General features: G+C 46.5%; 1 protein-coding gene across 1 annotated transcript; it reads left to right on the forward strand.

The window, feature by feature from the left end:
- Window positions 1-26,362: 26,362 nt before the first annotated feature.
- On the forward strand, window positions 26,363-60,746 carry TGFBI (transforming growth factor beta induced). Its single transcript, XM_005557841.5, has 17 exons — window positions 26,363-26,564; window positions 31,121-31,219; window positions 41,101-41,165; window positions 43,682-43,842; window positions 44,198-44,362; window positions 44,620-44,766; window positions 46,763-46,904; window positions 50,276-50,488; window positions 51,310-51,447; window positions 52,043-52,188; window positions 52,988-53,124; window positions 53,949-54,079; window positions 56,367-56,491; window positions 57,761-57,863; window positions 58,427-58,506; window positions 59,588-59,612; window positions 60,110-60,746. The coding sequence occupies exons 1-17, from the start codon at window positions 26,431-26,433 to the stop codon at window positions 60,148-60,150; spliced, it is 2,052 nt and encodes a 683-aa protein (XP_005557898.2). The 5' UTR covers window positions 26,363-26,430; the 3' UTR covers window positions 60,151-60,746.
- Window positions 60,747-71,544: the final 10,798 nt, after the last annotated feature.

Genomic DNA, 71,544 nt, shown 5'->3' on the forward strand with positions numbered 1-71,544 from the left:
TATCTATTGATTTGCCAGCAGTGGAATTTGAGCTAATAGACATGCATAATACTTTAAGAAGTTTTGAAAGATGAGGGAAATTGCCTTTAAGAAAAGTTGTACTCTTTGCAACACCAAGCATTATAATCTTTCATCTATGAAAATAGCAAAGATATTTTTAAATGCATCATTCCCTTTTTATACCTTTAATTCATTTTTTTAATGATCAAAATAGGGAATTTTTTCATTCATTGTCAATTTTAACTTATCCTCCTGTAAACTCAATGTTCATGCTCTTCACACAGTGTAATTTATTAGGTAACTTATTTTTACATTGATTTGCAAAAGCCTTTTACATTAAGGATGTTGATCCTTTGCCACCTGTGTTGCAAACATGTCTCTCAGTTTGTTATCTGCCTTTTTATCTTGCTTACAACGTTTTGTATTTTTGTGAAATTGAGGCTTAAAAATGTTATGCAGCTAATCAATCAATCTTTTTCTTAGTACTTTCTTCCTACAGTATTTTATTTTTTTAAGTTTTTTTCTGTCTTACCAAAAATATTGAGCAAACATGAGTACTAGATACAGATATTGTCCTATTGTTTAAAATTGAAGTTGCAGTTATTTTATTTTCTACCACAACAATTAGAGAAAGTACTTATATTCATTTTTGGTCATTTTTTGTTTATTAATTTTTAAACCACAAACTTCTGAATATATAGATCAAGAATAGCAGGTGAGAAATGAATGTACTGCTGTGTTCCCTTTTTCCCCAGGTTGACCCCTGCATTCTCTCCCATGGAGCTCAGAAGGGGCTCAGAATCTTGCTCAATACAATAATCCTCAGTGCCACAATCCTCAACACAGGTACTCTTACAAATTGAGACCCACAGGTCTCATCATCCTTTATGTTTAACAGTCATTAAGAAAGACCTACACTGTGTAATAGCTTTGGTGGCCATCAGTCATTGCAGATGATAGTTCCTAAATAAGGGGGCGAAAGATATGGAACGAGAAATTAATTTCTTGGTCTTGATAAGATTTCAGAAGCCAAAGACAGCTTAGAGAAATAGCAAAGGGCTAAGCATAAAATCTCAGAATTCTCTGATAACACAGTCCAACTGGACTTTTGAATTTGGGATCTATGCTCCATAAAAGAAGAGCTGCATATCCAGAATTCCCTATCTTTTTGTTGTTGTTGTTGTTTGTTTGTTTTTTGTTTTTGTTTTTGATTTTTCAGACAGAGTTTTGCTTTGTCACCCAGGCCATGAGCTCAGCTCGCTGCAAGCTCTGCCTCCCGGGTTCACTCCATTCTCCTGCCTCAGTGACCCAAGTAGCTGGGACTACAGGCATCCGCCACCACGCCCGGCTAACTTTTTTTTGTATTTTTAGTAGAGACGGGATTTCACCATGTTAACCAGGATGGTCTCGATCTCGTGACCTGGTGATCCGTCCGCCTCAGCCTCCCAAAGTGCTGGGATTACAGACATGAGCCACTGTGCCCGGCCTGTGTTCTTCAAGTTTATTACCTCAGTCACTAGTGTAAGTCTATTTCAAGTCCTTGAATGTCTAAGAATGTTGCCTTCATAAGGCTACAAAATTATTGGATCCCAACTTTCTTCCTTCAAAACTTTCTAAAGCCTGCTCTATATAGGATGGCAAAGGACAAGTCTGAAGCCAACCAAGTTTTGTAAACTTTGAAAGAGGTATTTTTTTCCCTCAATGCTTATGACATGAAAACAAGTTAGTCTTATAATTCAAATATGTTGCTAGAATGTGTTTTCGCCCCATGACACAGTGAGGCCTCTGTGTCAGGGATCCCCTAGGCCACAGGCCCATCACTGTTTGGAAATCCACTAAAATGACTCACAAAACTCAGCTTAAAGTCTACTCATGGCCAAGATTTATTACAGCAATGTTGTAAGGATATATGAGTGGCTCATGAAGGGAAAAGGCAAAGGCAGTCTGGAGGAATTCATGTGCAGGTTTCCTCATGCTGTCTGCCTCCCATTAGGAGTCACGTACAGCTCACTCTTCCCCAGTGACAAAAATGAAACAACATACACATAATGTATCTGCCTAGGGAAGCCCATCAGAGACTCATTACACAAATTTTTTTTTTTCTGGGGTCTGATCATGTAGGTGCTTCTGTCTAGCATGAACTAAAATTCCAAGAGAGTAGGTGCTTAGCATAAACCACATTGTTTGTAAAAACCGGTTTAGGTACAGTGAGCCAACCTTATTTAGGGAAAGTTTTATATCCATGCGGGGAACTGCTTAGCAGCTGAGTTCTCAGATGCCAGTAAGCAGGCCTTTCTAAGTATTGCAGTCTTCAGGCCTGCTTGAACTCTTTTCTAGACAGCCCCCTTTTAAATTTATTTTTCTTAGAATGCTATGGGCCACTTTGATTTGCATACTGAGAGCTGTTTTCTGTAATGATGTCTTTGATTATTGCTTTCGTCCCACTTGTTCAGAAGTTCTGTAATTCTTGGATACAGTAGGACAGAGAAGGAGGACCCAATCATCCTGTCATTCCTCATCACTTTCATCATTTTGCTCTTCTCCTTCGATCTCATTCTTGCCCTCCACGTTACTGATTCACTTTTCTATGGTGTCAGCTATGCTCCTTGTTGACTTAATGTTTTTTTTTTCAGATATTGCATTAAAAACATTTTTAATTGCAAACCTGAGTACTTTTTCAGAAGTTTCATGATTATCTCCTCCCAGTCCCCACCTCTCCACACATCCTCAAATAGTGAAAGGTCTATCTAGACCCACTGATTTATAGGAGAGGTTGTAGGGGTTTGTACTTGTCATTGCCCTTGACATCTTGGGTGTCTATCAAAAGCCTTGTTAAATAAACAGCTGAATAGCAGATTGTGGTGTGCAGCTTCTAGTGCTGCTCTTAGTGACCACACGTTTTCGTCTACTGAACGTCTGTTAAACTGAAATCCATCTTCTTCTACCCCACCATGTAACTCGCTGGCATGATACAGAAATGGAATGTGTAGAAAGGGCAGTGCCCTGGCATGCCTCCCTCCAACGTTGCCATCATGGGTTGTGACTATAGTGCCGTGCCCGTGGGACTCTCCTCCTGGCTACTGTGGAACCCATAGTTCCTCCCTGTGCATCTCCAAGGCCATGAGGAGGGGATCCCGTTGCAGCCAGGGCCCCACTGGGAAAGCATCCCAGAGTTTTGCATGGCATAGCCCTGTGTTCTTGGTTATAGGGGCAGGTTCTCTGGCACACAGTGTGGGTGGTCCTGAAATGAGATTTTCAATCCAGCTTCTTGCTTGGCCTTAGGTTGAATCTTGACCTTAATTCACAGAATAACATTTTTACTTTTTTCAACATCATCTTAGATATTTTTAGAAGTTTGGAGCAGCTTGGTAGGAGGTTATTAACCAAGAATCATTTTAAAACTGAAGTCTTGAGGAAAATTCTAACTAAGGGGACATGGGGGATCACAAAGAATAAAATGCTATAAGCAACCAAGGGAGTAGAGTCGCATTAGGGAGCTAAGACAGACAGACACGGAAAATAACTAACAATACCAGACGGTGTATCACGAGGGTGCCCTGGGAGCGTGGTGGGCCGGGAATCGGGAACTTTGGCTTCCTATTCCTGACTCCAGCATGGACTTGCTGTGTGACCTCAGATGAGGCAGAGCTCCCTTCTGGAACTCTCTTGCCTTGTTTACAAATGAGGGGATTGGTCTAGTTTCCAATGTGCCTCCAGCTCCAACATTCATCATCTTTCTCAGCTGCTGTGATTCAGTGGGAACACTGCAGAAAGGAGGGACCAGCTGACCTTGGGCTGACTGGTCAGCTCTAGGGGCCAAAGGAACAGCAGATACTTCCCAGTGTCCCATCTTTGTGCCAGGGAGAGTCTCGTGTCCCACCAGAGGGCTGCTGTCTCTTGTGCCCCATTCCAACTTCTCCAGCTTGTCTCTGTTCGATTTCCTTAGAGGAGCTGGCCATACATTGTGTAACTTTTCACTTTACAAACATTTGATCTACTCAAGTCATCTTGCCTCTGTGTATGTGTGCACCTAATGTAGCGAAAATGGATTTCAGGCTTCCTTTTAAAAGAAGTCAATTCTCCCTCTTATGACTGATTCATCATTTAGCCATAAGGAGCTGGACATTACTTCATTCTGACAATGAGCCATGATCCCTTTGTTAGGCCAAGTTTAGACAAGGAATCTCAGGCACAAGTGAGTAACTCCTGATGCATCAGGGTGTGCAGAGACTCCTTGAGTTCCAGAGAACTTGGGGCCTAGCCTGGAGCCTCCTGTGCTCTCCAAGAGGATTTTTTTTCTTCTGTTCAGAATTTTACATTCTCTACTGTCTGACAGGTAGAGGTGAGTCAGCCTCATGGTAAACAGCAGAGTGGCACCCTGCTGTTTGGCAGGGCTGGTCTTAGGTGTGAACCCCCTTGGGGCAATAAGAGGAAGACCTGGGACCTCAGGGACTCCTGTGCTCTGTCCCCCAACACATGGGCATGGCTGGCTGGCTGCCTGTCCTCCCGAGTTCTCTAAAGGCAGGAGGCCCCTGATACCCTCTACTCTGTCTCAAGACGTCTCCTTGCCCCAACCCAGGCTAGGAGGGGCAGTTAGCTAACTTAGCAGATTATAAAATAGCGCCAAAACCAGATATTCTACTTGATGCAAAATGCACTTGAGAGGAGCAAATAGTTTAATTGGCTGTTGTCACACAAACAGGATAATCACAAGTTCTCCCAAGTACTGGTTGTTCCAGCTCCCTCTCCTTTCAGGACAAATTGCTCACACTTATCCCACTCACATATACCAATACTTTAGGGAGACAGAAGGGCAGGGAGAACTGCTTTCGTCATTCCCACCTGTGAGGTGTTGCAAGTGGGGAACATGTACAGGTCCCAAAGGATCTTTCTCTGTGGCTTTCCTTTACTTCACTGCCTGAACTCTTGTACCCAACAGAAAGATCACACTCTTCTTTGTTTCCCCAGCACCGGTGCTAGTGCACAGCCTGACCATAGCATTTTCCACATTGTCTGGCATTTGCCTAGTGTCTGTCTTTCCCTGGGTCTGAACTTCCAAAGGTTAGGAACCAGGTCTCGTTATCATCTTGACCAAAACCTAAGCAGAGTGGATGCTCAGCAATGATTTGTTGAACCAAATAAATAAGTCAGCCAAGGCTTTGCTAAAGAGCTGAGAGGATGATATTCCTGAGAAGACAAGTTAACGAACACAGGGTATGTACATTCAGTTTACATAATTGATAAATATTTATTGAGCATCTACTGTGTCAGGCATTCGTCTAGATACTGGGGATATAGCAGTGAACAAGACCAATAAGATTCCTACTCACAAGGAGTTTAAATGTAGAGGGAGACAGATGATAAATACGCAACAAAACAAATCAAATACTAGCAGTCATGAAGAGAGTTAAGATAATAAAGAGTGATCGGGGTCAAAGAAGTCTTTTCTCTCTACTTTAAAGTGAGATCTGAATAATGAAAAGGGGAGAGAGTATTTCAGATGGAGGAGATAGCTAGTGCAAAGGCCCTGAGGTAGAACTAAACTTTCTTGTTAAAGAAACAGGAATCCAGAGTGGCTGAAGAGCACAGAGTGGGAGTGGGAGTAGGAGTAGGGACTGGGGAGTGGAGGGCTAAAGTGTAGGCTAGGGCCAGATCACACAGGTTACTCTGACTGCATCAGGGAGCTACTAAGGTACTTTGAGCTGGGCAGAGGAGGGTGGGACAAATCTGTTCATGGAGGCATTTTGAAAAGACCTTTTGGTAAAACCAGGGTCCCATCCTTCATGTACAGGGATGACCTTATACATCCACTCTTGTCGTTTTCCAGGAGGCAGAGGAACCTTGCCTGCTTCACCATCTGGTACAGGTTTGGACATACTGGGAGAGGAATGTCTTTGGCTGTGGGGCAAGGAGGAACAGAGTGGCTCCCATGAGGATAGAAGACAAAAATTTGGTCTTGAAAGCATTGAATGTTTCTTCATTGACCAGGGTTCTTTTAGTTGCAAGTGACAGAGGCATAATACAAACTAGTTAAAGTCAGAAAAAGAATTTGTTGGCTATCAAAACTGATCGTTCCCAGGGCACAGCTGGCATGGAGAGCTCAGTGTTTGCAGGACTCTCTGTCACTTGGTCTTTCCCACTCTGCTTCTCTGTTTCTGTAGATGTTACTCTCTCTTAGGAGGGCTTCCTCCCAAATGTCCTTAGACCCACGAAGTGGCATCTCTGTCCTGGGCTTCATGCCTCTGGGGACCCTGTGCTTTGGGGTAAATTCCTTGAATTTTTCTAAGCCCCTTGGATGCCTGGAACCCGCTGGAGCCATAATTGACAGTCAGGCAGGGTGCCCCAAACCCAGACCAGGACTCATATGGGCCCTGGTCCTCATGTCTCCCCAGTGGGACATCTGACTCTCTTTCACCTATGCAGGGTCAACCAGATATTCTGAGGAATTTTAGGAATCACATCCATGGAATTATCCAGGGACCCTGGGGCCAGGCCCCAGTTCCAGAAAGATGGTTTGGTGAATAGATCACTCTCACGAGGCAGTGTATTTCTTTCAGAGGATCCCATGAGATTGGGCCTCAAGAATGGTGCTGACAAGCTGATTTGGAATCCTCTTACTTCCATCTGATCTGAGTTCAGAGCTCTAGGCTATACTAGCCCTTGGACTTCCACTGTGTGTGAAGGCCCAAGTGCCAGTTAATCCTGTTCATTCATGTTCTGATTATGGGGCACCAGAGGGTGGTGGAGGTGGTGGCCGGAGTCCTTTATCCTGTGTGCTTCCTGCTGCTGCAGCCAGGTAGCCGCCCACACTGCTCCACAGGTCAGGATCTGTACCATGGGCTGTGCCTGTCTCCTCCAAGAGTTTCCAGATCATTGTTTCAAAGCACCAATGGGTCCTTCAAATTGATGTCCTCTCTTGCATATGATTGATGTGCTGTCTTCTTGGGCTAGTTGTCATTCATGCCAAATCAAGGACAGAGGTTCCTTGTGTAGATCCAGATAATAATAGAGCTCAGGCCTCTGCCCACCAACTCCCACATGGGGAATGGCCCGCGACCATCAGCATCTTTCTACCTTACATTTTTATTTCCCTCTCCTTCACCCATGATTAGATATATAACCCTTATACAGCCAGCACCAAGTGGTCCAGTTTCAAGGAGGTGCTATTCAAAGAAACACAGTCCATCTACCCTAATTAATTTCAAAATAACTCAAGTATTTTGCTCCTTGAAAATTACATGGCTTGGTGTGGTGGCTCATGCCTATAATCCCAGCACTTTGGGAGGCTGAGGCAGGCGGATTACTTGAGGCGAGAAGTTTGAGACCAGCCCGGCCAACATGGCAAAACCCTGTCTCTATTAAAAATACAAAAATTAGCCTGGCATGGTGACACACACCTGTAGTCCCAGCTACTCGGGAGGCTGAGGCAGGAGAAACACTTGAACCCACAAGGTGGAGGTTGCAGTGAGCTGAGATCGTGCCACTGCACTTCAGCCTGGGAGACAGAGTGAGACTCCATCTCAAAAAAAAAAAAAAAAAAAAAAAAAATTAGCTGGGCACGTTGGCGCGTGCACTTGTAACCCCAGCTACTCAGAAGGCTGAGACACAAGAATTGCTTGAACCCAGGAGGTGGAGGTTGCAGTGAGCCAAGATAGCTCCATTGCACTCCAGACTGGGAGACAGAGCGAGACTCCGTCTCAAAAAAAAAAAGAAAAGAAAAGAAAAGAAAGTTATATAAGGGATCTAAGTACTTGCTCCACAGGAATCCCATACATTCACAAGACAGTCCACAGCTGCTCCAGCAGCTCTCTTCAAAGTTCTTACCCTTGCCAAAACTCTTCCTAAATCCACAGCTCTTAAGGCTTTCTTCTTTATTTCTATGCCTCCCTCCAAGGAATGAATTATCTACATTTGTGCTGTCTAATATGGTAGCCGCTAGCCATATGTAGCTATTAAGCACTTGAAATATGGCTAGTTTGGTTTGAGATGTGCTGTAAGTGTAAAATGCACACTGGAGTTTGAAGACTTGGGATGAGAAAAAAAGAAATATAGAATGTCTCACTAATATTTTTCATATTGATTACATGTTAAAATGATAATGTTTTAAATATATTGGCTTCTATAGAAATATTTTTAAGATTAATTTGTACCAGTTTCTTTTTACTTTTGTAATATGGCTACTTATACAATATGATTCTATATTTATAAAGTATAAAATTACGTATGTAGCTCAGGTTGTATTTCTACTGGGCAGCCGTGGATCAGATCAACTAAGACTACCTAGAAGTCTTCATTTTTTTCTCCTTGCTCTGTGGTTCTTTCTTCTTTGCCCCGATATCTTGATTTAAAAACACAAAAGCTCCTATTACTGATCTGGCAGAAATGAAACTCTTCTTAGACAGGACGCCAAGGAGCAAAGGCTCTAGAAACAAATGCATTCATCAGCTTTGTCCCATCACACAGATGTTAACTTGCATTTGGATTCAAACTGACATTTTAGGAAATAACTAAATTCACAGTCTGTGGAAATTGCCATCATAATACTTTACCACATAGAAACAACATCGAATGGAGGAAGAAGAGTAAATTTTTTTTTCTGAAACTCTAACAAATTTACATTTTAGTCTAGAGTTTAAATTATTTCATTCATGAGGGAGCTTCTCTCTAAATTCTGTTCTTCCCAGGCCCTGCCACAATCCCATACTACTTAGTTGACGCAACTCACGTAAGACAATTAGCTCCTTTGATTTAAAACTGGCAGGAAACATTTTCCTGTTTCGTTTTCTGCACTTGGATAAATGTCCAGTTCCCAATCTATCATCACCAACAACTTAAGACTCCACCATTTAGTCCCCGCTTCAAGGAGACTGTCCTGAACCATGGAAGCAAAGCTGCCCTGACTCACACTTCACATAAAACATGTCTGGATGTTTGGGAAAACAGCCAAAAGCACTTAATATAACCTTACGATAAGAGATATAAGGTAGTTGGGAAATACAACAGGAGGATTCGTTTTAAGCTTTGAAATACTTTTTATCTGATAATCTTTTAAGTCTTTTTTGGATTAAAAAGCAATGCACATTGACAGCTAACAGGAAAAGAATTTCAATATCTAAGTGTTCACATATGTGAAAAAAATTGAATGTGAACTGAAAGCATGCATTTGAAATAAATCTTGGCTAATGGGCAAAATTATTCTCCCTAGATTAATAAGGGAACAATTTAATCTGGGTGGTTGTAGTGAAAGATTTAAAAGCTAACTACTTATTGTTATCAGCCTGCGGTTTTGAAAATCAGAAATGAACTTGAAAAATGGTTTCCTAGAACCTCTAAGGAATAGGGGAGACGGGGAAGACTTTCTCAGGTACATATTTTCTTCCTATAATACCATATTTTTTTGCATATAAAGGACACACATATACAATTTTAGAATTTGTTAGTATTTTCTGTAGTTTTATATGTTTAATATTTCAGACAATTGCTTGTTCATGTTACTTGAGGAAGAGGAAGTAGAGTGTTGTGCAATTAAATGGAATCTCAAGAATTAACGCTGATATTTAGTAAGCCATTTCCTCTTACTGTAAGTGTCTAATTCATGCATTTCTCTATAAATGGCAAAGCTGCAGATCTCATCAAAAATTTCATACTCAAAATATGAATCTCTGAGTTCTCAGTTAACTTTAAGGTGTCATTTCTTAAACATTTTTTGAGACAAGAGGCAGATCAGAATTTAGATATTCCATAACTGTTTTATTTTATGAAGAGATACATGTACAGACATGAGCAAACAAAAGTTTCTTGGTGTTTGGCCTAGAAGATTCTATTTTTTTCTCCTCTGAGCTGAAGTTCGTGTGTGAGAGTGAGACCTCATAGTAGAGTGGAAGTTGGAAACATTTGTGGAGATACAGGCACTTAAGCAAAAATCAGAGATGAGCTGCAACTTCTCCTGGCTCTGGCCTGAGGCTGGCTGCACACATCACAAAACCCCAGGGTAATGTCCTCCAGCTCCAACCATGTTGTTGCAAAAGACAGGCTCTCATTCTTTTTATGGCTGAATAATATTCCTCTGCATATGTACCACATTTTCTTTATTCATTTACCCACTGAGGGACATTTGGGTTGATTCCATATCCTGGCTATTGTGAGTAGTGCTCCAATAAACATGAGATTGCAGATATCTCTTCAACATACTGATTTCCTTTCTTTTGGGATTATTTCCAGCAGTGGGATTGCTGGATTGAATAGTAGCTCTATTATTAGTTTTCTGAGGATTGTTCTCTATAGTGGTTGTACTCATTTACATTTCCACCAACAGCATATGAGGGTTCTCCTTTCTCCACATCCTGACCAGCATTTATTATTGCCTGTCTTTTGGATGAAAGCCATGTTAACTGGGGTGAGATGATATCTCATTGTAGTTTTGATTTGCATCTCTCTAATGATTAGTGAAGTTGAGCATTTTTTTCACAAACCTGTTGGCCATTCATATGTTTTCTTTGGAGAAATATCTATTCAGATCTTTTCCTCATGTTTTAATTGGATTATTTGATTTTTTCCTATTGAGTTGTTTGAGCTTCTTATATATTCCAGTTATTAATCCCTTGTCAGGTGGGTAGTTTGCAAATATTTTCTCCCATTCTGTGGGTTGTCCTTTCACTTGTTGATTGTTTCTTTTGCTCTGCAGAGGCTTTTTAGCTTGATGTGATCCCATTTGTCCATTTTTGATTAGGTTTCTTGTGCTTTTGAGGTCTTATTTAAGAAATCTTTGCCCATACCAATGTCCTGAAAAGTTTCCCCAATGTTTTCTTTTAGTAGTTTCATAGTTTCAGGTTTAGACTTAAGTCTTGAGATAAGGGTCTAGTTTTGTTAAGTGGAATAAACCAGGCACAGAAGGACACATTTTTCACATGTTCTCACTCATATGTAGAAACTAAAAATTTTAAAAAATTGATCTCGTGGAGATACAGATGATTACCAGAGGTAAGGAAGAGTAGCAGGAATGGGGGTGTAAAGTAGGAATGGTTATTGGGTACAAAAACGCAGTTAGATAGCATGAATAATATCTAGTGTTTAGTAGCATGATAGGGTGACTATAGTTAACAATGATTTATTGTGTATGTTTAAATAACTAAATGAGTGGAATTGAACTGTTCCTAACACAAAGAAATGATGAACACTTGAGGTAATGGATACCACAATTATCCTAATTTGATCATTACACATTGTACGCCCTGTATCCAAACATCAGATGTACCCCATAAATACATACAACTATTCTGTATCCATAACAAATAAAAATAAAACAAAAATGACCCCCAAAAACCCCAAGGTAGCAGTAGCCTTCAGAAATCTTTTTCCCCATCCTTCCTCTTTGCAGGGCTTGTCCTCAGACAAGTGCAATAGATGGCTGTATGTTCTTAAAGATCTCCTTGGGAAGCTGCCCAGCAGCCTCTGCAGCCTGTTCCAAGCCTAACACTCAAGAGGCCCTTTTAAATGTGTAATATAAATTTGCCCCACTCTAACCTGGGGCCCTGCGGGGTACTGGCCTTAACACCACATGCCTAGGTGAGACACAGGGAGAGAGGCTGACTCATTTCTGTCTCTGCTAAATATCCATTCTCTTATGTGTACTAGGGAAGCAACACTTTCTAACATTTCTCTTGAGACCTATGATTTGGGCCTAAGAAGATAATAATGAAAGAAATTATCTGGCTCTTTAATAAATCCTGCCATATGCCTGCAACCCCATCGGTACAAATTCTTATCTCAGAGAAGAAATGAGTCTTGAATGCAACCTACACTGATACTTATCAGAATCCTGTCTACAAAATGGGAAGGCCGATCCTTATTAGAAATAGGTGTCTGGCAAGGGCAAGAAATGAAAGTGAAGGTCACCAGCAACTAGAAAGAACAGCAGCTTGGGTTGTAGAACCCTGGAGAGGAAGGCATTTTGTCAGCCCTGCTAAGGCACATGAATGGAAATGATGGTGAGGTGATGTCTCCACCCTGTGTGCTGTCTGTAGACATTAAATATCTGGTTCTCTGCCTGATTTTTATGACAGCAAATTACTAAATGATTTCCATAGCATGAAGGGAAAACAGAGGAGGAGTCCAAGCCCAAATGCAAGTCTCTGCATTAAAGGAACATTTATCATGGACTTGAGCTGAGGCCAGGCTCAGGCTGCCAGATGGATCTGGAAGGAGCGATTGGAGAATATTTCCTTTGAAGTTTGGTGGTCAGCTGCTGCCGGCTGTGCTGATGAACCCATCTTGTTCTAGGAAGAGTAAGGCTATTATTTAGAAGGGAGGGAGTCCACATTTGAAGTTCTGTATTAACATTGCTACAAATGATAGAAAACTTTTTATTTCTAGGCAATGTTTAAAGCAACTTGCCTGATGTGGGTTTTGCCCATTCCCCTTAGGGTAGTAATTTTTAAAGAGCTTTAATTTAATGGAACAATTAGTATGTGAAGTAATCGCCAGCGGTAGTGGTGGGGATGGTTTTCAAGGCTCCCTGAGCCGGTCTCTGCCTGGGAAGGGAGCAGGGCGGGGGTGCAGCTCTGTGTGCCTAGGCAAGTGGCAGGTCTTTCAGGGTAAATAAAGAGAAGTGGGTTCCTACTCTGTCCCTGTAGCCCACAGGCTAATAGGATGGGGTGAAGTAGGGAAAGAAGGCATACAATGTGGATCCGAAGTAGAAAGCATAAGCGGAGAAAACACTACAAGGAGGTCACAACCAGGCAGAGGGGATCCAATAGAGGAGGTATCTTAACATTCTCCCAGAAAGGAGCAGAAATTTGGGCAAGAAATGGAGCAGAAGACAGCAGACTGTGGTGGGTATGTGGGAAACTTTGAGGCACGTTAGGGAAGAGAGAATCATCAGGTTGGATTGGAATGGAGGAGAGTGTCTGGAGAAAAGTCTGGAAAGAAAGTCAAGGCCATGTTGTGAAAGGTCTTCCTTTGGGTGGGAAGAGCTGGAGGCTGCCACGGTAGCCCAGGTGAGAGAACGAGCATGCAGCGGCGAACGGGTGGGCAGAATGCACAGAAGAGCTACCGCAGATGAGGCTACTATTTAGAAGGGAGGGAGCCCACATTTGAAGTTCTGTATTAACATTGCTACAAATGAAAGCTGTTCTCCATTGTGGCTGCACATCAGAGTAACCTGGGAAGCTTAAAAACTAGTGATGCCTGGACCACATGACCAGAGATTCTGGTTTAAGTGGTCTGGGGTGTGGCCCTGGGCATCAGGATTTTTTAAAAGCTCCCCATGATTACTTATTCTAATTTGCAGCCATGGTTGAGAACCACTGGTTGTAGCAGATTCTGATTCAATGGGCTGAGGCCTGTTCTAGAAAACTTGAGGCAAGGTTAGTGATGCTGGCCCATAGACCATTTTTTGAGTAGCACTTGACCATGCCACATCAGCACAGCACCTGCCTGCATTTTCACTTCTCTGGGGAGGAGAAATTACAAAAACTTTGACCTTTTTTCATCAGCTATTCCCTGGGATGTTGGGCCCTGCTAAGAGAGGGCTGCCTCATTCACTGGCGGTTGCTGCCCTTCAAGGACAAACGGGGACTTCAAACGGGAACACACACATCCTTGGGGCTCTAGGAAGACCTTTCAGGGAGCATGCATAATTTTTACCAGAATCAACTTCCAAGTCCCCAGTTTCCACATGTGCCCTCTCCTAAAACAGATCAGCCTGAGCCTGTGCCTCCCCTCTGCCGATGTTCCTACTTCCCCTTCCTCAACCTCCCTTCTCCATGAAGGCAAGATTTCCCTCTCACCTGGTTTACCATGGGGCATAGTGCCAGGACTTCTAACAAAGGGGAATTAGAAAAGGCAGCCTCTCATTGTGCAATTAGAGTTTATAATAATAGCAAACACTTACACAGAAGTGTGGAGCAGTCCTTTTTCTAAGTCCTTTACATAAAATTATCTCATCTAATCCTCCTAATAGTCCTGTAAGTAGGTATTATTCTTATTCTCAATTTGTAGAAAACATTGACATAGAAACAGTTAAGTAACTTGCCCAAGGCTGATAAGAGGGACAGAGTTGAGATATGGCAGAGATTTTCTATCAATTGCATAAACTAAATATAAAGTTCCAATTTTTTGACAAAAACGTAACGTAATGCTCATATTCAAAATACAATGCTCTGACATCTTTTACTGTTATTTAAACACATGATAAAAAATCTTTATAAGTCAACTTTAAAATGTGCAAAAAAGGTCAATTCTTAGAGTTGGGTTGTGAGCAAAATATTTGAAGATCATTGATTTTGAGCCAAATAGCCCTGGCTATGACTCTTGGCTTAGTCACTATGCCATCTTGGCCAAATCCCACTCTTTCTGAGGCTTAGTCTCTCATCTGTAAAAATAGGGACAACCATCTCAGCAGGGTTGTTGAAAAGATCAAATGAGACAGCCCAAGAAGTGGCCTGGCCTGCAGCCAACTCAGGGTGAATGGCAAGTATTAACGTGGTTTGCGTCTGGCAAATCTTGGCATGTGGTAAGAGCTCCATGAATGTGAGTGCCCTTCCCCTTAGTAATGGTTCCCAGATTTGATTCCCATGGAAGCCCAGACATCTTGCGGAGAGGGAGGGGGTAGCATGAGGCCCCCAATTGTCGTACCTCCCATTGTTTTCCCTTTTCAACTTCCTCAAAGAAAATCTCAAAGTGCACCTCCCCCAAGTTGTCTTTCCTGACTAATACAGCTTCACAATGACGTTTCTCTTTCATCATTTGACTGGCTCATGCCAGGCACTCCACAGTTAATTAACCAATGAATGAATGAATACCGGGAATGGGGTAGTGAAGAAGGCAGGCATTTTCCCCGCCCTCATCAAACTTGCCGTCTGGTAGAGAAAACAGACATGTCACTGATAGATGCTATGGTGGAAGAAGAAAAGGAGCCAGTAAAAGCCCACAGAAAGGGCACCTACCCAGGCTAAAGGCATCAAGGAGGGCCTCCCAGAGAAAGTGTAGTCTCAACTAAAATCTCATGGACACTTGGAAGCCAGACAGCAAGAACATAGGTCTGTGTTCACAGGTTTGTAGGTGGAAAAAAAGCATGCTAGGTTCAGAGAACTGAAAATATTTTAGTAAACTTGGCTATAAAAGTGTATGTTTTCCAGTCTTGAACTTGATTTATTGCCTTTCCTTGGCCCTCCCAGACAATGGTGTGCTTCTGGAAGACATGAAGGACCTTCTACATCTTTTGTGTTTACCCTGTATTTGCTTGACTATGCAATATCCACAGCTGACACTTTAATAAATGCTTAGTGGGTGTGGAACTTACTAGAAAAGGAGACCTCTCTGAAGCTTCCTTGGAGCTCATTTCTACATTCCCTGGGCCTGGGCAGCACTGTATAGAATCCCTTCTAGCCAGAAAGGGGCTAACAGAATCCACCTATTGGCCCTTAAGACATGTATCTCCAGGAAACCATGCTCTTAAATATCTTTTCATGCATTATCGCAAACTCAGGGTTATGTATTAATAGGAGCATTTCACCTGCAAGGGGTATTCGTAGCCAGTGGCTCTGGGGCTGGGGCTCTGATTCTGTAGGATGGATGAATGGCAACGAATGGCTTGTCTCATTCTGCATTTCCTGTCCAAGACCAAGGAAGAGCACAGGGTTGGCAGGAGGGAGGAGAGAGCACGATTGTCCAGTCAGCCTCTGGCTGTATCATGGACAGGTCAGATCCAGTCACCAGCAGATGGACTCGGCCTTTCTTGCTGTTCCAAAGTGGTCCTTGCTAGCCATCTGTTCTCCTCTTCTCACACCCTTCAAGACTTTCTGATCAAGTCCACAAAACTGACTCCTGCAAATGACATTGGGAAATAAGCTGTGGTCACCAACAAGTCAAAACCAACTGAGATGGGATATTTCTTTTGAGGCATGAAAACAGAGATTTTTGGTAATCTTTTAGAGCATTCCTAGCTGAACACTTTTCCCGGAAATCCATAAGTGCTCCTTGTGTCCTAGAGAGCAATGAAATTTATTCTTACACCATCCACACCAACTGAATGCTAGTTATGAGATAAGCTCCAAGGTGGTCCATGATACCACCACATACATAGGTAAGCTTACTTCCTGTGTGTCTGCTGGAGAAAGCCGTGTTCATGGCAAATGCATTTATGTTTCCAGTTTTCAAAGTTCAGATCTGATTTTCCCTGGTTTGTGGCAAGCGGGTTGGCCAGCAAATGAAAATCAGCAGGAGGAGACTTTCCCAAAAATCAAAGGAAGATGGAAGCAGAATGTGAGAAGCCTGGGCTCAGCTAGCCTGGTCTCCAAGCCTTGGGCCACATGCAGTCTGGCTGGTACATGACCAAGGTCTGAGGTCAAAGGTGAGATTCCACACAGATGGAGACAGGCCAGTTGAGCCATGCCAGAAACTACCACTTCCTAAGTGCACCTCTTTTCTCTACTGAAAGCAGACCCAACTGTCTTTAGTGAGTCCTTTACTATGTCTGTTTTGTGTCACGCGCATTGACCCCTCATATGCACTCTGAAGTCAGGAACAATCTTCTCTCACCTCTCCCCTCCAGAACTCTAGAGGAAGCAACCATTTCATCCATGATAAGAACAGGATCCTGAGCTGACGCCTTCCTGCATACCGTTTCCTTGGTTATGAGATGTTTTTACCCCAAATCCAGCCCATGTCTTTCCCTGTTATTTAGGATTATTAGATGTATGCACTTTTCTACCACCTTCTTTTTCAAGAGACATCTTGTCCTGAGGTTCTTGTGTCGTTTGCTATCCATAGCATATGCCAGGTAAACATTCAGCAAGAAGCAAATGCTTCCAGCCACGTGAGTCACCTGAAATGAAAACACAAGCAGGCCTTCTGCTGGGACCAGTAGCCGCCTGCTGTTAGCTGGGGAGAAAAGACTTTCATTCGTTTTTGTCACCGAGCTGATACTGTGCCAACGCCCACATCTGGAAACAGTTATCAAGAAAGAAGAGGCATGCAAGGCTGGGTCTCATGACCCTGCAGCCTTCCTTTCTGCTGCTTTATTTATTAACGTACTGGTTTAGAGTGATCGACCTACGTCCCCAGAGTAAGTTATGGAAACTAAATTTTAAAAAGACCACTGCCGTCATACCAATCTACAAAAACAGGCCAAGGTCTAACTTACGGGGTCTTGGATGGAGTTTGTATCTAAATAAACACATTTTAAAGTTGCTTATTGTGTTGTACTTTAATCACTGAGCCAAGCCTTTTTAAGCTTTGCTTTAAGCTCTGTGCCCCTCCCCAGCTTGGCAGAACTCTGTCCTGTCTGTCTCAAGGGCTTGATAGAATTTGTACTTACTGGATCTGGACACACAGATAGAGGAGTCTGTTATTTTCACATCACACAGACCAACACACACAGATACACACTTGTTGCCCTTCCTTGCCTCCTTCACTATAAGTAACTAGAAAGTTAAGAAGGAACCTGAACTGTGTTTGTGTAGCACCAGCGCTATGTGATGGTACTTGCTGATCAGGCCCCGAAGGTGTAAGTAGAATCCACAAGGGCTTATTGGTTTTGAAGTTTGAAAAGTGCCCACAGAGAAGGCTTGAACCTATTTTTGAGAAGGACCAAATCAAGTCATAAGATATTTAGTAGATCTCTCTACAACAGAGGGAGGAATAAAAGTGGCCATTAAGAGTGAATACAGAGGAAAGCATTTCCTTCAGGCTTATATATGTCCCAGGAATTGTAAAGCGCTAACAAGAACCAGAAATTCAGACCGGCAATCCTGTCTCTAGTACTAACCCCGTCTCTGGTTTCTGTTTTGATGAGTTGCAGTCTACCTTGCTGACTTGGCTTCACTGTCCACCAGATGATGAATCACCTCTTCTGGGAAGAATCTGGTTCCCCTCTGGCTACCCCAAACTCCCCCCGCCAATCCTTGCTACCCTCCCACCCCCGTTGTGTGGTGTGTGGTTGGGTACTTCCCTTTGGAGTCCTTTTGCGTATAGCCATGCATTTGGCACTTATTTCATTGTATATGTGCCTGGCTTCCCACCAGAGAATGACTCACTTGCGTCTAGAACCGTAATAAGCAGCCGACTGCTGGGCTCCTAACATAAGCTCAGTAAATACTGGTAGAATCTATCAAGAACCGCTTTCTGGAGCAAGCTGGTTGTTCACACGTTGTCAGTAGTATTTTTAAAAAATAATGTAGAATAACAGGACTAACTGAACTTCTAGTTAGACTGTTACTTCAGGAATGTGCTAACTAACATGGCAAATCTTTTCTAGGCACCCTGGAGGTCATTTTAATTTTTTTGTTGTCCTGCAATTTTGGTGTATATGACCATGCCACGAGTTTGAAGATTTCTCAAATCTTGATATTTAATTGATATTTCATCAGTGATTAACGAGGGATTAAAGGTTGTTGAGGACTACTAAGCAATTCTAGTTGATACACTGAAAGGAATACTGATTCATGGTCATCTAGAGAGTGGCTCCAGCAGCTCATGTCCCCTACCTGTCTGGAGAAGGAGATGAGTGGCTGTATGCTGGCTGCTTTCTTCCCCAAGCCTGCCTCACTACCAGAGCAGCTGCTAGAGTCTTGCTCAGTGAACATGTGTGCGAAGGAGAAGGTTTGAGGATTGTATTAGTCCATTTTCATGCTGCTGTTAAAGATAGACCTGAGACTGGGTAATTTATACAGAAAAAGAGATTTAATGGACTCAGTTCCACGTGGCTGGAGAGGCCTCACAATCATGGTGGAAAGCGAAATGCATGTCTTACATGGTGGCAGACAAGAGAGAAGGTGAGCCAAACAAAAGAGGTTTCTCCTCATAAAATCATCAGATCTCATGAGAGTTATTCACTACCATGAGAACAGTATGGGGGAAACTACCGCCATGATTCAATTATCTCTCACCCAGTCCCTTCCACAACACATGGGAATTATGGGAGCTACAGTTCAAAATGGGATTTGGGTGGGGACACAGCCAAACCATATCAAGGATTTTCCAAAAATATGCAACTACATTACCTGGGGAGGGGACGCATAGTGGTTTAGGTAGGACAACTACTGGGGGCTGGGCTGCCTCTGTTCAAATGCTGGCTCTCCTACCCACTAGCTTTGTCACCACTCCAACAAACTTCTTCACCTCTCCAGCCTTGCCTTCTTCATCTGGAAACAGAAAAGAGGACAGTACCCAACCCATAAGATTATTTTAAGGATGGAATCACCTAATACATAAAGGTATTGAGAATAGGACCTGACACTGGTAAGCTCTTATTTTTCTTTAATAAGCCAGTATTCTACGTGGGCACATGCATGCACATATCTGTTTTTTTTCCTTCAGCTTGCTTCCCTGCCTCATTCTCAAACATATAGCCTTTCCTAAACATAGCCTCATCTGGAGGAAGCTTAGAGGCTAATTCTTGCTTTTGTTATCTTTAGAAGCAGAAATCATTCTAAACGTTTGTAGCTTAACTGCAGAGCACTATGTGGTTTGTGTAGAGCACAGTATTCACCCCATTCCTGTCCCAGTGAAATATGAGGAGTCCCATGGATGGAAGACTGAGGAAGCAAATGCTGGGAAAGACTGGGGAAGGGGGCGTTATGGCTGGCCTGCCACTGGGCTCAGTACCCAACCACTCGATGAGGGACAGAGAAGTCTGGGGTGGGTATCATGGGGCACTCTACGTGGGGTTTAATTTTTGTTCTTTCCTGCCAGGGCAAACGTGCTGATCTGGACAATGAGCAAGTTCTAAAATGTTAAAACCAGCAGGCAAAATATGGTGGCTCTCATCTCACCAGCTCTCCAGCCTGCACAGATTAATTTCTATACCATGGATTTGAATGTCCAGGGTGTTTTGGAGTAGGGTGGATGGGGTCAGGATAGCAGCAAATTCTTAGCAATTTTGAAAATGGCTCTCAGAATGGCTGCTGTGGAGCCATCAGTCATGGCTGCATCGACCCTGCTTCCCTTTTCTACCTTCTGATGCTGGCACAACATTGCAGCTGGGGAAGCAGAGACTTTCTTTCACCTAGCATGAGGGAGCATCCAAAGGATCAGGATGTGATATTGGGAGCACCAGTCCCAGTGAAGTTCACTCCTTCTCCTTCATGCTGGGACTTAAGGCCTGTGCTAGGGAAGATGGGGAGGGACCCAGATCCAGTGTTCTTTAAAGCCCTTCAGAATCCCTGCCTGACCCAGAGGGCCATGCAAATGAGTCTAGTCCACAGCATATAGTGGAGCAGTCACCTACAGCAGAGCCAACAAATGTCTTTGTCTATTCCGACCACTCTATTAGAATAGGTGTGAATTATGTTAGAAAGAATTTGGGAAGCCAGTCAACTGATGGATCTGCAAATGCTAACTGGGCTACATGCTGACTTATTAGGAGGCTGTAAAAGAATCAGGGAACAAACACATGGGCTCACTGTGATGATGGATGTTAGACTTCAAAAAGGAGAGGCTCCATCCAGTAGAAGAGCCACAGAAGGGAGACCAGCTGAAAAAACAGCAGCCCAGAGAGGTGGAGGAATTTGCCTAAGCAATGCTTCTTAGCAAAGCTGGTTTTGGAGGAAGAGAATCACATACGTGTGTAGAGGCAAAAAAGGAGCATAGTGCTCACTACACGGGGAGCAGAGCAGGGCTGGGGCTGGGGGCCTGAGTGGGTGGAAGAGGCACAGGCCAGCCCTGCAAGAGCCCAGGCTGAAACTGGGACACAGGGAAAGCAAGTTACATGAAGCAAAGGGGGAATTTTGCAGAGGACTTTAGAAGCCAGGTACAGTAGAAAGAGGGCAATACATGGGGATTATGGATGTATGTGTTCTTTCAGTATAGGGATTATGGATGTATGTGTTCCTCTCATCTAGCCTTTTTGTATTTTTAAAGGGTTTTTTTTGGTTTTTTTTGTTTGTTTGTTTGTTTTTTGTTTTGTGATGTGCCTGTATTTCTTTTTAACATGGTAGGGTGCTGGAGAGGATGAGATGTTCATCAAAAAAATAAATAAATAAACAGAGAAGTCTGGATTTTCTTTTACAAACAATAGAAGCCATTGGGAGTGTCCTAGAAGAGCAGTGTTTTGGTAGAAGTGGTGTTTTAAGAAGATAAGACCAGCTACGTTGGGAGATGGATGACTGAGGTGGGAGCTGATATCAGACTGGCTGGAGGCTGTGGGTGGTGAGAGGCAAGGCAGTGGGGACCTGGAGTATTTGAGTAGTAGAAGGGGGAACAGAAACATCTAGGAGAACCTTATAAAGAACACCTGCAGGATCTTGGTGACTGATTGCATGTGGGTGACCAGAGAACAGGGACCAGCAAAACTGAATGCAAGATTTCCAACCTTGAGCTGCATCATGGGCAAGAATGAAGAAATGAAGAAGGGGAGCTGGACCAAGGAGCCAAGGGATTTCTGCACTTTGGAATGAATCGCTGCTGGGTGGTGTCCATTTCCCTGAAGGCCTTTGTTCTACGTGCAAGAAAACTCAAGGGAAGCAGAGGAAAGACATGTGTAAGCCAACAATCATCTGTGGGCATCCCTCCACTAAAGTATTTGAGGTCAGGCAATTAAAGCAACCTCAAAAATGCCTCTGGATTCTTCTTAGATATTTTAGCAGAGCCAAATCAATGAAACTCTCATGAAAAATCAATTTCCCTGGAAAATGAAATTGGGTTCTAACCAACAAGTAGCATTTGGCAGGCCCTGATTAAGAAAGCCAGTGTTTGGAGAAGTTCTAAAAACAGCCAAGTCATTTAAGAAACTAAACACTGGGGCCTAATGCCATTCTAGGGCTGCGACGGCTGTTCTGTTCCCATCAATTGCAGAGCCCGAAGCCTCAAGTTTGTTTTAAGTTCCTGCCGTTACAAACCTGTTGACCATCCCAGCCTCCCTTGCAGGCTTTGAAAAGAGAGAAGAATGGAAGTTGACTGAGCCCAATTTCCCCTCCCCATCCAGTGTGTAGAAGACACTGAATATGCAACAACTGACCTTGCACCTGGGCATCTTGAAGGTCATCCACAAAGTGAGCTGGGTCTCAGCAGAAAATGAGAGTTCCTCTGTGGTCATTTCACTGGTATGCATTTTCAGGTGCATTCCGTTTTCTTCCATGCCTACATAAGTCGAATCCTGTTTTAACTGCCTCTGAGCTCGTAAGCTATTTAACTGTAGTTAAATAGCTGTAGGCCTGTGCATACAACATACAAATCACCTAGGGATCTGGTAAAAATGTGGATTCAGTGGGTCTTGGGAGGTTATAAGATTTCGCATTTCTTCACCAGAGCTAGAAAATAAAATAAATAAATAAATAAAAATGTTTTTAAAATTTCCACATTTCTAACAAACTCTGGGGTTGTGCCGATGATGCTGTTTTGCAGATCACATTTTGAGTGGCAAGATTGTGGAAAATCCTTGAGAAATCAGTCCAAAATCCCCTAAATGGTACTACAATCATGCCTTAATGTTAGCAAACTGGGATGTTTCTTACTTTTATTTGTAACATGGAAAAAATAATTACTGTATATGAAGTACCATTCTAAGTTCTGTGTGTTATACAAGGGATGGCAATTTTCTCCCAAATTTGATTCATGTCTTTTCATTTGGATATCTCTTGCCAAAACTTACCTTTTTTTTTTTTCCTCCCTAGCAAGTCTTGGGGAGCTGAATTTTAAGAGCTCTTTATTTAGCTACATGTGACCTCTGAAAATGATTTTGACTGTGTCTTCTGTCTCCACGGATGCCCAAGCATCACCAGGAACTTTAGGGAGTATGGAAAAGGCAGGCCTGGGGTGAGCTGGGCTGCAGATGCCAGCTCTCCCACCAACAGGCCCAGACCAGTTTCTTTCCTAGGTTTCTTTGTGAAGAACTTGTTGGAACTACTAATTTATCATGATACGTAAAGCTTGTTGTCATGCCCTACAGGGTTATTTTCAAAAACTGAACTGTTTTTGGTGACCTTTCATGTGCCACAGAATGTAAAAGCAGTCATTTTTTAAAGTGCTTGAAAAAGTTGAGTAAAGATTCTTCCAAACAAGCCTCACTTTCTCCTGTTTAGATTGTTTAATCTGGAAGGAAAAAATTCGTTCTCAAATGACAGGGCTTCTGGTGCTCTGTGTTTGCCTGGTTGGCTCTGGGTCATCTGGGGATGGAGGGTCCCTGCTCCCACCTCCAGCAGCATCACTCTTGTCTCCAAAGAAGCAACAACCTCAGGTGGGAGAATGTTTATACTCACAGGATTCTGCTTTTCATGTTTGAAAGAGGGAATGGGTGGTGGGTCATGGAGGTGGGATTTTAAAAAAAAATATCTAAACCGTAAATAAAGTATTACTGCAATCTCTTTACTGAGCTCATGGAAAAACTCAAGTCATCGAATGTTAGTTTTGTAGACTAGAGAAGTGAGGTCCAGTGAACTTGCTTGACTTGCCCTAAATCTTGCTAGAGAGAGCTGGAACCAGATGGCAGGGCTCCTGGCCTCTTACATACAAGGAGCGTTTTTCCTAGAAACTGCAATGCAGCCAAATTCTACTGGTCTCAGGGGAAACTTGTTCTGGGAGTCAGCCTGAGCTTGAATCCCTTTGGGTTCTTCCCATTATCCTATGCCAAGCTGTCATGCTGAAACCGAGAAATGTTTTGCTTTCAACAAGTGAAATGAGCATTTTCAGATAATTATTTCTGTAGTTTCTCAAAACTATCATATCATTTAATTGAACCCTACTATATAGAACAATTACTGGGAGAGATAATAATAATAATAGCAATGCATATTTATTGGCCATTTTAGTCGAATTGTATCATGTAATCTAGCTTAGAGTCCTGTGAGGTGGGTTTTATTATCCTGTCTCTGAGGTTGAATAAGTTGTCCAAGGCCACACAGCTAGGAAGTAGTAGGACTGGTATTTGAACCCATCTTCTCCTTTTCTTCCCCTTCCTCCTCCTCCTAATCCTCTCTTCCAATACCTGCTCCCGAGGAAGCTCATCCAGTGCATGATGTTAGCTACCGCCTGCTCGTGATGGTGACTCAAATCTGCATCTCCAATCCTGACACCTCTCCTGAGCTCTAGACCTTTGAATATAGCTCCCTCCTGTCCATCCTTCCTGGAAATGAAGGTGGCTGGCTTGTCATGCATAATGTGAACACAAATGGAGCACTCTCCTCACACACCCAAATGTGCACCTTCACCAGGGTGCCCAACACAGGCATCCCTTCCTGCCAGCTACTTCCTAACCTGAGCCTCGAGGTTAGCTCTACTCCCCTTCCCTAACCCCGCATGCCCAAGGGGTTTCCAAGTCTAATCAATGCTGCCACTGAAATATCCTATACACCTGTTCCCTCCTCTCCACTAGCTTGGTCACTCCCCATGCAGGCCCTCAGTTGCTTCATACTCTTAGTAGGCAATTCCTCATCCAGTGCCCACACCACTCTGCTTCCTGCTTCCCCTTGCTCCTGTCCCCTCACTCTCATTATCCCTCTCCTTCCCCCTTCCCACCTTCTTCTATTAGAGTTCTAACCTCTCCAAGCCCCTCTTGTCTTTCCCTGGCTTCCATCCTAAATCACCCCTTCCCTTCTCAGGCAAGCTTCTACATGCTACTCATCTCTCCATCAAACCACCATATTGAAGCTTCGGATATCTGCTCTCCACAGCCAAGTCCCCAGTGATCTCTCTGCTTCTGACACAGTGGACGCCATTCAGATCTGTCTTGCTGGCAGCAATCCTCACTTTGAGCAGCGCTCTCCTACTAGGACACCCCTCCTTGACTACAACCCCACATTCCCCACTTCCTGGACTCTTCTGTCACTGGAGGATGACTCCCAGGTGTGAATCTTCATCCCACGTCCCTTGCTCAAGCCCCCGATCCTCATATCCAGCTTTATCCTCACGGGATGCTTCACCAGGATGAATCGCAAGCAGCTCAGACTCAGGGTGTCCCAAACCACTCACCTACCTGGCAAGCCTGCACCCTGCATGGGCCTCATCCTGAACGTGGCACCATCACCTGCCACAATATCCAGACCAGAAACACCCTTCAATATCCTTGACTCTCCTTTCTCCCCCTGTGTACAGTCTGTACAGACTCCAAGTTCTACCGAGAATATTACCTCCTACCCGCCTCACATTTGCCCAGCCTTCCCCATCTCTGCCTCTATCACCATAGTTCAAGCTCTCGCATGGTCCCTTCCTGATTACCTGTTCTTCCTGCCTCCTTAAGCATGCTCATGACACTGGCCATGTCACTTGCCTCCACCCATCACCTGCTAGGCTCTTAGCTGGAGTCTGGGCCCTGCTACCTTCCTTCCCTTCTTCCCCACCCTTGACTCCACCTCCCTGTGCTTCAGTCAACCAGATAACTTGAGTTTCCTGAATGCATGCCTCAGTTTACCTGGTTAACTCCTTTTCAACTTTGAGGCCTCAGAGCCAGCATCACCCTGTCAGGGCCAGGTGCCTCTCTCAGCTCCCAAAGCCTCAGCTACTCTTCCTGGAACATCATTGGCTTGGGTTGTGGATTTCCCCAACTTGGAGCTTTTTCACAAAGGGCTTAGGTCTCACTCATTCTATTCATCCATCTGTGTCTCCCCAGGGCTAGCAGTGTCAAGTAATTGATGGGTCATTAACAGGTGCTTGGGTGAGTATTACCTCTTTACCATGTGACAATTTGTTTACCTGCCCTGAGCTCCTCCAGGGCAGGACTCTTGCCTTTGCAGCATGTATCTGGCAGGTACTGTTGCAGAGATGTTTACTGAAGGAGGGAATGAGTTAGTACCAAGGTGAGGACCCCACCCTTCCCCACGGGCTCCAAAAGCAGCTTAGAGCACAACAAAACCTGCCCCACATTTTTGGCGTTTCTGTGGATCACACGATTTACTCATCAGTCTTTCAATGAGCTTGACAGGTGGGGTGGAGGTGGAGGGATTAGAGATTGAGGAGCTGGGGAGGGGGGCCGGCTCCTGGGTTGCAGAAACGAGTCTGATGGGCCACAGTGTTTTGGGAATCAGCACTGCCTCCCCTCACCCCTCCCTGCAGTGTTCTGTAGCCTCAAGATCAGTGAGGGCCCCCACCATGCAGGACTCAAGCCCCAGAGACAGCTGTCCCTCAGTCCCAAGGTCCCCATTTGGAAGCAACCACAGGAGGCCTAAGGGGCCCATACCCTTGGTTCGAGGGAGCCTGTGGCAAGAGAGGGAGGGAGGGAGTGAGGGCTGGCAGTGTGGGCGAGGGCTGGGAAAACTGTGAGCACGGGCACAGTGCAGAACAGGGTGGGTGCCCAGCGCAGCCGGGGGCGCGCGGGTTGGGAGGCGCCAGGCGGCCCGCCCTTCATGCACGGGCCGGCCCAGCTTCCCCGCCCCTGGCGTCCGCTCCCTCTCGCTCGCCGCTTACTTAACCTGGCCCGGGCTGCGGAGGCGCTCTCACTTCCCTGGAGCTGCCTGCTCGCCCGTCTGTCGTTAGCTCGCTCGGTGCGCGTCGTCCTGCTCCATGGCGCTCTTCGTGCAGCTGCTGGCCCTCGCGCTGGCTCTGGCCCTGGACCCCGCCGCGACCCTGGCGGGTCCAGCCAAGTCGCCCTACCAGCTGGTGCTGCAGCACAGCCGGCTCCGGGGCCGCCAGCACGGGTAAGCCGAGCCGCCCGGCCAGGGGCCGCGGAGGGTCAGGTCGTCGGGGCTCGGAGCGCACGCCGCTGGGGGCATTGAAGTGGGCTGGGGGCGCAGGGAACAAAGCCCGAACTAAAAGCCGGCAGCGTGGAGCGCTTGGACACCAGCCCCGCACGCGGTGGAAGGAGAGAGGGAGGGAGGTGCGGGACCATGGAGGGAAAGCGGTCGGCCGCCGCTTTGTAGAGGAAGTGAGTAGGGAAGCGGACCAGAGATCCTCAACTCAGGCCAAGAGCCTGAGACGGATAGCGCTTTCAGCTTCTGCTCCCAGCCACTGGAGAATGGGGGAAATGGCAACTCTTTGGCCATAATCACCGTGGGAAGGTGCCGAGGGCAAAGCTCACCCAGCAGTGCACCTATTCCAACCCAGCCAGGCCCCCGGCCAGCGACTGCAGACAAGAACGTAGGCCACACACGGTGGCAGCATCCAAGGTGCTCCTGGCTCCTGTGCACCTGGCCAGGCCCTGCACTCAGATTCTGCTGGCACCTGACACTACTCTCTGGGCAGAGCAAGGGCAGTGTGGCACTTCTTGCCCTGCCTGATGAAGAGCAGGAGAATGCACTGGGCCCTCACACACACTGTTCAAATGGGGAAGCTGAGTCCCGAGTGGTTCCACTTTCCCACAGTCCTGAAGTGTGCGCTGGAACCAGGATTGGAGTCTGTCTTAAAGTATTAGCTGGGTTTGTAGATGTAGGACACTATCGTTGCAGGAATTCCTTTGAGACACTGAAGATGTGTTGACTTTAGGAGACAAACTCAAGCAGGTCTGATCTGATAGTGGCCCTAACACAGACCCAGGCAGAGGCAGGCAACATTTCTACATCAAAAACCAGGCCATACCTGCGTCGCACATACCCAGGTTTTGCTGCAGCTTGCAGCCTACCTGGTTGCACCAACTTCTTTTTCACAACTAGGTACAACTATATATGAGTAGAATCTCACAGTGACTCCTCAGAGGAGTCCCCAAATACCATCAGGGTCTGGCATTCACACCCACAAGCAATGCCCAGACCTCCAAGAGACTGGGCAGATCTGTACTCAAATCAAAATTTATTGGTGGGAGTGATAGAGTTGACTTCATAGGCCCTGACTGTCTTGGCTCCTTGCACTAGGAGTGCTCTTGGTACCAGTACAGGCTGCCCCTTGTAGGGCATAGTTGCCCTTGTTTCCTCTGCTTGTGGCTTTATAGTCTAGGCCTTTCAGGAGTTTGGGACTTTGGTGGAGAGGACCTGCTGGGAACACATCTGGCCACCCTGCAGAGTGAAATCAAACCAGGCCTGGCTGCAGCGTCAACACCCTCCTGGAAACAGGAGAACACTGGGGATATCCTGGGGTCTTTCTGGAAGTGGGAGAATCACCTTTGACTTGGGCAGTGTGCAGAATAGAGTGAGGGGAGATGTCAGAAAGATGAGAGGAATATGAGGCTCAACATCAAAATGCGAGCAACTGGCATTTTTATTGTCTCTGCCCACCTCTCCGTTGGTCTCTCTGCCTTTCCTGCCAATGAATTGTGTTATGTTAGGGTGCCTCAATCTGCTTTGGAGGTTTCTGTTTCTTCTGTATCTTCACCCTAAGTCAGGAGAAGATCCTTATAGCATGCCTTGCAACAATGTCACTTGTAAGGGCATCTCTCTGCACAGCCACAGTGAAGGATCCTCAAAGGTGTGGAGGGCTTTCCATCAAGAGCCATCTTTATAGCAAACATCTTTCCCTTCAGAGCCCAGAAGAGTGGTGACCAGCTGGAAAATAAAGTTTTTTTCTTAAATGCAGATGCTCCTGATTATGAGTTCCAGATATTAGATCAACTTCCCCACCATACCCCTGCAGGCAAATCCTCTTGATTAGCTTCCTGCAGCATAGCTGGAAAGGCCTATTGTAATCTGTGATGGGCAGAGTAATCTAAGAAGTCACAGGAGCACCTCTCTCCCAGTAGAATCTGGATGCGCATGCACATGAACCATAGCACAATGGTTGCAGGCACAGTTGTATTTACTATGATCTAACTGTCCCTGTTAATGCCACAGGGCTGCCTGGCCTGGCACACATGGGTGTGGCACCTCGTGCAAATGGATAACGTTGGTCAAGCTCCAGCCTTTCATTCAAAGTGGAAACTGGTATAAAGGGAAGGAAAACTTTGCTATTTTAAGGAATTGTAGCGTGCTGCCTGATACGAAGGAAGAAGTAACAGCTGTGCCTTGCTTGTGCGCAGCACTTGATGGCCACTTTTGCTTTCGTCCTCACCACAACACAGTGAGATCTACTGTTCATGTTCCCATTTTACAGATGGTGAAACTGCAGCTTAGTGAGATAGGGTGTGACTTAGTTCAGAAACAGAATGCTGTTGGGAGAGTAATAACTATGATGTGGTCTCTTGACTCCCAGCTGTATCTGTGTTGCTATAGGGAAGGGGAAAAATAATACTGAAAGAGAAGTAAAAATACGATCACACTTCCAAACATCAACAACCAAAAACTGAACTGAATTTCCTGAAGCACTTGGTTTTCAAATCTAAGCTGAACATCAGTGCTGTTATTCTTGAGGCAGAAGGCCCAGAAGTGACTTGCTCATTTCAATTAAGCTTCAGCATAAATTTCCTATGTACACAGCCCACCCATACTCCTCGATGTGAGAAGGAGAGGGTCACAGCCGCCCCCAGCCTCTGCTGCTGCCACAAGGACAGCAGCAGTGGAAACACTCAGCAAAGGAATGTTGGAGCCACATCCACAAGAGACTTACTGAAGATTCGCCAAACGCCTACGGAAAGTTGCAGGGAATTCATCGACAGTAATTGTTTCCTGCTTGGTCAGATTGAAGAGCTTCTGGGATTCTATAACAATAAATAGGACCGGAGGCTGGATTATGGCCAGCAAGGACTCTTCAGGGGTTGTTCCAGGACTGTCTAACCTGTGAATCCTAGGCAGCAAACAGAAACCAGGTATTCAGAAATCGGGAGGATTTGGTCAGTCCCAGCTAGGACTAGGGAGGCACAGGCCTCTTCTGGCTGTGGTCCCTTCTCCAGCCTTCACTTCTCTTGCCCCCAGATCCTTACATGCATTCACTAATGCTCATTGTCCCTCCTGGGCCCACTCACTTTCACATGTTGAACAAAAAACTGGCCAAGAGGTGACAGTTATATCACCGTAGAAGAGACAGGGCAGAGAAATGAAGGGGCTGAATGGACTCCCACCCAGAAGCCTGACTCTGAATATTTGAGAATTGTTTAAGTTCCTGCAGAGGAATCATGATGGGGACAGTAGGTATAGTTTTTACTGCAATATTGGTGTCTTCTTAAAAAATACGCCGCACATCAAGTGATGTCTGTGGATGGCATTTTTAAAGTAACAGGGAAATTGATGTTAAAGAAATACTTGACCCTTTGGGTGATATCTGAAGTTCTCTGAGCTAGGAGGTCTTGTAAAAGCCCTCAGTATTGTTTGTTTTCTTTGCTTTCGCTGACTTGTGATTCAGTCAGATGCATGCCTGCCTCAGGCTCAGGAACATCAACCCTCTCCTAACTGTGACTACCTACGTAGTCCTAGGGGCTCCTAATGAAGCTTTCACAGTCACCTGGCCTGAGCATGGTTTGGGTCAGGACTTGGTATATGTGAATAAGATACACAAAATCAAAATCCTATGGTTCTGGAAAGGCTTCTTAGCAGAACCCCCAGGCATTTACACTCTGCTTTTTCACAGGGTCCCTGAGGATTCTTTGGATCTGGGTAGTTTGGGGAGCAGTATTATCAACAAGTTCATTTCACGCTCCTTCTACACCCTGCTTGGATGCTAGGCCCCATCTAGAATGTGAACAACAGAACAAGGTAGAACACTTGCCCTCAAGGTTCTGTTGAGTGTTAGATGCAGAGAAGAGACACCCCCACCTCCCTGCATCACTTATAGGAATTCTGTTTGGAACCCAACATCAAATAAGGACTGCATCCACTGCCAGAGGATGGAAAGCAGCATGTCATCTGGGACATTGGAGAAAGGCTGTCTGGGTGAAGTGAGACCTGAGCTGGTATCTAAGTAATGAGCAACTGATAGTTAAATGGGAGAGCATCCCCTATCCTATCAGGGTCCTGACAGCAACCAGCCATGCTTTAAGCCAGCTATAAAGCCTCTGGTTTATTGGATGGACAGTAACAACGGCTCGTCTTTGGGAGCCAAGCAGCTGGTTCAGGGATGCAGAGCGTGTCTGTGTGGAGAGCTGCCTGAGAGGTGCTTTCGTTTACATTTATCAATTGCCCATGTCAAAGAAGGATACTTACATGAAGTTACATCAATGTATAAGACAGATTTTAACAATTTTTGCAGGGGAAGCTTTCATGGGGGTGCTGATGGGAATCTAGGTAAACAGAACCAAAGTCTACACCCAAGATATCTGCAGTATCAAGACTGAAATGACTGTCTCTCCTCTATCTCTAGAAAGTTCCAGTGACCCAAGGAGGCCAACATTGTGGGAGTCATTGAAGTGGGGTGGACGTGCTGATCATCTTCCTAACTCTGCTGCTTCTGTTTTCAGCCCCAATGTGTGCGCTGTGCAGAAGGTTATTGGCACCAATAAGAAGTACTTCACCAACTGCAAGCAGTGGTACCAAAGGAAAATCTGTGGCAAATCAACGTGAGTATTGGTAACCATCCAGGAGACCAAGTTGTATATATGCTGGCTGTGGTTCCCCGGGGCCTGGGCCAGCCTTCTAAAAGGTCAGGCTGCCTAAAAAGCCATGAAGATGCATGTGCGAACGTGTCTGGGACCTGCGTGCTGGGGAGTGGCATATTTAGGAAGCTGGCCAATTTTGTTTTGCATTTTTAAGGCTGCTGACAAGACTTGGAGACATTTTTCAGGGCTGGTTTGGGTTTGCAAGAAACATGAAACACTGTGTGTGTGTGTGTGTGTGTGTGTGTGTGTGTGTGTGTGTGTCTGTGCATCTGTGTGTTTTTCAATCCTCACAAAATAATACAGATATGCAGTGGACAAGCCACCAGCATGTGACTCTGGAAAAGAAAGCCCGTTGGTGAATTTGTACTAAAGAACACTACCTCTATCTTACAGTCCTAAGGTAACCACCCCAAAAAAACTTAGGGCGCTACATACGCACATTATGAGACAGCATAGCATATAGTATTTGCACAGACTTCCTGATTCAAACCCTGGCTCTACCTGGGCCAGTTGATTCATCTTTAGAACTCTCCATTGCTCTACCTGAAAAGTTGGTATAACAAAGGACCCGCCTTATGAAGTTGTTACAAGGATTGAATGAAATAATGTACATAAGAGACTGAATATGGTGCCTAGCACATGTCAGTGCTCAATAAATGCTAGCTACTATTATTATTATTACCCTAGAATTTGCAGATCTAGACCACACAAACAGAAGTAAGAGTGCCAACGGGGTGTGGACCAGCGTGGTTACAACAGGGCTTGTTGACGTCTGTATCAGCAAGGAGGGAGGCAGCTTTTACCCCACTGCCCAGCTCCCTGGTGGAATCAGGTACATTTTCTAACAATTCTGGGGAAACTTAATCTGTTTTGGCACTAACTGTCAACAGATCTCAAAGCTGGCTCTCTCCTACAATTAGGAAGATGTGTGTGACAAATCTCCTGAGCCACTTGTGAGGGCCTGACCTTCCTCCTATCTCCATACATAATGGGACAATTAAGAAACTCTAAGCCACTATCTTGAGCACTTTCCAATGTTAGGGAGTTCTAAGTTTATTGTTGTGACATTGCTTTTGAGCAGACATCTCCTCCAATTTAATAGCCAACTGAAAGAAGAGATAATGCTCTTTCCTTAAACTGTACGTGGAAATAAATATCCCATTGTGTGACCCTGATCATATTAGGCAGCTAGCAATCCTAATATGAATTGAGGGAAGTTGGGATTCATGGCAGAGCTGGGGAGATACCAGCAGACCCCGGGACTGTCCAGGGCAGGTCCGTGGCAACTTGCTCCATGCCTGATCAAGAGCCCAGCCTGCAAGCTAACAGTTGAGTGAGCTAGGAGGACACACTGCCAAGATTCAGTGAACAGACACCCAGCAATATTCTTGCTGCTAAGAACAAAAGGAGACTATGCAAATTATATACCACCCCTTCTTCCATGATGCCTGACTTAAAAAATAAGAAAGAAGAAAACCTTTAGTGCTGATTGATTTTCTCCCATATGTGTATATTATCTACTCAGATTAACAATTAATTACTTAATTAAATGCAAAGCCAGGCCTCACCTAATTGCTTCTTGGAAGGTGACCAGAGCACTAGTGCCAAGCAAACAACTCTTCTATATCTCAAGAGCCCTGGGCTTCAGAGGACCATCTTTTTTGTTAGTTCAAGTTTCTCTGAAAATGGAGACCCATTTATGATGACAAGCTGGCTACAGGGTAGCATCTGCCACACTGTTTCGGGGGTGCCCCTGGGCTGGCATTTGCCCATCTAGTTAACAATAGCTTGATAACATTCTCCGGCAGTGTCCAGTCTGACAATACTGTCAGTGATGAGTCGCCTTGGCTCTTGTACCTGTATCTTTGTGTGCCAGGACAACGCACAAGGAGCAGAGCTGTGTGTTGCCACAATGTTCCTGATGAGCGGGTCAACCCCTCGGGGGCAGGTTTGGATATGATAATGTGATGATGTGGTGGTACAGCTCCCTCACCCAGTGAGCACAAGGGGAGTCCTCTGGGAAAAGGAAGACATGTCTGGATGAGGTGGGGAGATGGGGTTCAGAGTGGACTCAATCCCAGCTATTGGCCTAGTCTCACAAAGCCGGAAGGATATGACATTCACATTCAACTCTTGAACGTGGCCATTGCTTTGAGCAACTTCAAAAAGAGAAAATGAAGATAGAAGAATATTATTTGATATAAAACTTCTAGGACAAGAGAGACCCTTCCTGGAACATCACCTGCAGTATTAGGAAGGTGGAGCTGACCTGGAAAAGATCCAGAGAACTCAGAGAGAGGAAGGGGTGGAACCCGTCTCTGTTCTTGTAGAGAGCTGAGTAAGGAGAGTGGCTTGGCAGGGCTCCTGTGTACCTGAGACCAAGACCAGTGAGAAGGCTACTGTCTGACCACCATTTGGTCAGAATTCAGTGCTATGGGTAGTCAGGTGGGAAGGGGAGAGGGCTGTGCTGACTGGAGTTGATGGCATCCTGGGGAAAGCAGGTCCCTAGATGCCTTTAGTTGGGTGGGGACCAGACTGGAAAATGGGAGCACAGTAGTGGTTGGAGCAAAAAGGACTGTCTCAGCATGGGGTCCATAGGCAGTTGGAATTTTCTCAGCAAGACTCCAGAGAAGGAGACTGGAGCAGAAGTGTAGGTTGGGACGAAAAGGGCAGAAGTATCATGGGGGAGGAGGCAGCTCAGGTCATCAAGCGTCCCAAAACCAGAAGGAGAATTTCACCTTGGAAGCAGACAAGGGGTACCAGGCATACAGGGGAAGACTTTGTGGTAAGAGGTCACACAGAGACACAGGAGCCGATCTGGTGAGACAGGAGCCTGGAGCCTGGAGCCACCTGCCTGCTTTTGTGAGGCCCTGAACTCCACTGCTATCATCAGGTGAAGCTCTGTTGCCTGCACACAAAAGCTTTTCTGCATTTACAGAGAGAGAAGGGCCTGAGTCTCTGGTGCAATGCGTCAAGCTGACATATGGACTTTATTACAGGAAGTGGTTACCAATGGGTCCCTATTTAGTGGCTTTTATTGTGAATTTTATTGTTTGGAAATTCACTTTAGCATTTATTTCAGATCCTAAAGAGCACTGGAGTGATACAATGGCTAATCAAACAAAGAGGACTGTGGAGGGCAGACAGTCAGCATCCCCCTCTGTGATTTCAGGCCCTGGTTTGATTAGTAGCCATAAAATTTTTTACATGTGGCACTTTGAGCAAAGGTGCAGGAAATTGTGGTCAGGAAGCCTGGCTGCCTCTCGACAGGCCTCCTTTGTGCTAGCCCCAGGGAGAGGAGGCCTATTTAACAGCCAAGTCCAAGTTGACATCATGGGGCTGGAATAGTCATAGCAGGAGCTCAGACATCATAAACGTGGCATAGGGAGGGCTGGTGGAGGAGCTAGTGGGTATGGGTGGCAGCTATTCATTCCAAAAGTCTTGAAATTGTTTCACGAGCAACACATTTCACAAGTGCAAAGCCTTTCTCTGGAGCCAAGACGAGCTGGCAGAGCACTCCTGTTTCTCTAGTAGCAAGTGTTGCTTTGCCCACGGGCAAAAATATTAGTACTTCTTCAGCACTCCATTAGTGCTCAGAGATTTAACTTTTAAAGAGATCAGCTGGTGCATGGTCGAGCTTTTCCATCAGCTGGCAGGGCTTTTTCAGTAGGTGTCTTTCTGGGCAGGGCACCAGGGACAGCTGATGTGAAGCCAAAGAAGAGCTGTCCTTTTCCTCCCTTATATCCCACAACCTTGGTCCCAAGAGGAAAAAAGAAAAAGATGGTGGGAAGCCATCCAAGCAGACCTCAGAGCCATACTAGCGCCTCCTTTCCTGTTTCATATTTCTGGGCAGCCAACTGGGATCTCTTGAATAGTCTGCTCTGGGGGCACTGAGATTGGACATACACCACACAGCAGAGATCGACCAAACGCCTCTGTTGGGCGTGTTTCCTAAAGGTTCTGTCCCATTCTGCAAACTAGGAGGCTGACTAGCTGACAAGGAATTTTATTATGTTGGGTTTTTACATGAACTTATGTGCCACCTGGGGTAAGACCCTGTGGTAGGTAGAAACATGACCTCCCAAAAGTGTCTACATCCTAATCTCCAATCCTGTAAATATATTTCCCTACTGGAAAAAGAGACTTTGCAGGTGTGATTAAGTTAAGGATCATAAGAGGGGGAGATAATCCAGGATTATTTGGTGAGTCTAATATAATCATCAGGGTACTTAAAAGAGGGAGGCAGGCTGGGCGTGATGGCTCACGCCTGTAATCCCAGCACTTTGGGAGACTCAGGGGAGTGGGTCACGAGGTCAGGGGTTTGAGACCAGCCTGACCAACATGGTGAAACCCCCCCTCTAATAAAAAAAAATACAAAAATTAGCCAGATGTGGTGGTGCACACCTGTAATCCCAGCTACTCAGGAGGCTGAGGCAGGAGAATTGCTTGAACCTAGGAGACGGAGGTTCTAGTGAGCTGAGATCGCACCACTGCTCTCCAGCCTGGGCAACAGAGCAAGACTCTGCCTCAAAAAAAAAAAAGAGGGAGACTGTGGGATCAGAGTCAGAGAAGACAATGTGATGATGAAAGCTGACGTTTGAGTGATGCAACCACTAGCCAAGGAATGCAGGCAGCTTCTAGAAGCTGGAAAAGATAAGCAATGGATTCTTCCCTACAGCCTCTGTAAGGAATGCAGCCTTTGATTTTAACCCCATGAGGCCTATTTCTGACTCTAGCCTCTAGAATTGTAAGACAATTTGTATGATCTTAAGCCACTAAGTTTGTGGTAATTTGTCACAGAAAGCAGTGGTAAGCCAACACAGGCCTTATTTGTTGAGTTATAGCTGCATTTTTCTTTATTTCAATGTGTTTTTATTCATGGTCTCATGTAGGACATTGCTTTCAATGAAGTTATTAACATAGCTTCAACTTTAAAGTTTATACCTGGAGTTTCTTTAGAAGCTTCACAACTGACCACTTAGTAAACAGTAAGCATCTGTTAAGTGCTTCTCATATGTTAGTTCATTCAATTCTCACAATCACACTGTAAGATAAATACGATTATTAGCCTATTTACAGATGAGGAGACAGCTCAAAAGGCTTATGCAACCTGGTCAAAGTCATTCACTGGTAAGCTGAGGAGGTCTGTCTACTTCCCCTTTGCTGCCCCCAGGGGGTATCAAGCCTGGCAGTTAGTGTCAGTGACTTGGGAGGTGAACCAGAGAGCAGGCCTGTAGGACCTGGCTAAACTGCCCCAGGTCTCTCTCTACAGCCTCAAACCTATGGCTGTGGGTCCCAGAGACAAGGCCTCCTCAGGGTCAGAGAAGGATGCCTTTGGCTCAGAGTCATCAACCTCCAGGTTGCTCACCCCCTGCTGTAAAGGGGATCCCCAAGACTGCTTATCAGACAAGGAACTTGGGAACTGAGGAGACACAGTCAGCCTCCAGGAGCCCTGAAAATGCCCTCACATGCTGCACATAGATTACCGCAAATCAAGTGCATCCACGTTCTGAAGACTCTGTCCTCATCACTAACCAGGCTGGCCCCGGCAAAAGCTGTAGTGGTTGAGGCCTTTGGTGGTAGACAGTAGGTTAAAGCAAGCCCTGATTTTCTATTGGGAGGCTTCAGAATCAGCTCAGCCATGCTTCCAAGACCAGGAGGGCAGAAAGCAAACCATCCCAGGCAAGCAGTCTATGGGCCATGTCAGATGTCTAGACGTCATGGGTCTGTGTTTGCTCTGTCATTCCTCTTGGAAACTATGATGCCCTGCATGGTTTACCTTCAGTCACAGGTGACTGGCCTACAGGGCCATTCCTTGCTCCAACGACTTCTCGAGTCTAGTTAATCCCCAGGCATTTACAGCCAGAGCAGCCGGCCAAATCCGTGAAGTGCAGTGGTTGTTTTAAATTATATTAACTTATTGGAAACCTATTTTAGGGAGAGAAATCTCAGTACTTCTCTCATGAATCAAAATGTTAGAGGGACTGGTGGAGAGCCTCCCAGACATCCCTACACATAGACTTTGGGTTGACATTCTCTTTGCACCCTCCTTTAAACTTTCTTCTAAATTAGGCACCTTCCCTAATTTAGGCACCTTCCCAGTACTGGTCTGTGACCTGTTAGGAACCAGGTCACACAGCAGGAGGCGAGTGGTGGAAGCGAGCTTTACTGCCTGTGCTCTGCCTCCTGTCAGATCAGCAGTGGCATTAGACTCTTATAGGAGTCTGAACACTATTGTGAACTGTGCATGTGAGGGATCTAGCTTGTGCGTTCCTTATGAGAATCTAACGCCCGATGGTCTGAGATGGAAGAGTCTCATACCAAAACCACTCCTTCCACCTGCCACCATCTGGGGAAATATTGTCTTCCACGAAACTGATCCCTGGTGCCAGAAAGGTTGGGGACCACTGTCCTAGGGGATCTGCTTTTTCTGACCTGAGTTTTTTCTTTATTAGACTATGTCTAGCTGAGGGGAAGCCTGAAGCCTTTAATCAGAACAGCTTTGGTTGATGATATGAGATTCAGAAACCAACAGATTGGTCTTTTCTATGCAGGGAAGCCTAGGAACTGGGGGGCTCCAACTGGGAAGCCCCCTATTGTTTCCATCCTTTCCTATGTTCATCCTGGAGGGATGGCATCAGACCCATGCCCCTGTGATTGCCCCCAGCCCATCCAACCACAGCATCTGTGTTCTCCCTGGGACCAGGGCCAGGTGGTATGGCACACTGACCTCAGTATAGGGAGAGTGGAAGAGGCCACTGTCAGCCCGGAAGATTTTGGTCAAAGTTTTCTGAAATCTTCTCAGCCTTCGATTCACAGCTGCTTTCTGCTGCCCTGGGGCCATGCAGAGCAGTTCAGAAAAGAGCTCGTTTGTTGGGGCAGTTGGAGGCAGGTGGACTGCCAGCTTTGACACCTTCTCAACCCACAGGCTGCTGCACCGGGGCTGAAGGCGTTGCTAACCCCTGTACACCTAGAGAGTGGCAGAGATGCCAGACTGGCCAGCAGGAAGGCAAGAGGATTGAGAGAGAGCTTCCTGGCAGAAAGCCACACTCGGTTAACCAGGAAAAAGCCCTTGGCGCAGGAAGACAGTGGCCTGAGAGACTGAGCCTTGGTTGTGGGGCGTGTGCTGCATAAGTCATCCATGTGTGACAGTAGAGTGTAGTCCAGCCACTGTGGGACACGGGTGCTGAAAGCCCACATGGAGAGGAACAGTGAGTGCTGACAAGGGCTAACCTTGATCACTTTGGAGACACCCCCTGTGTCTTCTAGATGTCAGACTTTCCAAATCTGTCTGCTGTCCCCCAAACACGTGCATTTTCAAGAGCAGTGGAAAAAGGATTGGACTTGATGGAATGCAACAAGAGTCCTAGGTCTATTACTAACTACCTATGACCTGAAGAAACTCCTTCACCCCTCAGAGCCCTTACAGCTTTCTTTCTGATTCTATCCTGAGTTATTCTACTCCAAGCTGAGACTTTTCTGCTTAGATCTATCCCTTCCTCCTAAACCCCCAACTTCCATTTCTCCTGGTGTCATTCTTTACACACCCTTGAACATACACACACACCTAGCCACAGGAACCAAAGAGTTAATATTTGAGGAGTTGGTTTTCTTTTGTCCTCAATGAAATCCTGGTGAGGCCACTTGAGCTGTTCAGCTCCCTTGTGTTTTTTTGGGGATGGAACTCAGAAGCCAACAGTATGGAAAAAGAGTCTTTGGCCAGCTTGCCCAGGGGCTCCATGCCATACAGAGTACTGCACCCGTGTGCTCAGGGCGCCCTGACATGAGGACTTTGAGGATAACACTATTCCTCAACTCTGCTTCAGCAACTCCATGGATTTTCACACAGACACTTTTGGAAAGAAACTAAGTTTTGAGGAACTTGACCTAATCCCACATCCCAGCCCCAGTAATACAGCCCTGGAATTTATCACAGAAAGCCTAGAATCCCATGCATATGCATCCCTAGTCCTATGGGTTCAAGGCTTGGAGCTTTCCCTGGATTTAGCTGGGAAAAGTTGGCAGACAGTGTCCTTTGGAAGAGTTCTTCTCTGTCTTCCAGAAATATTGACTAGAATTGTGAGTGTGAGATTGCAAGTAACTTTTGAAATCATCTAGTTTAACTTCACCCCATTTCATAGACCAAGAAACTGAGACCAGAGAGAGAAATGGACTTTCAAGTTCACCCTGCTAGTTACTGATGGATCACAAGCCAAATCTCCTGATTCTGGCACTGTTTCTGTTACGCCACACCGCCTTTGAAAGTGTGTCAATCAAATCTTACTTTAGTTGCAGAGGATGACTTTAGTTTCTGAAGAGAAAATTGTGAGTCAGTCAAGATCAGTCCCAAGACAATAGCCTGTTTAGCCCTTATAAGTTCAGGGATGAAATCTTAGAAAGAAACAGGATGGAAGGAGGACTGGAGAAAAAAGCAAAAGAGGAAGGAAGGAGGAGGAAGCAAACAGGAAAAAAAAAAAAAAAAAAGAATGTGCGTAGCTTGTCACTCCTCAGTCATTTCCTGGGGGCCCATTTCTAGCAAAGTGACAGCTGCAACTCCCTGGCCACCTGAGCATCTTAGCTGATCTGTCTCTGAAACACCCCCTGGATAACAGATGAATCAGCCTTCATCTTCGCTTAACTAAGTCTTCCCTGAGACGACTCCATTTAAAAATGAACAAGAGCAGGCTGTCCTGGGCACACTGAGAGCGCCTTCCAGAGGCCCCTCCAGAGCCCTAAAGCCTGTATTTCTTCCCAGTCGGCCTGTTTCTTTTCTGGTGATGTCATTAAACGTCCTGTGAGAGTCCCACAGTGAGCATTTCTGTGGTAAAACCCGCTGCAATTAAAGTCTGAGTCCTTTCCTGTCTCAAAGGGCATATCCATGTAGGAGAAAGGAAAGGGAAGGACTGGCTGTTTGCTTTTGGTTCCAAGCCTGTTGAGTAGAGGTCGTACAGGGTAGCCTTCAGCAGAACCTGGGGATTTGGTTTTAAGCAAGTCTTTCTTAGGTGTGGGCTTTCAGAATGCTTCCTTCCTTGCAATATTATTTGAAATTCTCAGTGTTTTAGGCATCCCCAGAATATTGGTTCGTTAAAGCTGTGTATTTCAGATCTCCAGACAGTAGTCAATGTTTGTATATTTTCAATTTCAAACCAGGAAAAAAGTTCTTATTGATTACTTTTTTTATTAAAAAATAAAAAGTAAGTATCTTCATAAGAGGAGCTTTGCTTTAATTTTAAAGTTTAAAATTTGATTGTGAAGACAGAGAAAAACTTGATGATTGTATATATGCTCCCCTCTTTGGTTATTCGATCAGAGAACTAGAAAATCATGAGAGATTTAATGACCACTGCCTGATACACATATGTGTTTTACAGATGAGGAAACTGAGAGCCAGAGAGATGATGAAATTGGCTGGGGATGTCCCAGCTGGTCGGTGACAGTCTCAGAGCCAGAGCTGGTGCAGGCCCCTTTCTGTTCCTTTCTGTTCCCTTTCAGGAACACTCACCATCGGATTTTTCCTGTGAATAATGTTGAGATAAAATCCTTGGTGCGTTATGTTTTCTAGTCACAACATTGACTAGGCTGCCAGAGTCCTGTGTTCTCCCAGTTGGTTGGCTGTAGGTATTGGCAGCCGCCAGGAACATTCTACAGAGCAGAGGAGGCGTGAGACTCTCCTTGCTCAGGAAAGGCAGACCTATGACTAAGCAAATGACTCCTAAGAGGAATGTGTTTCACCTACCATTCCTCTTCCTTAGCTGTGGAGGTGACTTTGTGGAGAGGGGCCCGATGACCTGTGAGGAACAGTGAAGCCCTGCCTAACACAATGTATGATTGTCTTGTTACAGAGTCATCAGCTATGAGTGCTGTCCTGGATATGAAAAGGTCCCTGGGGAGAAGGGCTGTCCAGCAGGTGAATGAATCCGCCGGGCCTCGCCTGTTGGTGTGGGTGGAGGGGAATGGTGGGAGAGAGGAGTCCCCACATAAAAGGCAGCAGAGTGTGAATGGGGGCGGTGGCACAAGGACGTGGCATTCTCCCCACGTGCCCATCGGCCCCAGGCTCTATGCACGGCGCTAAGGATGGAAGCTGGAAACAGTGCATTTCCTGAGCTGCTCCTTCTGGCCTCCTTACCACACTGGTGGAGCAGACTCCAACTGTGGCCTGTCCATGCCCTTCCCGGTAGGCACAGGCTCAGGCTCAGGCTCTTGGCCTCTGCTTCTGGCTAGGAGTGATTCTAAACACATCCAGCAGGGTGGGCCTGATAGGCCATCAGTTTCTCATCAGCCCTGCTAGATAGCAGATGGGATGTGGAACGAGGGGATCTCTGGCGGGCTGGCAACTCCAAGCCATCCCCATCTCCCTGTGTCTAAACTTGGCCCTTTGGAGTTCAGCAGGGAAAACAGCTACAGGACAGGTGGGCTCATCCAGAGTCAGCAGAGAGTCCCACAAATGGTTGCATTGGGCGAAAGACAGCATGGCACCTGTGAATTTTATTAGAGCCTTTCTTTTAGTACCACACACAAGTGATTGTACACGGGAGTTAGTATTTTGTTTTAATTTTGAAATAGAGTCATCTCTTGGTACCTGCGGGGGATTGATTATAGGACCCATTCTAGGATGCCATATCCTCAGATGTTCAAGTCCCTGATATAAAGTGGTATAGTATTTGCATGTAATCTATGCATATTCTTCCATATACTTTAAATCATCTCAAGATTACTTATAATACCAAATATAATGTAAACCCTACGTAAGTAGTTGTTATATCCTCTTTTAAATTCTTGTGTTATTTTTATTGTATTTTATAAAATATTTTTGGTCCATGTTCAGTTGAATCTGTGGGTGAAGAACCCACAGGTATGAAGGGCCAACTATATTGGCTATTTTTTTTAGTTAAGAATGTGAGACTGAGGACTGGCGCAGTGGCTCATGCCTTTGATTCCAGCAGTTTGGGAGGCCGAGGGAAGAGGATCACCTGAGCCAAGGATTTGAGACCAGCAGCCTGGGCAACATAGTGAGACCTTGTCTCTTAAAGATCATGAGACTGGGCTGGGCGCAATGGCTCATGCCTGTAATCCCAGCACTTTGGGAGGCCAAGGCAGGCAGATCAACTGAGGTCAGGAGTTTGAGACCAGCCTGGCTAACATAGTGAAACCCCGTCTCTACTAAAAACACAAAAAAATTAGCTGGGTATGGTGGTGGGTGCCTATAATCCCAGCTACTTGAGAGGCTGAGGCAGAAGAATCGCTTGTACCCAGGAGGCAGAGGTTGCAGTGAGCCGAGATAGGATCATTGCACTCCAGCCTGGGCAAGAAGAGTGAAACTCCATCTCAAAAATCAATCAATCAATCAATCAATCAGTCGTGGGACTGAGACATAACAGGAAGGAGGGCAATTTGGTTGGTGCCAAGGTCCCTGGAGTATGTGATGGGAGAGGTTGGTGTGGGTGGGGCCATGGAGGTACTGAGTCAAGTTGAGGGACAGGTGGGGAAATGGGATAGGAAAAGAAGATTGACCTTAGAAGGGGAGCTCAACTCTGAACCCTAATTTCAGACCCTTCAGAATGAATATTAAGATTTTGGTCTAAGAAACAAAAAAACAAATGAACAGGAAACTCATTTTGGTCTTACAAGATCTGAGAAACCCCTTCAAGCTACTTTAAGAAATAACATTTCATTACCTGCAAATACACACAGTAATTTGGAGATTTATGATAGTCTCTCATTCTTTTTTTTTTTTTTTTTTTTTTTTTTTGAGACGGAGTCTCCCGCTGTCACCCAGGCTGGAGTGCAGTGGCCGGATCTCAGCTCACTGCAAGCTCCGCCTCCCGGGTTCACGCCATTCTCCTGCCTCAGCCTCCCGAGTAGCTGGGACTACAGGCGCCCGCCACCTCGCCCGGCTAGTTTTTTGTATTTTTTAGTAGAGACGGGGTTTCACCGTGTTAACCAGGATGGTCTCGATCTCCCGACCTCGTGATCCGCCCGTCTCGGCCTCCCAAAGTGCTGGGATTACAGGCTTGAGCCACCGCGCCCGGCCTAGTCTCTCATTCTAACAGAAGCCATTAGGGAACCAGTTTCAATAAGCAGGTAAATCTGTAAGACTAGTTTGTAGTTAGGATATCTGTTTTCAATGTACATTCCTGCCTCTGTTATCTAAATGTCTGGGAACAAGAGCTTTGCTCTGCTGTGTTTATATTAAAAATCACCAATTAGTTGAGTTCATGTAGCGAGGCATTTGACTTACTGAGTTGTTTTAAGAAGACTGTAACAAGCCTTCAGCCCCCCAGAAACAGCCTGTCTCTGGGCTTTCCCACAGGCCTCCTCGTCCTCTCCACCTGCAGATGTACTGTGCTCTCTAGCAGAGAAGGGAGGGTCTGGTTGGGTTGGACCCCCGGAGGCCATCCCTCATTCGGTCTTCTGCTCCTGCAGCCCTACCACTCTCAAACCTTTACGAGACCCTGGGAGTCGTTGGATCCACCACCACTCAGCTGTACACGGACCGCACGGAGAAGCTGAGGCCTGAGATGGAGGGGCCCGGCAGCTTCACCATCTTCGCCCCTAGCAACGAGGCCTGGGCCTCCTTGCCAGCTGTGAGATGACCTCCATCTGCCCAGGGGACTCTTATGGGGAACTGCCTTACTTCCCCGAGGGGTGGGCATGATGAATGGGAGTCTGCAGTCATTTCCTACTGTTTCGGGAAGCTATTTCCTTAACCCCTTAGAAAAGGCTATGGAACTTGAGCTAAAATATGTCTTACCAGGTTGCGTCTAATGCCCCCCTGTGCCCACTGGGCAGAAAGACTTGGGTGCTTCCTGAGGAGGGATCCTTGGCAGAAGAGAGGCCTGGGCTCACGGGGGCTGAGAACATGTTTCCCAGAGTTGCAGGGACCCATCTCTTGAACATCGAGTCTGCAGCCCCTAACTGACACCCTGTCCTTCCTCCTAGGAAGTGCTGGACTCCCTGGTCAGCAATGTCAACATTGAGCTGCTCAATGCCCTCCGCTACCATATGGTGGGCAGGCGAGTCCTGACTGATGAGCTGAAACACGGCATGACCCTCACCTCCATGTACCAGAATTCCGACATCCAGATCCATCACTATCCTAATGGGGTAGGGGATCCCCAGCCATACTACATGGCCCTTGGTCCACAAGGAACCCACTTCGGTTCCATGGGTGGGCTGGTTTCTGGGGTTTAAGCTGTAGACAACCCTCCCCTTTGTGCCTGCTTCTCCTTGGGCCCTCTATTCCACAGCTTGTAAAACCCACATTCTGCTACTGTGTTTGAAAACACTGTTTCCTGCTTCTGGGGCTTTGGGACTATGCCTGTGTTGTGTTGACTGCTCATCCTTGCTGCCTCTCTGGGCAGATTGTAACTGTGAACTGCGCCCGGCTGCTGAAAGCCGACCACCATGCAACCAACGGGGTGGTGCACCTCATCGATAAGGTCATCTCCACCGTCACCAACAACATCCAGCAGATCATTGAGATCGAGGACACCTTTGAGACACTTCGGGTAAGGGACTGCTCTGCATGGAGGCCTAGGCTTGGGACACATTGCCTCCCAAGAGGGGCCTAGCGGGAACTCTTCTGCAGGAGGGGTAGAGGATGGCTCCTGTAGGGGAACATAGAGCAGGTTCCCCTGAATGCCTCGAACATGGAGAATCCATTGACCAGACGTTCAGCTTGACCTAACCTGTGAAATTCCCCATCTGTCTTCTTTATAAAGTGTTCCTTTCCTTGCCTCCCCTGGAAATGTCAGTGGTGTGTGGCTGCAGCAGCACAGGGTCCTCTGAGCCCTGGACCTGCACTGTAGCTTCCAGAGGTGGCAGTTCCCACATGGGGGACTAGAATAAATGGCCTATCAGGCTGTGTGTGCTGTGGGATCACATGTCCCCACCCTAGGACTCTGGTTCCAATCATACCCATGTTCTCTTGGAGCCCGGAACAGCAGAGAGGCCACCAATGTGGACACAGAAGTCAAGGGTCTGATTTCCAGCCTGGCTTCTGACTGCTCTGGGGCCACGAGAATACGGTTCCTTCCCCCATGCCCAGCAGGCATTTGTCTTACAACTGGAGGGGAAGGCATGTTCCTCTTGGCAAGGGCTGCTCAGGAGGAAGTGGAGGCAGGCTGCCCTGTCAGGGTTTTTGCCTTGATTCAAGGAGAACTTCCTAACCACAAAGGATACAAGTGGGAGTGGGGTGGTCCCTCCCTAGAGATCTCCAACACAGAGAGACAAACACACTGGGGCCGGCTGGCACTAATGGGCCTCGCAGGCGCGGGTGGCTGTTAGCTGGGAGCCTGGGTCTCTAAGCTCCTCTCCCATGCTTTTCTTCTGGGTTGCTTGAAGGGCAGGGATCTGCAAGAAAATGATGTTCCCACATAGTTGGCAGCACATGAACAGCAATTGATCCCTTTGCGTCCCCTCCTCTTACTATTTAGATTTGGTAAATATTTCTTCCTTCCCTCTTCTGACCCTCCATTGTGCCCATCTTCCCTTCTTATAACACATACTTATTAGGTACCTGCTACTTCCCAGGTGGGTCTATGTTCCAGGAGTATAGAGGTGAACAAGGCAGGCAAAGTTCTATTCTCAGTGGAGCTAGTATTCTATCTGGAGAGAGACAACAAACAAATCAACAAGGTAGCCATGGGCTGTGATAATTTTTGTCAAGTGGGCAGGTAAATAGGGAGTGACAGTAGTGCAGGGAGGATTGGAAAGTCAGGGAGGTCTCTCTGGAAGAGGTGACTTTTGATCTGCAGTCTAAAGGATGAGAATGGGTCCATTATACAAAATGCTGGGGCAAGAGCACACCCAGTGAAGGCTCAGGGCAGGAAGGGCAAGGGGGAGGCCAGTGGGTCAGGTCACATGTGAAGGGCATACAACGGGCAAAGGCAAGGCCAGCGTGGCCAGGCCTGATCCTCCAGGACTTGCAGACCTGGGAAAGAGTCCGTCTCCATCCTGGGAGCAGCAGGAAAGCACTCAGGCCTTTAGAAGATCCTTCTGGCAGCTGTGTAGAGAATGGGTGGTGTGATCCTTCCATGCATGGGCTCATGTATGTGATTACCAATAACTGTTGAGTGACAGTGTGAGGAGGGCTGCAAGCCATGAGTGTAGGCACAGCAGACAGACACACCTTTGTCTGGCTGTGGGATGAGGTGGGAAGTGTGCCAAGTTGACCTCCCAAAGAAATGATATTTTAGTGGAAGAAGGAATACAATCAGAGAAGCAAAGAAAGAGGGAAGAGCAGAGGGGACAGCAGGGACAAAGACTTGGGGGCAGGAAGAGGAAAGACAGGTTAAGGACATGAAAGATGACCAGGCTGGCTGGAGCTCAGGCCCAGCAAGGCCCCCGGGGGTCATTGGTGAGCTTGGGTTTGGCTTCTGTTTTCATCTTGGGCTTCTGCAAAAGCCTTGAGCTCTTGCGAGGAACCAACGAAGCTGTGTGTGCATCTTCTGTGGGGAATGCCAGAGTCTTCACGGAGTACTCCATCTTCTGTCCTCCCCGTAGGCTGCTGTGGCTGCATCAGGGCTCAACACGATGCTTGAAGGTAATGGCCAGTACACGCTCTTGGCCCCAACCAATGAGGCCTTCGAGAAGATCCCTAGTGAGACTTTGAACCGTATCCTGGGTGACCCAGAAGCCCTGAGAGGTGAGCATCCTTTGGCTCCTGCTGCTGCCTCATTTATGCAGCTAGACTGAGCCCAGCACCTGCTCTAGTCCAAGATGGACATGCCACCTGCCATGAGGTGACCCTCAGGATGTCCACTGCAGCCATGGGCTGGGGTCATCCTATCCTGTTGCTTCAGCTAACTGTGTCTCTGCAGCAGCCACGCTGCTCTGAGGGCTGAGTACAGAATCCAGCAGCTTTTGTCTGGGGACAGCTGGACTGAAGAGAGACATAGCTAGAGACCCATAGCTGGCCCTGGCCAGAAACAGGGAGAGTGAAAGGATCGAATGGCCAAGGCCAGAGCAAGGCTAACAGGTAGAGCAACAGCTTACAGGTGTGGAGGTGACAGATACTGGCACCCTTGAAATGAATTCCTCACGCCGACTCTTCACCATTCCTCTCTGTGGCTAAGGGCCTTATGGATAAACCAAAATTACAGTTAAAAACCCGTTATAGGCCAGGCACAGTGACTCACGCCTTTAATCCCAGCACTTTGGGAGGACGAGGCGGGCGGATCATCTGAGGTCTTGAATTTGAGACCAGCCTGGCCAACATGGCGAAACCCTATCTATACTAAAAATACAAAACTTAGCTAGGCGTGGTGGTGGGTGCCTGTAATCCCAGCTACTCAGGAGGCTGAGGCAGAAGAATCACTTGAACCCAGGAGGTGGAGCTTGCAGTGAGCCATGTTCACACCATTGCTCTCCAGCCTGGGTGACAGAGCAACATTCCATCTCAAAACAACAACAACAACAAGAAAAACAAAACAAAAAACAGTCATAGTCAACTTTTGACTCTCCAGTTCAGATTTCATCATGCCCTCCTCAATGAGCCGCTAAGTGAGGCAATGCCTTGATTATTGCTGCAGGAGAGGGAAGGAGCTAACGTGTTTTCACATGTTTTCCTTTTGGAGATGAGAAAGGAGGACTCTGCCTTCCCCCACCCTGCCCCTTTCTACTCCAGGACCTCTGAAAGGCCATGAGCACAAAGCTGCTGCCTGAGTCCCCTGAAACGCAGGGTATGCCCCACGTCTCTGGTGCACCCCATCACACTTTTCCTCTCAAACATATTCCAGGATCACTTCATTTCTTTTGAATCTATTTAAACCCACCTTGTCAATGTGCTGTATAAAATGTCTAATGCATTTCAGACACGCTATACATTTAAAGTGCTCTCCTTCTATCTGTGCAGGGATGGGAAAGGGTATATTTCTGAAAGCACAGATGGGAAGACAGGATTTGTTCTGTGTCCAGATGATTATGGTACCTCTATGTGCCTGGCCAGCACTGGGGACAGAGGCCATGAAAATGAATACAACACAGCCTTTGCCTCCAAGGAACTTAAGACCCAGTAGAAACGGCAGGCTTTAAAAGAGGTTGCTGGCATCTGATTTGGTGACTGCAATGACAGAGATACTCACAGCACAAAATGGGGAATGAGGGCAGGCATTGGGACACACACAGCCTCAAGGGGCCCAAAGGCTTTTAGAACTGTATTCCCTATTAAAACATGGTTTTTACAGAGCAGACTTTTTGCTTTGGAGACCTCAGAACTCCTTACTATAGGCCGGGCATGCTTATAATCCCAGCACTTTGGGAAGCCAAGATGGGCAAATCACTTGAGGCCGAGAGTTCAAGACCAGCCTGACCAACATGGTGAAATCCCGTCTCTACTAAAAATACAAAAATTAGCTGGGTGTGGTGGCAGGCGCTTGTAATCCCAGCTACTCAGGAGGCTGAGGTAGGAGAATCACTTGAACCTGGGAGGCAGAAGTTGCAATAAGCCCAGATCGTGCCACTACTCCAGCCTGGGCAGCAAAGCTAGACTCTCTCAAAAGAAAAAAAAAAAAGAACTCCTTATTATAAATTATAAGAAAAAAAAGCCCCTACTTCCTCCCTTTTGCAAATCTGCCTTTTCCTAATCAATAACTGGCTGGTTCAGAGTGAGGACACTCTGTTTGGTGCCGTGGCTGCAGACTGGAAGGAAGAGGTCCTTGCCCCACACCCAACAGTCTTGGGCTGTTACCAGCAGGTTGGCAGGCAGGCAGGCAGGCGAGAAGCAGCCAGGGCTAGTGGTATGTCCCGTTTGAAGACTGGTTTCCAGCCCTGGCCCTGCTCACCCTCCAAGTGGCCCTGGCAGGTTCCTCTACCACACCCCGGATTTCACCTTCCTTCTCTGAGAAGCTCAGTCCCCAAGGCCTCATTCCCATAGGCCCTCTCACCGTTTTTCTTTCCCTCTGGCTGAATGTGGCCAGCACCGGCTTTCAAGGCCATCAACTCGTCTGCAGCAGCCCGATGCCTTGCAGGGCCTCAGAGCTTCCTCCTGCCCATGACAGTGTGGTTTTGGTTCCCACACTCGGGATCAGATTGAAACTTGCCTCCGTGGTGAGAATGTGGGACAAAGAGCCTCGGTGGCCTTGGTGAGCAGCAGTCCAGGCCACCTGCTCAGCCTGGGGTGGGGAGGGGCTCTTCCTCCTTGACTGGTCCTTACATTCACCTCTGTCCAGCCTGTCTGGGCTCTCCGAGGCAATGGAGGCCAGCAGAAGTCATGATGGGTCGGGAGTCCCCCTCGGGCCTCAGCCCTGCCCTGCCCCCTAACGTAGCACTTGGACAAGCAAATAAATGATCATACTTATTATTTATGGGTATGGTGAATGGGATGGCAAAGGCCGTGTCTTACTGATCACCAAACCTTAAGATATATCCTGGCAGCTAGTGGACCCTTGGGCTAAATGAACAGAAACCTGAATAAATAAAGTTTTTTTTTTTTTTTACCCTTGGGCAAAGAGGGCCATTTGCTGACCTCAGAGCATGTCATGTGTACACTTGTCATTTTTTCCTACTACAGTTTACATTGTTATAAAGGTCAGTGGATTTCTAAAATCCCATGGTAGGCTCTCTTGAGTTTTTCTTGTATCCCTGAAGTTCAGCTACAAATAAGCTAATCACTAACATTTGTTGAGCATTTACTCTGTTGTCAGGCACTGTGCTGAGTGCTTTACGTTCAGAATTTCATGTCAACCCTACAGCAGCCCTAGGAGATGAACGCAATTCTTATGTCTACTTGACTGATGAGGAAGTTGAGGTTCAAAGAGGCTAAATGATTTACCCAGGGTCCCACAGCTGGAAAGTGGCCATGGGATTCAAAGCAGGCAGTCTGACCACAGAGCCCCAGCTGGTTTTCTAGGACAGCAGGCAGGAGGCGAGGAGGATCTGGGCCCTGTGGTGCCCCAGCCTCATCTGAGGGTCCTCATCTGAGAGAACAGGATCCTCACAGCGTGGGCAGGCTGCAAGCAGCCCCTGAGGTCATGCTGGAGTGGATTCTGACTTGACCTGAGTCTGTTTGGCCCCCAGACCTGCTGAATAACCACATCCTGAAGTCAGCTATGTGTGCCGAAGCCATCGTTGCGGGGCTGTCCTTGGAGACCCTAGAGGGCACGACACTGGAGGTGGGCTGCAGTGGGGACATGCTCACCATCAATGGGAAGGCGATCATCTCCAATAAAGACATCCTGGCCACCAACGGGGTGATCCACTACATTGATGAGCTACTCATTCCAGACTCAGGTAGGCCAGGCCTCCAGGGTCTTGGCCCTGCCTGGCCCACCATCCCTTCTGCCATCTCTTGTGGCGGGGGTGGGGAAATTCAGGGATCTTTGGGCGACTTCCCTGCCTGGACTCAGCTCACAGCCTCTCGGCCACTGCAAATGTGTGGGTTGTGACCAGACTGATGCATCTTGAGCTTCAGGCATGCAAGTGCAGTGGAGAGGCCGTGGGGAGCATTGAAGGGGTCTGGAGACAGACACAATCGCAGAGGCCTTTCAGAAGATCTGCCTGCTGTGGATGGGCAAAGAGGGCCATTTGCTGACCTCAGAGCATGTGCTTTTTCACTAGTGCCCAAGCTGTCCCATGGTCACTGACCCAGTTAGAATGACTGAATGGACTTTGGCTTGTGTTTCATTCAGAATCCTAACCCCACTCTAGTCTTCCAGTGAGATCTGTCCATGAGTGAAGAAATCTCATAGGAAAAAATAAAATGTTTCTATGGGTGTGGTTGCTGGCCTTATCTACACCGCAGAAGCCATCACGCAGACTGTCTTTCTCCCCAGTGTTAGAATGTGCCCTGACCAAGCAGCCCACAGGGCCTGGGACAGCGGCTGATCTCTGCCTAACTGAGCTCACCTCTCCTCCCTCTCCTCCTGACTGGTTAGATTTTCTAGGCGACTGTTCCCCTGATGACATGAGCCCGCTGGGCCCCAGCAGTGTTTAGAGGGGTTGTTGACTCACGAGATGACATTCCTGCTGATGTATGTCATGCCCTGGGGTGGATGAATGATAAATGAAAACAGCATTTTTAACTTTTGAACCCACTTTCTCCTTCCTTGTAGCCAAGACACTATTTGAATTGGCTGCAGAGTCTGATGTGTCCACAGCCATTGACCTTTTCAGACAAGCCGGCCTCGGCACTCATCTTTCTGGAAGTGAGCGGTTGACCCTCCTGGCTCCCCTGAATTCTGTATTCAAAGGTAACATGGGGAAGACATCCCCGTTGGTTTGTCCCTGGAGGCAGCTTCCCCACTCCTGTCACCTCTACAACACTCTCCGATTTACAGCACCCCATGGGACATTAGAACTTCCACTCAGCTCAACTAAAAGCAGATGTGACTTCAGCAGAAACTTCAGAGGCTCTGTTGTTTCATTAGGCAGCGCAGAGAATGCCTTTGGGGAGCCATTCCTCAGAACTCAAGACTTGACATCTGGGAGAGCAGAGCATTCCCTTGCCTTTCTATTTGCAGAGTCGCTTGCCAATGTATAGCCAAGAGGTCAGAGTGAGGGTACAGCTGAGCTGCAGCCACAGGAAGGCAGAGAAGGGGGCCAAGTTGTATGTGTGCCTGCCCTTCCCTTTTAGGGCAAAACCCCAAACACCCTTGATTATCTGGATCTTCTTTATTTCTCCATAGAAGATACCAGATGTTAAGGAATATTGGCAGTTCCACTTGGTTTCTCAATCCCTGTTTCCAAACTCAAGGACAGACAGGCTTTTTCACTGTATTTATCTCTCATCACTCTCTTCATTGCAGGAGCACATCTCTCTGGACTTAACCACACCCTTTCTTGCAGATGGAACCCCTCCAATTGATGCCCATACAAGGAATTTGCTTCGGAACCACATAATTAAAGACCAGCTGGCCTCTAAGTATCTGTACCATGGACAGACCCTAGAAACTCTGGGCGGCAAAAAACTGAGAGTTTTTGTTTATCGTAATGTAAGTTCTGGGTCCTAAGTCATGCTCCTCGGAAGCTCCATATTGTGGGACTTCTATTAGTGTAAAAAAAATGTCCTCAATAAGCAGGAGTTTGCATGAGGACTGGTTGCTGAAAAGGAAGGAAATAATTTCTGGAAAAGTATTGATACCAAAATGAGATCCTGCAGAAGGACTGGAATCTCTTTTTCTGGAGGCCTTTGAGAATAAACCACACAATTACCCAACCTTTATTGTGAAGGAACAAGTCCTTCTTGAATTTAGGAATGAACATCTAGGAGGAGGGATGGAGTTCGGACTCCTTCTGAGCTTATGAGAAGAGAAGCCCCCTAAACTAAAATACAGCCCTCCTTGGTCCAAAAGATGCCTTCTTTCTTCTGCTGTATCTTCTTTGTTTTCAAACCCAACAGTTACCCTGGAAATCAAATAGGAAGTACAACTCAACACAGCTCTTGCCTGGGATCCACCAGCACCATTTGACTAAAGATGGCTATCATCTGTTAAACAAATAAATAAATGGGTTCAATCTATTTATTTGAACATTGTCAATGGACCTCATGTGTAACTGATATTCTCATTATGGGGCCTCTGTAACTTTGTTGGGGCCTCTCTAGCCATTCTTTCCTTAAGGAAGACCATTTATTGAGAAAATACATCATTTTATCCCAGCCTTAATAACCCACCCCAATATATACTCCTTCATCTTCATGGATGATGACCCTGCTACATGCTCTGAACAAATCAGGAGGCCCCTTGTGGGAGGATAACCAGTCCTTTCTTTCTCTGTCCGTCTTCTGTGCAGAGCCTGTGCATTGAGAACAGCTGCATCGCGGCCCACGACAAGAGAGGGAGGTACGGGACCCTGTTCACAATGGACCGGGTGCTGACCCCCCCAATGGGGACTGTCATGGATGTCCTGAAGGGAGACAATCGCTTTAGGTAATTAGTTCCATCCCCGGGTGGGGCTTCTGCCCAGTGGTCATGCTGGAGTGGGATGTGGGGCCCCAGCTACTTATCAAGCTTTCTTCTACCTTAGGGATTCAATGAACACTAGTGGTGCACTGCTGTGACCTTCCAGACTTGGGATGGGGAAAAGGGAAGGGTCGCCTTGAAAGCTTACATTAGGAAGAAGGGTTACTTCTGAGAGTGTAATCCTCACATGTGTGGGAAGCAGGGAGGGGGGACTACATTTTTATGACTGAAGTGCAAGGAAAACATCACTCGCTCATTGTAAAGCTCCAAGTGAGCCGAGAGCACATAGTTTACAGGGCATGATGAGTCTCTCACTCTCTGTGCAGTATCTGTTTATTGCAACTGAAGCACCCTTGTGAGTTTGTTTTCTTGCCCTGCTATCTCCATTTCTGACTTGCTCATTCACCTCGCAGTGCTGTCACATTGAATGTTTCCCTGTCACTGACTTCAGCCACCTGCACAAGGGCCTGGAGACCACACCCCTCTGCCCTCCCAGAATCATATCCCTGGAGGCTCAGTTAGTCTCTGGGTCAGCCATACCTCTGTCCTTTCTTTACCACCTTTCTCCCGTGGCCTCTGACCTCTGGCCATTTAACAGAGCTTAGCATTTTTGCTGGGTGGAGAGGAGATGGAGCCTAGAATCGCTCCCTCTTTGTACATAGGGAGAGTGTGAAAACCAAGGTGTGAGCATTCCAGCGGTCTGGGCTCTACTATCCCCAGTGGTGAAGTATTTAAGGAAAATACCTCTCGGCCCCCAGGACAGATGACATTTTCTGTGTGTGTATCTACAGCATGCTGGTAGCTGCCATCCAGTCTGCAGGACTGACGGAGACCCTCAACCGGGAAGGAGTCTACACAGTCTTCGCTCCCACAAATGAAGCCTTCCGAGCCCTGCCACCAAGAGAACGGAGCAGACTCTTGGGTAAAGACCAACTTAAGTACACATCTCCACTTTTCTAAAGTAATGATCCCTCAGGGCCCCAGCAGCAAACAGTTGGCACATTAGGGATTGGCTTGAAGGGGTTTAATGATAGGACTATTTGTGGAAGAGTGGGCGAGATTAAAGGAACTAGCAAAGAATGAGGCCAACCAGGGACTAGCAACCCTGGGAAGCCTTTACTACCCCTAGGCCTGGGAGAATGGGAGGATTAGAGCAGGAACCAGGGAGGTCATGGGCCTTGGACAAGGGCACAGAACAGCAGCCAAAGCCATGTGCAGCCACTGTCAGAACCATACAAGGAGGGTCACTCAGCGCCCCAGCCTCCCTCTCTCCAGTTGCCATCTGGATCTCTCGTTGGCTGATGCAAGAGCAGGAGGGAGCCCACTGATGCAGTTTATAGAGCTCAGTCTCCTGGGCAGAAGCCAGGCAGAGAGGAGTAGAAAAGAAGTGAGGGTGGCTGCGACCAGCCCAGTCACTGAGGCATGTTTCCCGCTGGAGACCTATGAGCACAGTGATAATGAAGCCAGTTACCTGCACTGACAATCCCTCCAGACAAAAGCTTTCCCAAGAAGTTAGTCATGGCTCTGAGAGATCTAGCTGAGGATGTTTGGGAGGGGATCTAGTGGTTACAAGTGGCTAAGAAAAATGAGGAAGGTAAGAGTATCTTGTAGCCTGTGTTGTGAGGATTAAATAGGATGCCACACACAGCGCCAGGCACACAGCCCTGGTCAATAATAGCCATGACGATGGGGGCGAGTGGAGCGGCATTGGGAGTTGCAGTGGTTAGCTCAGCTGCATGCCTGTGAGAGATGCTTCCGCTCTCACAGAAAGGTGAGACTGAGGAAAAGGAGGAGGAAGAGGAAGGACCTTGACAAACCTTGGGGCCCACATTGTCTACACCTCCCTTCCTGCTCTCGAGCAGAATAGAAAGTTCAGGTTGCAGGCAGCTCCAAGGTGAATTTGTGTCATGTTTAATTTTCTTTATTGCTAAATGAATGCCTGTGTCTGTGATGCTGACGTATATTCCTAAGGAGAGGGGAGAAGTTCATTCTGAACATAAACTTCTCAACCTCTCTCTGTCCGGCAAGAATGGAATATTCCCCAGGTGGCCCGAGCTGGCTTGGCTTTCTTTCCATTTTCAATTATGTGGGAGTTGAGGAGGGGGATGGAGAAAGCTTCCCTAACACACCCTCCCCCTGGCCTGAGGCACCCCTGGGGGACAGAGGGTGTTAAATGTTGGTCCAGGTGTTAGAGATATTGAAAGGACATCCCATGCACCCCAGGGGTTAGTGTGGCTCTGCACTTCCAGGCAGTATTTTGTGGAAGGGGAACCTTGTCAGCTCCGGGTTGTGGATGTTTGAAAATTGGTTGGTACCCAGTGGCTCCGTCCTCTGGCACTCATGTGCATTTGTCAATAACCAAGTGAACTCTCCAAAATACATTAAAACTTCCTCCCTTCTCAGTTTCAAGATGCTGGAAATAGCTATTCATAAGCCCTGGGGAAATTTAGCCATTTGGCTGGTAATGGGAGTATCCGAGATGAGAGGGCAGCTGGAAACTTTCGGAATGACCTCCCACACTTAATTTGGGAAATGCCTGTGCACCTTTATGGGCAATCAGTGTCTGCCCCAGTTGCTGGAGACACTGATGTGGGCTGAAAGGAATGCTGAGACGTGACGAGGAGAGATGCTGCGGAGGGAATATCCCCCTCAGCCCTGACCTCATCGGCTCCGTGGCTCCTCCACAGTACAGCTGTCTACTCTTTTAAGTTCTCCCTTCAGGAAACAGCCGTCTCAAACAGAATGAGCATTTGAGGGCAGAATGGGTAAATATTGCACTACTGTGTTATAACCGTCGGGAGCCATGCTGATGATGAAACGTCCCAGATGCCGGTGCTGGAAAGGTCCCTAGCTTTCCAAGCAAATATTTATCTCATGGAAACATGAGTCATACTCACAGAGGAGTATGGATTAACTCCTTCTCAGCAGCCAGGGAGCCCAGCATCCCAGAGAGCATATTTAACCCAGAAGCCCACTGACTGCAGGGGCAGATTTGTGGTCATGAACATGTGTTTTGTATCCTCTGACCATTAGACAGACTGTGGGTCACAACGTTGAGTAACACTGGGAGCTTAATAAGTGCTTATTCCCTGGGCAGGGAGTTCTTCTTCTCAGGGCTGACCACTTACATCTTCTCCTCTGGGCCCTCCTTGACCAGGCTAATTACCATTCTTGGGATTAACTCTATCTCCTTTTCCCGCAACCTGCAGGAGATGCCAAGGAACTTGCCAACATCCTGAAATACCACGTTGGTGATGAAATCCTGGTTAGCGGAGGCATCGGGGCCCTGGTGCGGCTAAAGTCTCTCCAAGGCGACAAGCTGGAAGTCAGCTTGGTGAGTGTCCTGCAAATCAAAGGCTGGCTGTGTCCTGCCACCAGGGCTCCAGGACATATCTCACCCCCGGGATGGCATTACACACCTTCAAGATGCAGCCCGAATTTCTGAGTGTAATTCATCCAAAGAAAAAGAGAAATGTGAAGAGGGTCTTCAGGGAAATCAAGTGAGATCGTAGTTAACATGAGTAAGAACTTCCAGATTTACATGGGAATAGAGCATCTGATTTGGCATCTGAAAGAGGCTATTAGATCTTCCTTCTGTTAAGGAGATGGTAGGCAACTAACGTGACTGAAGAGATCAGTCTCTACACTCACCCCATCCCACCCCCCTAAACCCAGGGGTTCACTGAGTTGTACCATGAACCAGACCATCCCAAGAGGCTTTTTGAGTTCTGACACTTGCTCTGTGAGCCCCTTGCTCTGCACATTGATGACATACATTCCACTTTGGAACTGCGCTAAGATTGTCCCCAGAGCAGATACCCAGCCGAGCTCCAGAAATCTCCCTGGCTGCACCTGAAGAGGCCACTGACCCCTCTGTGGAGGGACCACTCTTCAGTGTGTGGCTGGTTTCTGCTCTCTGCTCCTTTCTCCTGGTCTTCAGCCATCCTTTGCTCACCAGTTTCTCACCAGGAGTGTAGGAAGATGTGCATGTAGGGAGGTAGACATGGGCATGACTTGTTTGACTTTAGCAGGTCGCTCAACAATCTCCTCATACCTGGTTTCAGATGCTGGGGTCCTGTCTGTCACAGGCTTCTGTGCCTCCTACCCCCTTGAGTCTGTCGCATGGACCCTTCAGGAAGGCCTGAGATATATTTGCCCTGGGTGGGCCTCCTATGAGAAAATCTTAAGTCAGGCACCCAGGCAAAATGGAAGGAGACTTTTGCCCAGAGCAGGAAGCCTGGCTTCCATTTCCAGCTGTTCCACCTACTTAGCTTAAAAGAGGCACTTCTCCTGTCTTCAGTCTCAGTCTCTTCTTCTGTTGAATGGGACAATAATATCTACTCTCCTTATCATACACTGCTGTGAGGACTAAGTGGATCACACAAAAGAGCATTATGTAAATTGCAATGTGCTAAATCCACACAGGAGATTTGAATTAATCCACCACACTGAAGGTCTGTCAAGGGCAGGGACTGTTTCATTCACCAGAGTATCCCCAGTCTTACACAGGACCTGGCATATGAAAAGTGTTCAGTAAACACTTGCTGAGTGAATAAAATAAATGTGCTCTACTTTCAACCACTACTCTCTGTTTTTCCTTTAGAAAAACAATGTGGTGAGTGTCAACAAAGAGCCTGTTGCTGAGCCTGACATCATGGCCACAAATGGCGTGGTCCATGTCATCACCAATGTTCTGCAGCCTCCGGGTAAGTGTCGCATCCCCACTGGCTCTACAATCAGTCCTTCTCTCCACGTGGCAGTTGGTGGAGAGAAGAAAAACTGTTCCAAACAATGATCAGAATAACACGTAATTGTGATAGTTAAACTGTGCCTATGTGACTGATTGCAGAGTGAACTGGGAGCTGTTGGTTTTGAATGCACCACACTAAGGAATGTGAGGATGCATTGCTCTTTGTGGAGTTGCCCAGCTGTGTTAGCTCCCCTCGGACACAGCCCAGTTTTCTGTATTCATGTGGATGCTGTCATCACGATTCCCAGCACTCCTCTTACAGCATCTCACATCAGTGTGTGCTCCTTGCCTCCAGTGCAGTTGAACCTCCATCCTGCCTCTCCTCATGTGTGCATTCACCTTTCTTGGTGCTCTCTCCCCATGGGCCAAGTTCTACCATGAGTTATGAAACATTATAGAGAAAACATGTCTTTGGAAATGTGAGCCAGAAAGCCCACCAGTGTCCCTCAGTCATGGTTGTTATGAATAACATGCTATTGGTTTCTCTCTGGTCAAACCTGCCTTTTCTTTCCTCTTCAGCCAACAGACCTCAGGAAAGAGGGGATGAACTTGCAGATTCTGCGCTTGAGATCTTCAAACAAGCATCAGCGTTTTCCAGGGTAAGATGCCTGCTAGATTTGCACCTCGCCCGAGCAGCCTTAGGTCCTCTGTTTGGGCCATAGAGGAGCCTCTCCAGCCCCTGTCTTCCTTGGCTGCTCCCCAGGGCTCTCTTAAAACTTCTCCCCACTCCCACTGGGGCATCCTCAGCCCCAACCTGTGTCAAATTCAGAGTAAAGAACCCAGGCAACTCCTGGACTTTCATGGGCCAAAGCACAGGCTTTCACACAGAGGCCTCTGAGCCTCAGATCATGGGGAGGTCACTGCTGGTGAGAACAGACACACTCTGGAAGCCATCTGCCCAAGAGGGCAGCCCATCCCAAGCTCATCTTACAGTGGCCAGGTCTGCCCTGAGCCCGGGCCTCTGGGTCACTTTTCTGCTGTCCATGGCATTGCCCATCGTGGTTGAGGCTGGGGCTCTCCTGGGCACTGTGTGGATTCTGGATCAGGGATACTGGGCTTGCTATGTGTGTGGAGCCATCCCTTCCTTGCCCCAGCCTCACCTCCCTCTCAAACCCTCTCTGGCTCTTTCTGAGCTTCCTTTCCTGCTCCCCAGCTTGCCCAGTGCTCAGTGCCCTGCTTGGCTCTTTTGCTGCTTTGGGTCAGGTGGAGCTTCGTGGGAATGTGAGGTGCCTTACAGAAGGATTGCACTTCAAGAGGAGAGGCTGCAGGGAGCGGTCCTGAACCCAGAGGCCTGGAGCTTACCGTGTCACTTCACTTTTGTACACAGGGGTCTCCTTAGTGCCCTCGACAAGGATTCTTAGCCCTGAACTCCTACTCCTGAGGCCACCCCTGTGCAGCCCCAGCTCCCTCAACTCTAGGCTGTAGTCTCAGTGGGAGAGCCTGGCTTGGGGGTCTCCTAGGAATGTCCACCTGAAGCCACACTTGATAGGGGCTTGCACAACTTATGTCTGCCAAGGCCACCTGAGGAACTCCCCAGGGCCTATAAGTTCCACCTTCCCCTTTCTTTTCCTCACCCCAGCATTTTTTCTGAGTAGGGGTGGCAATAGGCAAAGCCATCATCATAAGCAGGTGCAGGTATAACTTTCACTAGAAAACCTGACACCTTGTGTTTTCTTTCAGGCTTCCCAGAGGTCTGTGCGGCTAGGTAAGTCTGGTCTGGGTTTGAAGTCATTGCAGACCTGTTTAGGCCTTACCCCCAAGCAAGCCCAAGCCTGCCATCTGCTGTATGTAGATAAGAACATCATGGTGCAGTAAAGCAAGCCTGGCCTTTGGAGTCAGAACAGCAGGGTGACTTGGGGTCAGACCCAGAACACCCCATTTCCTTCTCCGTAAGATGGGGATAATAAGAGTAACAACCTTTTAGGATTAATGTGAGTTTTCAGTTTAGGGAGTCTGGGAATATTGCAAAGGGCTTGGCAGGAGCCCATCGTGAGGATCTAGTTCCAAATTGATAGGTACAGAAAACCAGAACATCAGGCCTTGAGTAAGAGTGAAGGTTCACAAACCACAAAGCACCTGCTATGTGCAGGAGAGCATGGCAGAAGGAGGCCGCTTGGCCCCGGTCCTTGAGATTCTGACAATGTCCTAGACAGACATGGGGAGATCTGCACCTATTTGATGTTACAAATGTCTCTTTTTCAGCCCCTGTCTATCAGAGGTTATTAGAGAGGATGAAGCATTAGCATGAAGGACTACAGGAGGAATGCACCACGGCAGCTCCCCGCCAATTTCTCTCAGATTTCCACAGAGACTGTTTGAATGTTTTCAAAACCAAGTATCACACTTCAATGTACATGGGCCGCACCATAATGAGATGTGAGCCTTGTGCAGGTGGGGGAGGAGGGAGAGAGATGTACTTTTTAAATTGTGTTCCTCTAAACATGGCTGTTAACCCACTGCATGCAGAAACTTGGATGTCACTGCCTGACATTCGCTTCCAGAAAGGACCTATCCCAAATGTGGAATTTATTGCCTATGCCAAGTCCCTGGAAAAGGAGCTTCAGTATTATGGGGCTCGTAAAACATGAATCAAGCAATCCAGCCTTATGGGAAGTCCTGGCACAGTTTTTGTAAAGCCCTTGCACAGCTGGAGAAATGGCATCATTATAAGCTATGAGTTGAACTGTTCTGTCAAATGTGTCTCGCATCTACACATGGCTTGGACGCTTTTATGGGGCCCTGTCCAGGTAGAAAAGAAATGGTACGTAGAGCATGTAGAGCTCAGATTTCCCTATTGTGACAGAGCCATGGTGTGTTTGTAATAATAAAACCAAAGAAACGTACGTCTCGTGTGCATGGTACAGTGTGCTGGCCTGAGGTCATGCTCCTTCACACCTCAATTCTGCTCTGGAGAAGCTCAGCAAAGAGCCCCGAGGGATGGTTCTGGGGAGATTCCAGCAGCCAGCCCTCAGACACCCAGACAACTCATGGGGGTTTGAGCCTGTCTTTGCCCAACAGGTTTTTATTTCACCCTCCTCCAGCCCTGGGGTTTCAAGTTTTCCGTGTTCCCTTCACCCTGCACTTTATTCCTCTTATTACCTGGAAGTACCTTCCCTCCAGCATGGTGATCCCCTGCCTGTGTGCTGGACTTTTGAATCCTCAGCACCAACCTGTGAAGTGGTTGCCAGCACAATCCCATTATGCGGATGAAAAGGCCCAGGGAAGGGAGAACCACCGGCAACACGTAAACTAGCTGAGCTGGGACTGCAGGCCACGCCTCCTGACTCTCAGGGGCCACCACTGACAACAGAACAAGTCCAGGTTTTCCAGGCCCATCCCCTCTGTGCCAACCCACGTTCGGATTCCTTCCCTGTCTCCTGTAATTGCTGGCATCTAGAATATCCTCAGCACTCTGAGAGGTGGTGTCATGTGGCTGTGGTGCGGTTGCCGCCTACCTGTGTGGCCTAGGGCCAGTCATGTGACCTTCCAGAGTCTCCTGTAATAGGGAGATGTCTGTCACATCTACTCCATGGGTCTGTCGTGAGGATGAAATGAGATGATCTATATAAAATGCTTGGTACGGCATTAGGTGGCCTTATTTTTATCCTGCTGTCTGGGACTGCTCAGGATCAATGCACCTGAGAGCTTTTATTTGTGTCTTTCCCACAGGTGGGCTGGCCCACTTTCCTGGAGAAGGAGACAGACCTCCTTCCCACCCACATCCCCTGCTGCCAAGGCTGATTCATTCCAGCAGGCGGAGCTCGTTTCACTTCATGGAACCAATGACCCAAAGATAGATCCCCAGCACTACTGCTGGACAGTCCACTGCTGCTGGGAATACAGCAATGGTAGTGGCAGACAGAGGCCCTCTCTTAAGTAGCTTCCAGTCTGAGGAAAGACAGATATGACATCAATCCATTAAAATCATTCATCCATTGGTTCCACAAATATTGGTTGAGGGCCACCTATGTGCACCCCCATGTTAGACCCTAGGGAATAGACATGTCATTCTCATGAGGCTTCTCTACTGATGGGGGGGAAGATAATTGTCAACCAGATAATGGCACTACAGCCTGAGTGTTCTTAGTGACTCTGAGGACAGCACTGTGGTTCTGTGACAGACAATGAAGAATTTGGAAGCAGGAATGCCCAGGAGCTCCCAGAAGTGAGAGGAGATGAGAGGAATGGAAGGAACTTACCTGGAGAGGAAGGCATCAGGCTAGGGGGCTCAGGGAGAAGGTGTCCTGAGAGGTAAAGCTTGACTTTGGGTGTGCACTCGGTCCCTGTCACTCTCCCATAGCTCTGTCCTGCTGTTCCCACCTCCCCGGCAGCCATGCGGGCTTGGACGGCTAATGAGGGCCTTGCTCATGCTGGGTATCCTATGCTATGCTTCACTTTGAGCACCCAAAATACACACACTGCACTTTACCAAGACGACCTCCTAAACCAAAGAAGTGATCAGCATAAGTTTTAAAGACCCTTACATTTAAAGTAAAAATCACTACAGGATCCATTATAAATGCCAAACACTAAGATATGTGTTTCCACTTCTCCCCTTCATTTGTCCCTTCCACTCCCTGCCCTGACTTTGCCCCACCCCCTAGTAATGTGGGCTCTACTCTATTCTCCAAACTCTCCCTGGAGAGCAATACTCCTTGTGGTTGAGGACCAGGCGCAGCCTTCCTCTCCCACCAAGAAAAGGTCACATTCCCTTTTTTGGTTCCTAGCCATCCACACCCCTTCTTTTCTCATGAAGACTCAGGCTAAGCATTAATTATGGCTGCCATCTGGAGGATGGACCCTTAGAGCTGAGGGGCCAGCACTGTGTGTTTCCAGGGGTGGGTGATTTTTGGGAGGGAGGTGTGCCTCACCCCATCAGAAGGCCAGAGGGTAGCCCAAGCTAGAAGGAGGTCACCCAGGCCTTGCCTGAGGCCTGACCACTGAGCCCCAACCAAGGAAAAGGAAGGAGAGGAAGAAGGGGAATGGGCTCTTCTGTCTTTTCTGTCACTCTGGGAATACAAAGCCTTCTGGGATGTAGAGAGGACTGCAAAGACCCTCAGCACTGGGCCCTGAGGGCTCCCAGGATAGGGTATGCCTTTCCCACACAAGGGACAGGAGTGGCCTAAACGTGGCCTCATTGGCCAACTAAGAGGCCAGCTCAGTCATGGGGCCAGAGAGGCCTGCTGTATTGGGCTCTGCACCTAAATGCATTGTTTTTTCTATTACTTACATTGATACTCTGACACAGGTAATTACTATTAAAATTCTCATTTTACTGCTGCAGAAATAGAAGCGTAGAGAGCTAAAGTAGTTTGCCAGGTCACGAAATAGGAAGAGGCTGAAACACAAATCCAGCCCATTTGGCTCCCAAGCCCACATTGTTAACCACGCTTCTCCCTTCTGCCCTACTATACCAGAGGCCAGGAGGGGTAGCCAAGGCAGCCATGGACAAGCAGACATGAATGCCAGGGTGGTCAGAGGGGCTCAAAATTCCCTACCCTCCTGAGAAGCCCCTGCAGGCCAGGTCTCTGCTTGCACAGCCTAGACCATAACTTGTTTCTATGGTGCCAGGGCATTAAGAAGAACTAGCAATAGCCATGAGTGCCCCAGAACTCATGTCAGGAAAAAAAGAGGAAAATACCTCTGTGCTTGAAAGCATAATTCAATGTTATGCTCTTAGAAGAGCTGCCTGGAATATTATGCTCACAACTCTTTTCAAAGCCAGGAGAGAAAGCCATGGAATGAGGGATGGGCCTGAAGGCCTGTCCAGAGAAGTCAAATGAGGCCACCTTGGGCCATCCCTATCTGGCAGGGAAAGAAACTCATCCATTCCAGAAAGCCAGAGAGCCTGTCCAGAGAATAAGTGGTGGGTGGAGAGGAGAGGAGTCTGGGACAACCTCTACACACACGCACATGCATTCACATACACACACACACACGCACGCACACACACACACCCCTGCATGGGAAACCCAAGACACAGCCTTAGGCAGAGAAAACATGCACAGCATACCCAGTTGTGGCTGGGGAGAGGACTACGGGACCTGGGGCGTCAGGCAGCAGCCGGGGCTTTGGCCTCAGGCCTGTTAGGGGAGGCTCCCCAGAGCTGCTGCACCCTATCACTCCTGCAGGCCCTAACAGTCCCTGCAGTGCTGGAGCTCGCCATCATTTGTGGAGGCAATGGAGGTCACGGAGACCTGAAGAATGAAGAGGCTGGGGAATTCAGTCTGAAGAATAGTGTCATAAAGCCTCTGAGACAATGTGAGAGAGTTTTGTGTGGCTAGAGAGGAGAGAGACAATTCCTCTGGTGAGAGGTTTGGGAGCCAGACTGTACTGGGCCTCGTAGGCTAAGTACTATCATAGTTAGTGTTAAGAATTTTAGACATTATCCTTAAGACCATGAGAAGCCACTGGAGGGTTTTAGATGGGGGAGGGAGATAGAGAGGGATGTGCAATGATCAGATTTTTTTATTGTAGTAAAATAAACATGGCATAGAATTTACCATTTCAACTATTTTAAGCATACAATTCAGTGGTATTCAGTACATTTCCCATTGTTGTGCAACCAATCTCTTTTCATCTTGCAAAACTGATCTGTTCCATTAAACACTAACTCCCCATTCTCTCTTCCTTTTTGCCCTTGATAACCTCTGTTCAATTTTCTGTCTCTATGAATTGGAGTTCTCTAGGTATTTCATGTAAGTGGAATCAGTATTTGTTCTTTGTGACTGGCTTATTTTACTTAGCATAATATCTTCAAGGCTTATCCATACTGTAGTGTGTGTCAGAATTTCCTCCCTTTTTGAGGCTGAATAATATTCCATTGTATATATATACCACTAACTTTGTTTATCCACTCATCTTTTAATGTACATTAGGCTTGCTTCTACCTTCTGGGTCTTGTGAATAATGGTGCAATGAATGTGGGTATACAGATATCTGTCAGAGTCCCTGCTTTAAATTAGTTTGGTTATACCCAGAAGTGGACTTGATAAATCATATGGTAATTCTATTTTTAATTTGGAGGGGAATTGCTATAGTGTTTTCCATAGTGGCTGCATTATTTTGCATTCCCCCTGACAGTGCACAAGGATTCCAGTTGCTCCACATCCTCTCCAATACTTGTTATTTTTTGGTTTTTGGTAATAACCATTCTATTGAGTGTGAAGTGATATTTCATTGTGGTTTTGATTTTTGCTTTGTTTTTTAATAATTAGTGATATTGAGCCTCTTTTCATGTGCTTATTGGTCATTTATATTTCTTCTTTGGAGAAATGTCTATTTGATTCATTTGCCCATTTTTTAAATGGGTTTTTTCTTTTTTAGTTATTGCACCTTAGGAGTTCTTTATGTATTCTGATATTGATTCCTCATCAGATATATGATTTTCAAATATTTTCTCCCATTCTGTGGGTTACCTGTTTACTCTGTTGACAGTGTCCTTTGATGCATAAACATCTTTAATTTAGATGAGGTTCACTATATTTATTTATTCTTTTATTGCCTGTGCTTTTGGTGTCATGTCCAAGAAATCATTGCCAAATTTAATGTCATGAAGCTTTTCTCCTGTTTTCTTCTAAGAATTTTAGTTCTTACATGTAGGCCTTTTATTCATTTTTAGTTCATTTTTGTGTATGAAGTAAGGAAAGGACCCAACTTCATTATTTTCCATGTGGCTACCCAGTTTTCCCAGCATCATTTGTTGAAAAGATTGTCCTTTCTCCATTGAATGATCTCAGCACCCTTGTTGAAAATTATTTGACCATACAGGCAAGGGTTTATTTCTGGGGTCTCTACTCTATGCCATTGGTCTGTATGTCAGTCTTTATGCCAGTACCATACCGTTTTGATTATTGTAGGCTTGGAGTAAGTTTTAAAATTAGTAAGTATGAGTCCTTCAACTTTGTTCTTCTTTTTCAAAATTGTTTTGGCTATTGGGAATTCCTTGAGATTTTGTATAAATTTTAGGGTAGGTTTTTTCTATCTACAAAATATATCATTAGGATTTTGATATGGATTATATTGAATCTGCAGATCACTTTGAGTACTATTGACATTTTAATGATAGTAAGTCTTCCAATTCATGAACATGGGATGTCTTTCTATTTATTTGGGCCTTCCCTAATTTGTTTCAACAATTTTTTTTTTGCAGTGTTCAGTGTACAAATCTTTCATATCCTTTGCTAAATTGATTCTTAAGTATTTTATACTTTTTGATGCTATTATACATAGAACTGTCTTCTTAATTTTTAAATATGTTTTTAAATGATTGTTTTGGTTTTGTGTGGAAAGTGGGTTGAAGTGGAGGGTAGGAGTAGCAGCTGGGAAGCCAATTAGGAGGCTGTTACAGTCATCCAGGCAAGACATGATGGAGTACCAGGGCAGTGACACTAGAGATGGAATGACACAGGGGAACTTGGGACACATTTTGGAGGTAGAACAGATAGGACTTGAATATGGGTGGGAGGAGGAACATGAGAGAAAGGGAGAATTCAAGAATGGTACCAAGGTTTTTGCCTTAAACAGCCAGCTAAAGGGTTATGCCAATTTTTTTCTAAAATGCAGAGCAAGGAAGAAGCTACTGGTAAAAGAAAACTAAGAATCTACTTTGGACAGTTTGAGTTTGGAAAGCCAATTAAAAATCCAAGTGGGATGTTAAAAAAAAGCTGTTAGATATTCAAGCCTAGAGTCAAGGAAGAGGTCTAGGCTGAGGTGGAGTGTTGGGGAGTTAGTAGATATAGGTGCTATTTAAAAAGAGTGACTGGATGTGATCTCCCAGGGAGAGAGTGTAGAGAAAGAAGGGAGCCTGAGACAGAGTCTTGGGTAGTTCCAGCATTTGGAGATCTGGAAGAGGAAGAAAAACCTGCAAAAAGGGTCTGAGAATATGTATATGGAATCCTAGAAGCTGAGGAAGGACAGCCTTTTAAAAAGGACAAGCATCAACTCAGGTGAATTATTGATGTGTCTGATGGGTTTAGCCATATGCATGTCATCAGGAACCATGGCAAGAGCATTCTCGGGGGAGATGAGAGGACTGCCTCTGGGCTGGGAGGAAAGGGGGCAGGAGAGATGGATACATTTGCTGCTGTGAGTGCTTGAATGGATGCCATTTTTCAGGGATTGAGAACCCCACAGGCATATGAAAACGTGGAAATCTACTCGTTCAGTCTTACCCTTCATATCAGAATCAGCAGCTCCTTCTAAACCCCCATGCATGTGCTGCCATAGCCCTAAGGACTTATTTGGGTTAATTCCCCACTTCTTGTTTGGTCTTCCCTGCTAGGAGGTGAGCTGCTCAGAGGTACGTAGGGACTCCACCCAGTGCCTAGCACAGGGCCTGGCACACAGTACGTATTCAAAAAGTGCTATCTCAGAGCCTGGTTTCCAGAGAACAAATGGCTCCTTCAGTCAACAAGGTGGATTCAGGCCCCTGTTGCTCTCTAAAAAAAGGAAGAAGAGGCTTCTCCAGACCCTTGAGGTATTCTTCTGGGGTCTCTCATGCATGTGGGCTGGAGGAAGCCTGCAACTGGAGCTCTCCTCGGGTCTCCTCAGGAAAGCGGGGTGGCTTGTGGGCATCACCATCCCCAGGGAAGCCTCCTGCCCAGCTATGTGTGCCTCAGTCCTCTCTGGCTAAGACGCCCTAACTGAGAAAGGGCACCCCTGGGTCAGCAGGCCCTGGCTCAGAGAGAACATCTGGGCCCAGAGAACAGGTAAATGACTGCTGAGTCATACTGCAGAAGGGCTGCTTCATCTTTAGCAAGTGACTCGACCCTCTAACCCTTCTGGGGAGGAAGTTTCATGCTTGGAGGGTTTCTCCCCATTCCGAGTATCCTAATTGTGTTAGAAGAAATTCTGACATTTGGTAGTAGCAGAGACAGAGGGGAAAGACTTATGATTAAATATCCTCATTTGAGCGGAAATGAGTTTTTGAATGAACAGATGGAAAACTACTCTCTTCTCCTGTCAGTGGGGCGGGTTAGTCCCTGCGGCTTCTTGGCAACAGCTTATGAATAATTCAAGTTCAAGAAAGCCATCTGCATGCAGGGACCTTTTCCTGCTGACAGCTCTCTGTTGGGCTCCCAGAATCAGAGAGTGAGGGGAAAAGCCCTGCTAGAGGGGCTGTTTTCAGCCAGCTTTGGAGTGAAGAAGGCTTGGTCCCCCCTATAGTGGAGGGAGGAGAAAAGAAGGGGTATAGGAATAAGCACTCCTGGGTCCTCAGTTGTTCAGTGATGCCTGAGAACTAAGGAAGAACATGGTCTTTGAACAGCCAAGATGTAGCCTCAAATCCCAGCCCTGCTTTGAGAGGAATCACCTACATTCAGATCCTATTCACTTCTAGACTAGAACAGGATTCCTAGTCTTCCTTAGGCCAGGGACTCCTGATAAAAGCCGTGGATCCTCTCCTCAGGAAAATGCACAGGTACAATAAACACAATTTTGATGACCATTCCCCCTTGAACCCTGTATTACTGCATTTTCATATTGCTGTGAAGAAATATCCAAGACTGGGTAATTTATGAAGAAAAAGAGGTTTAACGGACTCACAGTTCCACATGGCTGAGGAGGCCTCATAATCATGGCAGAAGGTAAAGGAGGAACAAAGGTAAGTCTTACATGGCAGCAGACAAAGAGAGCGTGTGCAGTGGAACTGCCCTTTATAAAACCAACAGATCAAGTGACACCTGTTAACTATCAGGAGAACATAACAGGAAAAACCCACCCACATGATTCAATTACCTCCCACTGGCTCCCTCCCGTGACACGTGGGGATAATGGGAACAACAATTAAAGATGAGATTTGGGTGGGGACACAGCCAAACGATATCAAGCCCCTACTCAAAATACATTTCATACAGACCTGAATTCCACAGCACCATGCGCTTCTTGCTTGCAGTCAACAAGTCCTCTACCCGCAAAGCATCAACGTTAGACATTGCACACAGTAGGTCATGCATAAGCATAGAAGAAGTAGGCTGTCCAACTGCAGCCCAGTTCCTTTGCCTGCAGCAGGGCATAGAGGCTATCCCCCAGTGGCGCAGTGGCAGCCTAAAAGCAAGATAGAAAAGAGAAGAGCCATAGCCAGGTGGGCTGTGGAAAGGCCCTCAGAGCTCACGGCACTGCTCTGCTTAGTAAATCATGCTGCAGAGGAGAAACCCTGTGATGTCAGGAATGTAGACGACCTTTACTCCACAGGCAAAACTGTTTCAATATTGGAGAATTCACGGGCTGGGAAACCCTGAGAGCTTAAGTAACATGGAAGCACCTTCTTTATGGTTTAGTATTTACATACTCGAGAGAACTCAACCAGGAAGGAAATCTTCAAACACATTTTTCAGTAACCTAGCTCTTTGTTTGAAGATCATAGAATTTACACAGGTGAATGATTAAAAATAAAAGCCCTTTTGTCATCTTTCTAACCAGATTTTTAGAAAAATTGTATTTGTGAATTTAGTTTTATTTCCGAATGTGTCTATTGTGTTATTTTTAACTTTTAAATTCAATTTGAATTTCATTTCCTCTAATATGGAAATTCGGGGTCTTAATGAATTAATTTCACCTCGAAATTTTTATTCCACTATCAGAAATGTATCAATTATTTCCTTATTCATTGTATTGTTCTGCCTTCTTGGAGATATGTTTCATTATTCGTATCAGCTTGTGTCTCTGGGCTACAATATCTGTTCCTTTGATCTACATAACTGTGCTTGCACCTGGATCACACCACATAAATTGGTGTTAATTTAGTATCTTTTAATATCTCATACAGTCAGAACTCTTTGCTTTTGAAGATAACTTTTTTCTTTTTACAAAATTGACACTTTTTCCTTGTGGAAGTTTTAGAAAGTATAGGCAAGCAGAAAGAAAAAAGTAAACCATTATCAAATCACTAGAGCAGATTCTTTCAGATACTGTGTTTGAGGAAAACATGAGCGTATATAATATATTGCAGTCTTCCCCTATTGTGCTATAAGTTTCAGAATAAAAAGAAAACAGGTATTGTGGTAAGCAGAATTTTAAGATGGCTGCCATGACTTTTGCCCCACAATGTTACTCCCTTGATAGCCAAAAGGAGATTATCCAGGTGGGCTCAATCAAAAAACAGCCTTTTAAGCAAAGCCTTTTCTCTCCCGCTGGTGGCTGAGGTAGAAATCAGAGAGATTTGAAGCCTGAGAAGGACTTGGTGCAAGGTTGCTTGTTTGAAGAAAGAGGAGCATGAGAAAAAAGAATGCAGGCAGCTTTAGGCCGACAGCCAGTGAGGGAATCAAGACCTTGGACCTTCAGCTGCAAGGAACTGCGTTCTCCACTAACCTAAATTAGTTTGGAGAGGGAGTCTCCTCTCGCACCTCCAGAGAAGAGCCCTGCTGTCACTATGCCTGTGAGACCCTGAGTAGAGAATCTGGTTGAGTCCACCCAGAATTCTGACTTTTAAAAATTAGGAAATCATTGATGGGTATTGTTTTAAGCCACTAAATTTATGGTAACTTGTTAGGCAACAACACAAAACTAATATAGGCCTTTAAACCAGTGGATGATAGAAAGAAATGCCCTTTGTCATGTTTCTTACTATATTGCTAAGAAAAATCATATTTGGGAAAAAACCTGTGAATTTTGTTTCATTTTCCTCACTCTGCCTCTGCAGAGACCTCTGAGTATATGGAAAGTCTGAGTCCTGGGCCTAGGCATCAGGGCCAGGCCCTGGGAGGCATTACTGTGAAGAAAAAGACCCTTAGGAATCAGGGTGATTCCCCAGCCCTCAGATCCACAGGGACCTGCCGAGAGCTAGGGTACAGAACTCCCCTGGGGCTCTGGCTGCACCTTCTACCACATGTGTTCCTGGGCTTCTGCCCTGGTAAGCTAGCTGACAGCCTGAGGACATCCACACACATCAGGAGGATGACATTGACTGACAAACCGTCATCCCCATCAGCTGGGCCTGTGAGATTCCACAGGGTCTTCTGGGAATAAGTGTCCACTTTTGCATTTTAACACACTGAAGGCTTCAAATTTCTGCTCCAAAGCAGTCAAGGGTGACTCTAGGGCTGGCTGGAGAGAGAGAGAGAGACTGTGTAACAAAGGGCCCTGGAGCTCCTCACACCCTCCAATCAAAGCCATCTCTTATTGAAGGCCTGGTTTGCACAAAGTTTCATTCTCAGTAGTTTACACTCACGTTCTCATTTGTTATAATTTTTTTTTTCCAGTTTACAGAGGAGAAAACTGAGGCTCAGAGAGATTGAGTAATTGCTATGGACTGAATATCTGTGTCTTTCTAAAATTCTTATGTTGAAAATGTAATCCTCACTGCGATGGTGTTTGGAGATGGGGCATCTGGGAGGTACGTAGGTGATGAAGGTGGAGCCTTCATGATAGGATTAGTGTCCTTATAAGAAGAGTGGAGAGAGCTTGCTTCCTCCCTCCACCAAGTGAGACTACAGCAAGAAGGCAGCAATCCCCACATCAGGAAGAGGGCCCTTACCAGTAACCGAATTGGCCAGCACCTTGATCTCGGACTTCCTAGCCTGCAGAACTGTGAGAAATACATTTCTGTGGTTTAAGCCACCCAGCCTATGATATTTTTGTTATAGAGGCCTGAACTAAGGCAGGAATTTACCCAAGGAAGCATTGTTATATAAGTGATG

Source organism: Macaca fascicularis, chromosome 6 (assembly GCF_037993035.2).
Source record: "Macaca fascicularis isolate 582-1 chromosome 6, T2T-MFA8v1.1".
Lineage (NCBI taxonomy): Eukaryota > Metazoa > Chordata > Mammalia > Primates > Cercopithecidae > Macaca > Macaca fascicularis.

Coding starts and splice junctions, on each gene's coding strand:
- TGFBI (XM_005557841.5), top strand. CDS start 26,431: ATGGCGCTCTTCGTGCAGCTGCTGGCCCTCGCGCTGGCTCTGGCCCTG. Junction 43,843..44,197: donor CCTGGGCCTCCTTGCCAGCT/GTGAGATGACCT, acceptor CCTTCCTCCTAG/GAAGTGCTGGACTCCCTGGT. Junction 50,489..51,309: donor GCTACTCATTCCAGACTCAG/GTAGGCCAGGCC, acceptor CCTTCCTTGTAG/CCAAGACACTATTTGAATTG.